General features: G+C 45.3%; 1 protein-coding gene and 1 long non-coding RNA gene across 2 annotated transcripts; both read left to right on the top strand.

Moving 5' to 3' along the window:
* The first annotated feature begins 3,964 nt into the window (after positions 1–3,964).
* RRM2 (ribonucleotide reductase regulatory subunit M2) lies at positions 3,965–9,676 on the top strand. Its single transcript, XM_080585484.1, has 10 exons — positions 3,965–4,402; positions 4,481–4,546; positions 4,665–4,799; positions 4,973–5,089; positions 5,575–5,708; positions 6,837–6,931; positions 7,679–7,812; positions 8,247–8,351; positions 8,487–8,600; positions 9,001–9,676. The coding sequence occupies exons 1-10, from the start codon at positions 3,980–3,982 to the stop codon at positions 9,151–9,153; spliced, it is 1,476 nt and encodes a 491-aa protein (XP_080441610.1). The 5' UTR covers positions 3,965–3,979; the 3' UTR covers positions 9,154–9,676.
* Positions 9,677–21,370: 11,694 nt separating this feature from the next.
* LOC308192190 lies at positions 21,371–48,694 on the top strand. Its single transcript, XR_013948612.1, has 4 exons — positions 21,371–21,619; positions 30,847–31,026; positions 46,603–46,661; positions 46,982–48,694. It is a non-coding gene; the product is annotated as an uncharacterized lncRNA (long non-coding RNA).
* The last annotated feature ends 22,488 nt before the right edge of the window (positions 48,695–71,182 follow it).

Here is a 71,182-nt window from a genome sequence, read left to right on the forward strand (position 1 = left end):
TGAGCCCTAGGGCCAGGGCAGGCATGGGGAAGGAGCCCAGGCGAAAGAGGCTGCAAATTGTTTTGTCTTGAAGAATTCATTCATGCGACAGCACTGGACAAAAGGGCATAGACCAGAACTTAAATACTGGAAAACAGCAGAAAAACTAGAGAAGAAATGGGGGCAGTCAAAGGGGAAGGCAACTACTGTGGAAAACTGTAGAGGAGGTGCAACTCTAACGCAGAGCAGGTAACGAATGGTCATGTAATGCCTTGCTGCATCCATGTGTGATTGACATGGAGTTTTTTCTCAACTTTTAGGAAGGAAACACCAGTAGTAATTTGGCTGTAGAGTTGTATCTGTTAACAAAACAAAATAATGCCTCTTCTGCCCCAAGCACTGCTATGGGAAAGGAGGAGAGAGTAGATTTGTTACAGGTTTTAGAAGGAAGGGGGGGATGGGACATGCCACATCTGGCTTTTTTTTTTTTTTTTGGTGTGTTGAGTTTACAGTCACAGGAAACCATCTTGTGCAGGTTTTTTTCCCCTGCCTTCAGCTGGGTGTGTCAGCAGGCACAGCTGGGGCAGCTGAGCCCCTGGGCTGGCTGCAGAGCATCGTGATGGATGCCAGGCAGAAGGGCTAATCAAATCATCCATCCTAATCCCTTTACCCCCAGAGAAACTTGCCAGTAACTGCTGAGCAAATCATGATGAGACCGAATAAAACTGTCAAGTGAAGTCTTAAAATCATGGCTGGAAATGGAGGAATCTGCCATGTCACCAGGAAAGCTGGTTCAATGCAAAACTGCACTGATGAAAAATATTTCTTTTCTGAAACCCACTTTCTGGTTACTGCCCAAGGCCAAAAGATCCGATGCCCTTTTCCTTCCCTGCCAGCTGATTACAGCAGTGCCTGGTCAGAAGCATTTTGCTAGTGCTGGGGGTTATCAGGCTACTCCTAACAGCTTTCCCTGTTTTCTTCCCCAGTGCACGGTCTTGCATTTAGGCTCATTAACACTGAGGCCAGAGTGAGACAGGCCAGGTTTATGCTCATTACTCACTGCCCATTATCACTGCCTTCACAAGTAGGCTTGTGCCTATCTCGTCTTTCACTTACTCACGTTTATTTGGGATCTTTCCTGCCTCTCCCTGGTTGTGCACAGGGACTGAGCAGTGAAAGGGTCCCCTGCACCTTATTCTGCCCCCATGGGGTCACTGCTGGGCCCCGTGATGAGGTTTGCCCTGGAAGTTGCTCCTTTGCAACAGGACACTGTATGAAAGGAGCCTGCTGGTCCCATCTTGATGTGATTGTGACCAAACCCAGACAAATACTGAACCTTTCCAGGCTCTGCAGAGCTGTTTCTGGCAGATGCCACCAGAAAAACAGGCAATGAGAAGTATCACCATTTGCTGTCCTGCCTTGATCTCCTCAGTTGTAGACTTCCATGATTTTGGGGCTGCTTTTCTTTGAGGTACATGGGGGCTCCGGGCTGCTTTGCAAGCAGGGCAAGCTCCAAAGAGGAGCAAGAGAAGAGGAGCTCGGGCCATTTGGTGCTGTGATAGCAGTCACTGAGATGCACCAGAAAAGCTGCTGTGCAGGATCTCTGCTCACCGTAAGCAACATAAGCTGCCCAGAAGCAAGGGACCTTGGGCTGCCTTCCTGCGTCGGCATTTCGCGTGAGTAAATGCAGAGGAATGTAACCCAAAGGAAGCTTCAGTGGAAATATTCGCTTGCGGTGACTGACAGGCTCCTGCAGGAAGGGCCTGTAATTTTCTACGTGTGGCAAGAGATCAGGCGCGCTGTCTGTGATCAGGGCCCTTTAGGCCTGAAAATCCCCTGCCTGTCACATCGCCTCCTGCCTGGAAAGCTGGAGGAGACAGGAGGAGACAAGCGCGTGGTGCTACCAGAATGGCAGGGCGAGACCTTCCTGACAGCCTTGTCTCACAACCCCATGGATGCTGAGGAAGGCTCCAAAATCAGCGGGGCCCTCGTGTACTGCTCACCTCTGGTGGTGAGGAGCAAGTGGAGCTGATTGGAAAGTTTGATTTTTCCAGCTCTCGAAACTCTTGTAACACTGATTCCTCTATCTGGTGCTTACGAGCCACAGCTCTGTGTCCAGCTCTGTCAGCAGCCAGGGAACAGCATGCCCTGTTACACCATTAAAACACCATTAAAACCACATATGCGGCCGTGTTATCTGCAGACTTTTCCCGGGAGTTGTAAAAGGCAGGCAAGGACCTTAAAAAGGCAAGAAATGCGGTTTGTAGAAAGTTAAAGATCAGAATGGCTCTGGGGAGACGTGAGGCCTCCTTCCCTTCAGCAGAGCTGGTTCAGTCTACGAGGGCCACCTCCGAGCTCGTTGGCCAAGCTGGTGGTCACTGAGGTGGCACCGGGGCTGCCACCAGGGCGGTGTGAGGACAGGGGCCGTGCTGAGCTCCTCCTGCAGCTGATGGGAGCTGGGGAGGACACGGGACCGTGCCCCCGTTGATATCCCTTGGGTGTACAGCCTGGGCTGGGTGACACAGCATCCCACAGCCCCGGGCTGCCATTACTTCTGCCTTCCCGAGTGCCTGCATACCGCCCAGCAAAGGAGGCGTGAAGCTATTTAGAATTTCAGGGTGGGGCTGGGTTTTTGGTTTTTTGAAAAATTCCACTCTGGGCCAGAGCCGGGAAGAGCAGAGTGCCATTTCACGCCCCCACATAAAGGGCCTGAGGCAGGTGATATCCCCAGAGGCGCTAGATGAAGGCATGCCAGGGTGGCACCCTGCTGCCTTCAGTCTGGCTCTGGTGCTTGCTTGGAAATGGTTGCCCCCAAATGCAGTTGTGTCATGGAGGGGGATGCACAAGGGCTCGCCGTGCTTGCTGTCCTCCATCACACTGACTGTAGGTACGTGACCATGTACCGTGTGTGGCCTGCAAGCCCTATGCAGCTGCCTGGGTTTTGGCCCAGTGGGTCGGGGCAGGGGCAGTAACAGGGCTCCTGCCAGAACCCACCGGGCTTGTTGGAGAAGAATGAATGCAAACGGGTTAAACTGTTGTAATGGGAGAAAAAAGTGGGGGCGTGGAGTCTCAAATATGGCTTTTTTGCAGCTCTAGGAGCAACGTGCTTCCTCACAGGCCCCTTCCGCACCCCCGAGCCCTGCCATGTGCCTTCCCTCCTGCAGAGCCCTCTGTCACCACACAGGGCTTGTCCCCATGCCATCTCAGGACGGTTGCTGAGCTGCAGTGGCGGTGCAGTGCAACGAGTGGTGGTACCAGTGGCAGCCTGGGGGACCGGCGGCTTCGGGATGCTTTTGTGGGGTGGTGGGTAGGCCGCCGGGGCTGTGGGGTTGGCTGTGGCTATCTGCCGGCCGCTCCCCGGCAGCAGGGCAGGGCGGAGGTGCCTGCTGAGGAGGTGGCAGGAGATAGCAGGGCCCTGCGCGGTGCTGGCAGGCCTCCCTGCCCCTCCCGCCCCAGGAATCGCCTTCCTGGTGATGGCTGGAGCTGCCCCGTGCCTCCCGATCCCATCTGGGGGACACCACCTTGGCTGTGGAGCACGATGGCCTAGAAGAGTTTTTCCCTGATACCCAAACCCATGGTTGATACAGGAGGCTGGGATAGCATTGATGGCCTCACAGCCTCTTTTTTTACTGCAACAGACAGCTGTTATGGCTTGTAGTGACTTATATGAGGTTTGGAGGCCATCAGGGTGGCCTGGGGTGGGTTTTTCAGGGTACTGGGATGTGGTCTTCGTGGCGCAAAAAACTGGGATGGGGTTTTTGTGTCCCGGGGCTGGGGTACGTATTTAGCATCTCTGGGGTGGGTGCCTGCCATCAGTCCGTGACCCTAAACAGGACAAACGCCCCCAGCCCAGTGCCTGGGCTGGCCTCTTCTGGGGGCTGCCAGCCCAGGGGAGCTCAGCCCCCGATCTGTGACCTGAAGTGTGTGACTGGCTTACATTTACGAGGTCGGGGGGGACAGCACTTCTTGTTGTTACAGAAAGAAAAGGGCCCAGGGCGCCATGGGGGTGCCACAGCAGCCGGGGGGGGGGGGGGGGGGGGCACAGAGCGCCCAGGGGGCGGGGCCTGCCCGCTCGGTGGGCGGGGCCTCCGCGCTCTCCCGCCTTTTTCCTCGGCTCGCGAGCGCGCCAAAAGCTCCGTGCCGCTCCTCCCGCTTCCCGCCGCCACAATGGGAGGCGGGCCGCCGGCCGGCCTTCCACCCAATGAGCGCCGGGCTCGGGGCGCGGCGCGGGCCGCGATTGGCCGGCGGGGCGTTGTGGCGCCAAGTTCGAAGGGGATATAAAGGGGGCGGCGCGGGCGGCCGGCGCCCAGTCTCTCGCCGCGCCGCCGCCATGCTGTCCGCCCGCGCCCCGCTCGCCGCCCGCCAGGAGCAGCTCCGGCTGCCGGCCCTGAAGGGTCTGGCGCTGAGCGACAAGGAGAACACGGTGAGCGGCCCCTTCCCTCCCTCCATCCTCCCTCCTTCCCTCCCAGGCCCTCCTCTCACCGCCCCGCTCTCCCCGCAGCCCCCGGCAGCGAGCAGCAGCCGCGTCCTGGCCAGCAAGGCGGCCCGCAACATCTTCCAGGAGCCGGTGAGTGCGCGCCCTGACGGCTTTTTCCCCCTCAGCGGCTCCGTCCCCGCTCCCTCAGGGCCGGCGGCGCCCCTCGGGGCCCGTTTCCCCTCCCTCAGCCGCTCCCTGCCCGCCGCAGGTCCCCCGGAGCGCCGAGCAGGAGGAGCCGCTGCTGCGGGAGAACCCCCGCCGCTTCGTCGTCTTCCCCATCCAGTACCACGACATCTGGCAGATGTACAAGAAGGCCGAGGCTTCCTTCTGGACGGCGGAGGAGGTGAGGGCTCCCCCCGGGCAATTCCCCTCAGAGACCCCCCCCAAGCCTTGGGGCACCCCTGAGGCTTCGCCACGGGTGTCTCACCCACACTATCCCTGCCTCGGGAGCTCTTCTTCCTCGTTTCATCGCTTTCTATTAACGTTTTCTATTAATGCGTTCTCTTAATGTTTCAGGTCGATCTCTCGAAAGACCTCCAGCACTGGGAGTCGCTGAAGCCCGAGGAGAAATACTTCATTTCTCATGTCCTCGCCTTCTTTGCTGCCAGCGACGGCATTGTGAACGAGAACCTGGTGAGTGTGGGGACAGAGCCCCGATACTGAATCGCTCAGGGAATTGAGTCTAGCCAAATAACTGTGTGGTTAACGGCACAACTGCTAGCTTGTCTGCTTTGAGCACGTAGAGGTGCCTGATGCTAATTAGCAGACTCGGGTTGCTTTTTGTAATACACAAGTTTGCGCTTCTCCAGTGAGCATTGCCCTGTAGTAGTAGCACTTGCGCACTTCAGAGCCCCTGATCTGCTTCTAACCTGTCAGTGCTCTCCTAGTGGAGGCTGAGGAAAATTAAGAAGGTTCACTGTTCCTCAGATTAAAAACCAACTCATGACTTGGAGCTGTGAGGGGCAACTGCTCCTCCTCTTCCTTTTCAGAGTCCACACTTCTGGGACTAACCTGCAGAGAGCTCTGTGGGCTGAGCAAGAGTAGTTACAGACAGCACCACTGCTTCTAACCTGCAACTTAGTTAAAAACTTTAACAAATGCTCATTTATTTCCTCTAGGTGGAGCGGTTCAGTCAAGAAGTACAAGTCACAGAAGCTCGTTGTTTCTATGGCTTCCAGATTGCCATGGAAAATATACATTCAGAAATGTATAGCCTTCTGATTGACACGTACGTCAAAGATTCTAAGGAGAGGTTAGTATTGCCTGGTAATGAAAGGTCTGAAACTCTTAACTGTTGAGATTTAAGTGATGTATATCCATTACTTTGACTCAAAAGCTGGTTTTGGGGTTTGAACTAGATGTATATAAAATAATGCTAAAAGTGCTGCTTAAAAGCAACTTCAGAATCTTTTTGTTCTTAAGTGTGTGAAAATTTGCTTAGATTGCGGGAAACTGAAACCACTCAACACTGAAAGTAAGAAATGAAACTATCGAAAAGATAGAACAGTCAAACAAGTGGCTATATTAAATTACAGTAAGCTCTCATATAGAGGACCCACTGCACCTAACAGGTAGTTCTGTAGGATAGTTTCACTGAGAATCTTACCACTTGAATTAAATAATCTTACCGCTTCTATTAAAATCTCTAAAACCCAAGAAATCTAGTTAATGGTTTAGCACCTAGTGACTTGACTGTTTTTGCTTGGTTTAAAAGCAAGCCAAACACTTTATTTCCCAAAAGTGGCTTTTGATGTTGATTAAAAAACAAAGCCAAAGTGTAACAAGATGGATCAATTCAAGAGTTGTGTATTAAAGCTAAATTCAGGGCTTTTGAGCAGTCTAGACTGGATTTATTCTGGTATTTTCTTGTAAGACCAACATCTGCTGAGAGGAATATCATATGGCACTAGATGTGGTCGAGAGAGATTTAGTTGCTGATACCTTGTTGAAAGCTGACATCATTTCTACTCCATGGTGCTTAATTCCACCAAGTGATTAAGGAAGAATTGTCTACTCCGTGGTGCTTAATTCCATTAAGTGTTTAGGGAAGAATTGCTTACCTGAAAACTTAGGTCTTGTCATTGGAGGTTGGCCTGTAGTTTTGAAAGCCTTGTTCAAGTGTAATACTTGATGAAACAGTACTCCCCTTGACACTGTCAGGAGTTCATGTGAACTGGTGTTGACATGACAGAAAGGTGGTGCAGAGGTAGTAGATGGACACAAATAGAGATAGACAGGTGCAAAACAAAATGGGTCAGGTTACTTCAATATTGGTGTTGAGGCTACAGAGCACTTGTAAGAATAATACCATCTATGGCTCAGAGCGTTGTGTTAGTTGCTGTGCTGCTGTCTCATACTAATGATGCTTTTTGCTTTGCAGGGAATTCCTTTTCAATGCTATTGAAACATTACCATGTGTTAAAAAGAAGGCTGACTGGGCCATCCGCTGGATTGGGGACAAGAAAGCAACATATGGTGAGTACGTCTATTGGAAGCAAAGCGAAATTCCTTCCCTAGCAGAATGGAGGAACCACCATTTCTCTAGACAGTTTAGAGATTGTCGCAGGATGAATAAATGCTCTCTGGTATAATTCTGGAGATGAAGATTTCCATCTTGCAAATGAACGTGAATATTTGTGAAATTGTTGGCGTTTCAAATAATGATAGCTCACATGGCGTTCTTCATACGCTTTGCTGTACGAACAAGTAGATAAGGCATGTCTGGAACTGCACTGGCCATTGGTCTCCAGCAGCCTTGTAACAGTTCGAGGCTGTGGCTCCTCTGCCCCAGTGATTCTTGATGTCTCACCTCACAGGTGAGAGGAGATGGTAGAGATTGTTATTTTACTAGTACTAAAGCATTAAGTGAGGCCAAAGGTCCTCACTTAATTGAGGATGAGCAGACACTGACTTCAATCTGCTGCCAAAATGGCTACTCTGTGTGTACAATCTTTGGAAAAAGGCAGCATTGATTAACCTAGGGGAAGGGGCCTTGCCTTCAGCTACCTGCTAGCTACTCTAATTTGTTTTTACTTCTCATATTCCAAAGTTTTACTTGATAACCAGAAGCCTTTGCTATAATAGTTTTATGGACAGTCTATAGCACCCTTGAGAAGGCTTCATTTTCCTTGGAGGACTCTGTTTATTGGTCTATTCACAACTTCTCAACTTTAATCCTGTTAAGTCTTCTATGTGATACCAATATCCATTTTCTTGTAACAGGAGAACGTGTAGTAGCTTTTGCAGCTGTGGAAGGAATCTTCTTTTCTGGCTCTTTTGCATCAATTTTTTGGCTGAAGAAAAGAGGATTAATGCCTGGACTCACTTTTTCTAATGAACTCATCAGTCGAGATGAGGTAGGACTCAAATTTTAGCAGTTAATACGGTGATGTGCAACGTAGCTTGAAGTAATGATATTCTGCTGGAGCCTGTATTTTTCTGCAGGATTGTGTTTAGAAAGAGGCAGTCTGTAAAGCTCACTACAGCATGTAAATATGTGGCCTCGTGGATCTTAGTGGGTGAAAGTATTTTATTAACTCAGAAGTAGCTTAAAGCTTCTCACCAACTCTTTCCCTCAGCGTACCTTGCTGAGGGAACAAGTGCAGTTGGTACTGGCCTGAATTCAATTGTACCTCCTTTTGGTTAGGCAGGAAGTTTGTCTGCAGACAACACATGTGGCAAGCGTAATAATGGTGCCTAGACTTTAGGCTAGTGGTTATTCTGTGTTACTGATTCGAGTGGTTCTTTTAAATTGGCGTTCGTGACATAAGTTTCTGAAACTTCTTCCCAGGGTTTGCACTGTGATTTTGCCTGCCTCATGTTCAAGCACTTGATACACAAACCATCGGAGGAAAGGGTAAAAGAAATCATCATGAATGCAGTTCTCATAGAACAGGTAATTGTCTGCTGCTTGTTTAGGAGCTTGATCACAATTAAGGGTAAAGCTGTGGAGCTGTTGGGTATAAAATTACCCTAGACAGCGCAGAATGAATGCGAGCTGCTGTACACGATGTGCTTCTATTTTCTGCAGGAATTCTTGACGGAGGCACTGCCTGTTAAGCTGATTGGTATGAACTGCTCTTTAATGAAACAATACATCGAGTTTGTAGCAGACCGGCTTATGTTGGAACTGGGATTTAAAAAGGTAAGGCTAATACACAGAATCTGTCATGGGGGGAAAAAAGACCATATCAAGTTTAATTTCTTCCAGAAACCCGAATCCTAAAATGGCTGCAGCAATATTGGTGTAACTTACAGATCCTGTTATTAGTCCCGCTGTTAGGAGCTGTGTGGGTACCCACAGAAGAAAAAAGCAAAAGGATGCTAATGAAAAACATGTAGGAGTTGCTGTGCTTCTGTCTAATGGGAATTGGGATGTAAAGGCAGGAATGAACAGAGAAGGCTTGGGGCAGAGGTTTTGTTCACTATGTAGCAGCCCATCAGTGGTGTCATTAGCTGCCTTTGCACAGCTGATCTTTTTAATGCTTTCATGGGTTGAAGATTTGAGCACCCCTAGTGACTGTAGCATTACCTTTGCATTTCAGATATACAAAGCAGAGAACCCTTTTGATTTCATGGAAAACATCTCTCTGGAAGGCAAGACCAACTTCTTTGAGAAGCGAGTAGGTGAATATCAGAGGATGGGAGTCATGTCAAAGCCCACAGACAACTCTTTCACCCTGGATGCAGAATTTTAAATGGACTGAGATGGCATGAGTTAGTGTGTATGCTCTCCTCTTTACAAGGAAAGATTAAACATATTGAGTCACATTGTGACTTGATATTTTGTACTAAAATCCCCCTGTTGAGAGGTGTGGAGACATGGGTACTTTAAAGGAGGCTAGTGTAACCCCAGCAGTAAAATCCCTTTTATATTAGACTTTGCCAAAGGTGCTAATTCTTAGAATGCTTAGATGTATCTCTTGAAACATGCGCTACTTATCTGGTGAAATGTGGGCACCTTCCTTCTGCCAGATGGGGGGTTTGGGTAATCACCACTAGCTTCTCCAGTTCTCCACATCTAGGAAGGACTGTTTGGCAAATTCTGGTCTTAAACTTGTTGAATACTCTGTAGAAAACTCTGGAGGCAGCTACGTGACCTCACTGCTTTCTTAGCAGGTTTTAAGTTTACTTTTTTGTATTATTTTAATAGTTTGTACATAAACCTGGCACTTTAATTTTCAAAATAAAGAACTGTCTTGTAATACTCTAATGGTAAAATGCAAGTCTAAATGTTCATGATCTTGCAACCTAACCTTTGGTGACGGGTGCTTCTTTCCTGGTATATAACATGAAAGAATGGTTCTGTGAAACAGACTGTAATGATTTTAAAATCTGTCAAAGAACAAAAGTGTATGGAAGGTAAACAACTTGATAATAAGCTGGATATTCTGTGTATTGGAGAATAACATGCAGCTTGCTTGTGGACTCGATGGGTTTTCTTCAGTATCTGGGGAAGAAACTTGATGGAACTTAAATAATTTCTGAGAAATGGAAGACTGCTGAGTTGGCTTCTTTCTGCTAAAGGCTTCCCTCTTTGAGATTGTATATAATACATACGGTGCTTCTCAGAGATGCTGTCTGGGGTTAGAAGTCACTGATTTGCTGATCCTTGCTCCTTCACTCTTGAGTGCACTGAAGCTGATGGTGTGTGACTGTTCTTCCCCTGGGTCCGTGAAGCTAGCAGGATGTGCACGTTTCTAAGGCTGTCCTAGGGAACAAAACCATAAATTAAAAATAATCCCACACCCCAAAGGCTGGAATGCAAGGCAGAAAATGCGAGACTTCTAACAGATGGCTCCAAAATGTCCCTGCAGCACTGATGTTGGTAACAGGTCAGCAATTGCAATGGGCTGAGAATAATGTGCCGGGAACTGGAATTGGGGATGTGTTAAACTGAATGGCCAGATGCATCATTTTGAAACACTGAAACTTGATTGTTTTTAAAGTTATTGGGCATGTTTCCTGCTAAATATCAGCATCGTTCCCTCAGCAAGTTTAGTTTTGAGCTTGGTTTTTGAGTAGGGTCTAGCTGTATCATAATCTTTTTCAACTTGATTCTCGATATATACCAAGGATGGAAATGGTTAGGGTGGATAACTTTAATTTTTTATCCCTAATTCAGCAGATACGAACCAGAACTGTATTTTCAGCATGCTATAGAAGTGCTGCTTGAAATGGAGGTGTGATGGCCAAGTCATCTTCCTGTAATGGCGGACAGGAAGAAAGTCTCTTGTAGCCAAGTGTATTTATGGGGTAACAGATACTGTAGACATGGGCGCATTAGAGATGGATTAGATAGGAATTAGTCAGAAGTGATTCAACAAGAGAATAAGGCTTGCTGTGGTTGGTATTAATCTCATCCTGGCGTCACAGACGTATAAATGCCTACTTAATTTTGGTTTATGTACATGCTGTAATGCAAATCAGTTCTTATTGTGTGGTCCGGAGGAAAGCTATGCAGCTGGTCCCACCTTTTTAAATTTTGTTTTCACATTTTCACAAGGAATTAAATGTCTTGCTGGTGTTTAGATTACATAGATCATGTCCAAGCCTTGATAAAATACTTATTTACTGAGAAGCGATTAGTTTCTAATTCAACTGAGATGCCAGTTGTTTTGACACTTGATTCTCTTAAGCATTGAGGAGATAATGAAAGCTGTCACTTCTCTTCAGAAATAAACCAATAAAAAAATGAATGTAAGTGAAAATTTAACTGACCCTTCAGGATATGTTTAAGAATTGAGTTTGAAGAACCAGTAGAGACTGAAGCAAAGTGATGGAAGTGCTGATTTTTTTTGTACATGTATGAATCAGAACAGCTGTCTGGTGGGGGTTCTGGCACAGTAATTGCCGCAAGTGAAAAGCAATTAGGCTAGTAGAGGAAAAATACTGAGGGATAAGTAAAAACGGATATGTTTGGTGCAATACTCTGTCAGTTAATTTATGCAGACCTGATCCCTAGCTATCCCCCTGTGTGTTCTATTGCTATTAAAACTAACAGCTTTTAATAGCACCAGACGCCATGGAAGAAGAATAACTTCAAGCCCAATTTCTTGTTATGTTTATTTGTTCTGGTGATTTGAAAAACGAACTTGCATGGGTACAGGTGAGAGATTCTGACACGTTTTCTCTTTCAAAGTTGCATGTCAGATGTAAAATCTTAGGCAATGTGGGGGAGTGTAAGAGCAGTGACCTAAGGTTAGGCTCGTCTTCAGGAAGCAACTGCAACATTAGAATGTAATGACAAAGAAAATCCCCAGATTTCTCAAATTTCCTGGAGTGATTACAGCAATTTGTGCCCAGAAGAGGTCAGAGAACAGTTCCTGCTGCTCATGCCTGCAGCAGGGCACAGCCAGCCTGCAAATCTGAAGGCATATTAGCAATCTGGAGCAATCCCTGAAGGGTAGCTGCTTCCTCTACGCTGGTGAGAAGTCAGAAAATTTGCCAAAAAGTAGTAAGTGAATGGAGTTCTTTCAAAGCCTACTTCTCACAGTCAGTGATGCCTCATTTTATTTTAAGCTTTTGATTACCTATTACCTCTTTAGCCTCTCTATGCCTAATGAATTATCATTAGAAAGGATCTGAGAGCTTCTTGTGTCCTGTTTGCTGGTGGAAAGCTACTGTTTTTGTTAGGAATTCATCCCTTGGGAGTGTTACTGATATCCTCTGATTCACACAACACAGTCGTTTGGTTTCTGTGGTACAAGACTTCACATCAGGACTGGCTTACAGGTCAGAGTTACGCCTGTGCTGTCTTTAATGGTGGCATTGCTCCTTCCTCAGCCTGCAGAGAAACAGCTTTATTCCTTTGGAGTGTATTGCACGGTGGAAAGATGACGTCTCTGATATCTTCAGTGATGAGTTCTTCCTTGATCAGCAGAAAAAAGGTGGTGCTTGGGCATCTGCTCTTAGTTAAATGACAGGTAGCTGTGGGGTGTCGGTGGGATGAAGAAGGAACACCGGTTTTCATTCCCATGTCTGGGTGTTACTGGTGCTCTGCTGGCCATCAGCTGGCAAATGTGTGTTGAGGTATGAAGCCAAGCAATCAGCAACTCCTAGGGCACTGACTGGCCACCAGAGCTGTGGCTTTGACTCCTGAGTTTAGGTTACTCCCACACCACTACGTGCTTTTTGAATCTGCTGGAGAGGAGTGTTTTGAAGGTGAGTGCTGCATGCTCCAGAAGAAAGGGTTGTGTTAAAATTCCTCCTGCTGCGGATGCTTATTCTCCTCCTGCAAGCAGAAATCCTGAGATGCATCGAGGGTGAATGAATTTAAAATGAATACCTTTTCTTCCCCCTGCTGTTACTCATTTTTTTTCGAGACTTCAAATATCAAGAGAAAAATACCTTAGTGGAATGGCTTTGCAATTCTTTCCAGTAACCAAATCCCTCTTCTGCTTTTTCCCGGCTTGTAATACAGTGTGTAGTTCAAGCCGCAGGCAACGTTGCTTTGTTCATCAGATGAAGATTACAGTGAATTACTAGGAAATGCTTGTGCTATACAGCACTCGGGAGCACTTGGCTGACACTGAATTCTCGTGTGGAGGTTTTTCCCCTGGTCTAAGGGTGAAGATTCACATGTTGGATACACACTGGTGTCTCTCAGAAGCAGACCGGGGGGGGGGGGGGAAAGCATCCAAGGCCAGTTTATTATCAGTTACCAGTAACTCCTACATCCAAATACTGTAGGATTTAGCTTAAATTAAGGGAGAGTTTGCAGTTCTTGCGTGTCCAAAGCTTGGACTTGCAAACAATGGTCTTTTGGGTTGTGTTTCTGGTCTTGGGGCTAGGGGGTGCTGGTACTCCTGCTGCAGCCTCTGCTGTTGTCAAGGGCTCCTGATAAAATCCAGCTTGTGCAGTCTTTACTTCCCCTAGTAGTATGAGAGTTTTACTTTGCTAGAATGTGAATCTAGCATATGAATTGTCAGGTAACTGAGCCAGTTAATGCTATGCAAATAAGTTGGCAGGTAACTACAACTGTTAAATCAGTCACTTTGAGGCTGAGCTGCTGGGCCCCAGAGGAGGGTGCCTGCACGAATTTCTGTAGATGGCCAAATTTTGGGGCAAACCAGTTCTTGCTGTGCATGTATGTCTGGGATATGTTCCCTGAGAAAGTAAACCTCCAAACCCATGGGTCTGCAGGTGCTGCTCATGTATGGCCCCAGGAGACTTTGCAAGAGCAGAGGAGTGACACTAATCCCTGGTTTGAATCTGATGCCCTGAAGGTTGGTGCGTAGTTTGCCAGTGCCCAGGCTTTTGTGAGAAGCCGGGGGCCCATCTCTTCATTTCAAAATGCCATTTGGTGCCTGTTTGACCACTTACACACTGTTTTATTTTAAATTTTGCTGGCCATCTCTGATAGCTGTAGCCACATTGTTTCAGCAGTCATTGATTAATGGTAAAGGGAATTTCATCCTATCCTCCTGGGTAATTTAAATATTTTTGTCAGAATTTTATCCCTGAGCCACTAAACTGGCAAAATCCTTGTGATTCAAAATCAGGATGAAGCACTGGGCTTCGGCTGTACTTCTTGCGGTGACTTTCTCACTTCCTTTGCACTGTTTTACGTAATAATTTTGTTTTGATGTGATCCAGGAGCTTTCAATAAGTGTTTGTGTCAGTGCTTCAGAACAAATCTCCATCCTCCCACCTCGAATCACTGTTCTGCGAGACACTGAAATGTGTTTTCCCAGTTCAGGACACAAATGAATAGCAGTCTCAGGTTGCCACCTGCTCTGGTTTTATCTTGGTTCTGTAAGTAGCAAAGTGTGCTGACAGCCAGATTCGTATACCTCTCTCCCTTGTATTTAATTAAAAGATGTCTCCGTCATGAATTGATTTTCAGGGTGATGCTAAAATGTTTCACCCCCACCAAAAAAAAGTACACTTCTGTGCTTCAAAAGTTAAAGTTCAGTGGAGCAGAAGGGAGCAGGGACTTGGCAGGGAAGCCGTGGAGCAATGAGCTTTCATTAGATGAACGTCAGAAGCAGCACTGTGTTTAGGCAGGGAGTGTATTGGAAATGAGCATTTCACAACAGAAATGTTAGCAGGGCCAAGTGTTCCCATTTGCAAGTGTCTGTTCTGGCCGTAAGTTTCTGCGATGCCACTTAAATGTAGCCCCAGCTATAAGGAGGAGTGAAATGTAATTCCCTCCTAGAAGGAATCAAAATATTAATTGTGTATTGGATTCTCTAACAGCTTCAAGCAAAACACATTCAAGGCTTAACAATGACTTTGCTGTTTCGATTACCGCTTCTGGAAATTGCATCTCCTATTGATGTAGCTATTACAGTTACTCCTGATAATGCTGTAAATACATGTGGACGTACAGAAAACTGAGCCTGATCTGGTTATTATTGCTGCGTGTGAGCTAAGACTGGCAAATGTTGGAGAATGTAACAGGATTATTTTTTAATACACATTTTCCATAAAATGGTTATCCCTTGTCAAATTGAAAAGCTATTTACTATGTGAAGTAGGCTAATTTTATGGTAAGTTTTTAATCTTGCAGTCTTTTTCATCATTCAGCTGTTACTGCACTTGCTGTTACTAAATCCCAGGATTACATATGAAATCGCAGGACGGCTGGATTGCATTTAAATTAATTAAAGCAAAAATGTTTCAGGTGAAATGCTCAATATTGTGTAGATAATCAAGAAGCAGATGCAGTTTCACCTCTTGCATCCCCACATAACACGTGGAAAAGGACTGAGATTTAAATGTGCACATAAACTCAAGCATCACTGCTCAGACTCCACATGGTGGGGGGGGGGGTGAATTTTGGGCAGATTAGGGAAAGTTGTTCGTAATGACAAAGTAACTTTGCCTGAAGAGACATTCAGGACCAGGCTTCCCCATAAGCACAGCCACGCAGCTGGTCCTTGTGGTGGCATTGACACAAGTGTGCAGTGATTCCTCTGGGCCATTCCTGCAGGACATCTCCGCCTCTGAGCCTCCTGTGCCTGCTGTCCCATCGCCTCTGCAGGTGAACTCAGGCTTTCTTCTACCTCCTGCTCACCGATCTATGCTCCAGTTCTCCGTCAGCTCAAGCAGAATTTCTCTTGGAGTTAGGTGGCTGCCCCAGCACTCAGTCTAAAACCTGGTTTTGCAATAACTTATGGTCGACTGCAGGTACCTGCTGCAAGCACTACAGCTGGCTGTCAGCAGGGGGGCTCCTGCACAAGGAAACCAGCAGTGAATTCAGCAGTGCCCTGACCGGGCTGCTGGCCCAGCTGTCTGTGAGGTGCCAGGTGACTGTCACATTTGGGGTGAAGGCTGGGCTGCTGGGGCTTCCCCTGCAGGAAAACACGGGATCTATTCCTGTAGTTGCTGCAGCAGTACAGGGCATCCCCTGCTTGTTTGCTTGCAGAGCTCACAGTCAGAGTACGCATGCAAATCCTCTCTACAAGATTTTATAGCAGACTTTTTGCTATGTGGGCTGCTGAGGTTTTGGGGAGCTGCTGATTCTGCAGCACAAGTCCTTCCCTTGCAACCTCCTGGGTATGGGACTATGAGAAAGTGCATCACACTCACCTAATTTCACCTTGCAATACAATTGAGGATGGGAATAATTCCTTTAGTGGATGTGCCGTGTATTTTAACCAATGACAGAACTTAGTTCTTACTTGTGCCCACTGCTCTGCCCTTTTTGAGCTGTGCTGAGCTTTCTTTTTGGATGCTGGGGCTATAGCAAGCAAGCTGTGCATCTCCTATAGAGATGGACTCCCCAGGATGCTGTCACAAGTGCCCTCAGTGGGGGAGAGCATAATGTTTGTTAATTTAGGCTTTTCCCACCAAAATCAGGGTTGTGCCTCTCCTTCCAGCCTCCTGCAGAATAAAATCAATCCAAACAGGGAGGTGGACTTAATGTTGTTAGAAATATTGGGCTGGGTGGGAGGGTGTGATGAGAAGACAGCAGAGGTGGGTTCTTCATTTTTTCCTGTAGATCCTCCACTTAGGATAGTGTCAGTCCAGGAATAATTTATATCAGGTACAATCGTACAGTAAATCTAGGGTGAGGTATTAATGGTGGGTTTAATAGGTCTGAACATGTGCATGCTCTCTCCCTGCTGCTAGCCAAAGCACTAGCTGGTATTTAACCCAGGTGGAAGGCAGCTCTTGTTTTGAGTGGCTTCACCTGGAGAGCATGTTTGACTTGCTGAGAAAACCGTGTATTGCTGAGCTTGGTAGCTCATTTAAAACACTGGGCTGTGAATGGAGCTGTCATGTCAGCTGAACAGCTCTGGGGGTTCACCACAGAGCAGGACATGGGGCAGCTTTGAGGACAAAGCTTGAATTTTGTAGCACAGGGCTATTGGAGGAGGGATGGAGCTGGGCAGCACTGTCCTGTACAGCTCCCTCCTTTCAGTTTTTGTGCTGCTCCCCTGGCCCACACCCTGGCAAAGCAGACCTTCATTAGCAGCATCTATCTCAATGGGGCTAATTAGCAGGTTGGTCCTGCTCTTTGGCTACGTGAGGCTGGGAAAAGCTTGCCAGTGTTCAGAAGGGCTGCAAATGCCCTGCTGTGGAAACTCAGAAATACCTTCCACTGGCTTACATAGGCCCTTTGGCCCCAAATACAGTGGTTTAACTATCTGTTGCTTCCCATATGTTAAAAGCATAAAAGGTTTACCTCACGTCAGCCTGTCCTACACATGCCAACTGGCAGAAGCCACATAAAAGTGCCATGGTGAGAGGCGAAACAGCAGCCAGCAGCCCTGGGTAGCCATCATGGTTTGTTGACAGAGCCAGGGGTTGTAAGCTGCCTTCTAAATATTTGCCAGAAAGTTTTGCTTGGAAATGGTGAATATTATGACATAGCGTAGCTAAAAATAGAGCTCTCGCTGGTAATTTTTCAGTCTCTGGTCTCACAGCGTGAGGCGTGCTTTTCAGAAGAGCTGTACATCTGTGTTCCCCCGAATTCAATCACAGCATCTTTGCAAATCAGGCCTTTTGTGCCGCCAAAAATCAAGTTCATAAATTAAATAGAAAGAGGATTGATGGAAAAAATAAACCTCGAACTTATACCAGCAAGGGAACTATTATGGGAGCTGTTATGCCCAGTGCTTCATCCTTAAGAGTTCGCCGAAGGGAGGCTGGAAAGGATTTCTCACCTTCGTGTATTATTCAGGAACTAGGTTCGCAGGCTTTTCAAGTTGTTTTTGGCAAAGAGAAACAAGAGACCCATCAAGGGGGACAAGTGGGCTGCAGTGAGCCACAAGCGGCTCGATCCCGCCCTTGCTGGAGCGAGTGGCGCAGCTCGGTGCTGTCAGTAATGAGGGTGAGGTCAGGCTGTGAGGCTCTTACAATCCCTTCCCTAATTAACTAACCGCGGCCTTAATGTTTCCCGGCAGCTCGGGGTGCTGCGTGTGGCAGCAGTGCCGCTCGGTCAGTCCTGAGGCTTTGCGAATTCTGCTCCAGACCTCCCGGGGGATGAGCTAAAAACGTTTTTTGTTTTTAAAAAGCCTTTTTTTTGGGTCTCAGGAGCCTTGTGGTAAAGAGGCTGCTTCTCTCTTTGCGCTGGGGGCCCTACAGAGGCCTGGCACGGGCTCGCCTCTTCCCCTGCCTCTGTCCACTGAGAGTTGATGCAGATTTTCCCCTGGTCCTGGGGCCAAGTGCCCCATTCTCATGGCCTTGGGGCCAGGAGGGGGTGCAATGCCTTTATGTTTTTCTACTGGGGGTAAAAGTTTCAGCTCCTCGGAGCCAGGAGCCGAGTGAGCAGGCTTCAGGCAGCGAGGGCTCACACCACAGCGGTGCGCCAGGCCTCAAAGGGCGTCATGGCGGGCTGCTCTGCTCCCGGGGCCTGGGCCTGTAAGTCTGTTTTCAGATAGTACTCACTTCAAGGAAAATTTGGGCCTGTACGTCAAACAAACAAGACTTTCCATGCTGCTGACCCTGTAATAATGGCCTGGAAGGTGTGGGCTTCTGATTCACACTTGACTACAACAATTCATTTGGCCATGTAGGATAACCTTGCTGGAAGCAGCTAAGGATGGGCAGTAAATCTCTTCCACGGGAGGGTTGGACAGATGCTTTATTGCTGTCTTTCAGGTAATACACGTCGTAATAAAAGCCACCGTTCTCAAGTAGAATGTAGTATTTTCCTCTGCATGTAGCTATTTATTTTGATGGTATTTCAGTAACTGAAATGCCAGGTACTCTTTCAAAATAATAGTTCCTTTAATTATTTATACCTTCAGGATCAAAGAAGGTTTCATTTTGCCTGGCTACGGCAACAGCTAGATGAGTCAGAAGAGCAATTGCTGGTGCCATCAGAGGAACCTTGATATTTCTAACAGGAAGTTTAATTACAAACTGAATCACCATCATGTCGTTTGTGTTACCCAGACCCATGTGTCCTGAAGATATTATTAGCCTCGTCTTGTGTTACAGGGCTGTGGCTCCCTCCACAGAGCAAAAGGTTGCTGAGGCTTCGTTTCTTCGTTTGCTTGCAGGGCTGGTGCCTCACAAAAAAGACACCAGGCTTGGGAGAAGCAGGGTGGCTCTGAAGCAAGGTGCTAAGTGTCCCGAGCTGTGCTTCCAGTGTGGGTATGGCCTCTGCTGGGTGCTTCTGGTTTTTGGGTATGGATTCCTGAAACAGTCTATTTTTTTTTAAATTGGAAACCCATAAGCATCATAACCCCTCACACCCCGATCCTTTGGTATCTTCTTGACCTTTTCTCAAGCCTGGGCACTTGGAGATGAGTCCTGAAATTACAAAAAGCTTCCTGTACTGTCTGCAAGGTGAGTAATTTCCCAGAAGGCAACCGCATTTTCTTGGTGTTAATCTTGATTAGGGCAGGTGTACGACAAATAATGTTGCCCTTAAAACTTATTGAAAAATCTCCCCAAACAGTTGTTAATTACATAAAGCCACTTCCCTCAGTTTTCCATTGACATCGTGCATAAGATGTTTAATTTTAATCATCAGACTGTCAAAGGGATATTTATTCATCTTTGCCAAAGAGCTGCTGGCATGGAGCTGGCAGCATGACAAGCAAGCACCACGTGCACTGTCTTGGGATTAATTTCACCTAAGTTTCTATGCCAATGGCAGAGAAATTTATGTCTGGGCTGGTAACCCTAAGCTCTGGTTAATGAAGGGGGCAGCACGTCTGACCACCGTCAGACCCCAGCTTCCAGAGGGATGGGTGGAAGGTGCCTGACAAGTGCCCATTTCTCTCCGTGGATGGTGCAGGTGGCCCTGGTGATAACTCTGTGCTGACATTTACATCTGGTCAGGTGAGCTCCAGATTTGGGGAGCTGCTGCGTGGGGTTGCTGATGCATTTGAAGCCTGCAGGCTTTGCAAACAGGATACCTCGTGCGGGGGTCCGGCCTGTCCTCCTCCAGTTTGCTCTTTCTTTTTTTGTCCCTCCTCTAGCTTGCGCACAACCTCTTCCAGGCCTTTGCTGAACAGGCACTCTGCTTGCTGCTTAATCCCCGGGGTTATGTGATTGCCAAAGAGACGGTGAACCCAAGGAGGGCGGCTTACACTAATGCGCGGGACTGCGAGCAGCAGGCAGGAGCGGTGCAAGCCAGCACATCTAAATCCAGCAGTGCCCATCTGTCAAAGCTGCTCTCAATAGACTTACAGACTATTGTTAAGTTTTGAATGGCTGCCTATTGTCCCAGGCTGGGAGCTGTTCGAGCCTTGTTTCAGCAAAGGGTAAATAGAGAGGCACGGAGAAGGCATTCATGCGACAGCCATTTTGATAGGAATGAGAGCATCATCATGCCTACTGAAATCCAGTCATGTATGCGCTCCTCGCATCGCTTCACCTGTCAGCTTCACTAGTGCCTGTCTCCTGAATTTGCCTCTTTTGTTCTTGATCTCCTCTGCTATAGTTTTTTGTTTTGCATTTCTATTTCTGCTTTGCATGCCCTGTGTTCCTTCTCTCCCTCGTGCTTGCTCTCTCCCACCTTGCCCTGGTGTTCTGCTTGACGTGGCAACAAGGCAGTTGAAATAGAGTGCAGGCAGCGTTGTGGTCATGTTGTTTTCTCCCTTTGATGCCTGTGTCTGCAAAGTAGCTGAAAAAGAAGGATAAAAGGGTGTTGGAGCATTTCTGCACAGGTGGGTGCCGACAGCCCTGGGCTTGCATGGAGCAGATCCCTGAGTTTGTCTGCATTTCTGTGGGATCATGCCTGAGCTGTGTGACTGTAAACAGCCTTTTTCCTGCAAGAGCACACGAGAGACAGACCAAAATTTAGGTCATGCTTAATCCGTACCAAAGATTAACATGTTGAATGGATCGTGTCATGGATGTGAGGTACATGTAATAAAATCAGATGAAAATAGTTATGGACATAAATTATTTACATGTTATTTATTTACTAAGATACATAGTCATTTATGTATTTTGTAACTATTCCTAATCCATGAAGTCTCTGACCAAACCTTCATCTAGACAGCCAATCCAGCAAATTTATCAGCCTGTTTCTTATGATGACTTCTCTGAAGGATGAAGAGTTGAAGCTTTTGGTAAGCAGATGCTTAGGTTTGTGAAGGAACAGAATGGTGATGCACAGCCTTCCCTTGGGTGGGAGTCAGAAATCCAATCAAGCACATCTTTTCTTCTGTCTTACAGAATTAACGTGCTTCCCTCGTAGATTAAAGGACCAAACCTGCAAGGTTTCCTCCAGGCGTGCAGGGTTGGATGCAGCAGTAACAAGAAGCCTGCACCTGGCTCTGGTGGGTCTCCACACGAGGTGTCCCACTCTTCTTCCCCCCCTGCGTCAGGCTGCCTGCACTCATTATAGGGTGCAGGTGATGTGCTCCAAGGGGTTTTGTCTTCTGTGGGTCAAAGTTTTTCCCTCTTAGATTAGATAATTGAGTGCTGCCAACTCCTGTGAGGGCAGCATGGCTTTGCTCAGCTGCTTCCAGCAACGGAGCACTGTGGCCATGGGGGCCTGTGTCCTCTCTCGTCCCTGCTCTTCATCACCTGTCTAAGGTTTGTGAGGTGTACTTCGTGGCTTGGCTACTTAGAAGGAAACACAGAGGGACGCTGGAATTAATTTAAGCAACCAAATTCAGATGCCAGCTTGAGTGCCTGAGGCAGCTGAAGGAACTGGACCAGGCTATCGTTCCTGATGAAGCTTCCACTTCCTGCTGTATAGGAGACCTCTTCCTGCCCCTGTGGCTGGGCAAGGTGGGAACATTTAAGGTATGTGCCCTCACCTGGTGCTTGTCCTATTCAGGGCCTTCCCCATGTGGTCAGTCAGTGCTTTATCACATCGCTAATGGTGTTGTCCTTGGAAAACTGTGCTTGGGTAGGACATAAAACATGTTTTATGTTATAGCAGTGCTTCCCAGCTCTCTTGTGGTTGTCATGCTTGAGAAACTTGGTTGGGCTTTACATCTACCTGGACATAGCTGCTCGTCCTACCATGTTCTCACCCCAGTAGGCTCCAGCCCCGCCACTGGGCTGAATTCAAGTGCCTTTATGGCTAAAGATAGTATTGATATGTATGGTACATTAGGAGACGTGCAGTTGTGGATTGACCGCTTAGCAAAGCCTATCTGATACTGCAACAGGAGAGAAAACAAAAGCTGAATTCGTTACCAGACCATGGCAAGTCTGGTATTGAAATAAACAGAAGCAACTGGAATGAGGTGGAGTAACTGATAAAATTACTTTAGTAATGTAATTAACAGTGAGATGATAAAAAAAAAAGAAGTCAAGTCACCCTGGAAGACATATGCCACAGCCTTCCTCTTATGTTTGACAGGATTTGCTATTGAGAGTTGCATGGAAGCGAGCTACAGCGAATGAAATATGCAGAACAGAAACACAGGTCATGTTCTATTCAGTTTAAGGGGGAGAGCAAGATTTGAATTACCTGGGCTCAGATTCTGAATTTGAACCTGGGAGCTGCAGGTCCTAAGGATGGTGGGATTTAATGGTGTGTTGCCATGTACTGATATTTCGGTACTTTCAGTCCACAGGCAGTATTTTTTAGTTGCACTGCAGGAATAATTTATTTCAGAGTATGCAAGTTGTCTTCATCAGGAAATAGTTAAATACCACGGCGGGGAAACCTTTATATTCTGATCATTTTGCATAGGTGTAGATAGAAAAATCTGGTATTGAAAGTGTAAGATTTAGCAGTTATTTCAAGTGAGTAGTCTGATTAAAGCCTTAACAGCAAGATTTTAAAGTACGTAAATATAATGATTATGTTGAAGTACGGTTTCTAGCAATGCAATTTCTGTTTTAGCTGCTACCTCTTAATGGTTGCTTTTCATTCCTGTAGGCAGGTTGTTGGGCATGTTCCATTCAGATGCTTACTTTAATTCCCTGTGTCACACTCCGGTGGCTTTGAAATTCATCGAGGCTTCGATCCAGGAGGTTCCTCAGGTTGCACCCAACCAAGGATCACATTTTGTCTACACATCACTTAAGTTTATGCTCACCTTGTTACGTGGAGGTGTTGTGCTGGAAGAAGTGATTGCCTTCCAGTTGAAATTGGTGGTCAGGCTGCTCATAACCGATGTATTCAGGTGTGAGTTTTCATGAGCGATGATGTGGTTCACCTAGAATTGCTGTTTTCATTCCTAGCCTGCTTGTATCCATTCAAAATCTTTGAAGAGGCATCTCTACTATTCATTTCAAGCCATACTTTGACTTCTGCTTTTGTGTCTAAAACATACCTGTCCTTTTCTTTCTGTATTTCTCCCTGACAAGGATAGCATGAATCTTTCAGTACTCTTGTTCTTGGAACTGCGTTGTTCTTGCTAGCAAAGTTTTCTAGCTGGAATCTCAGTGCCTTTTATTATTCTTCCTCACAGTTTTCCTTAAAACCCTGCTACATGTGTGCACTGATGAGTGGATGTCTTTCTATCAGAGTCTGCATTAAGCTTAGGACTCATCTTCAGTGGGGGAATTACTTTAGTAGGAGCTATATAGGAAGTGTCAGGTCATAGCTGCATCCCAAACAGACAGTTATCGTTCCATATTTTTAGTTCTGCATGTTATAGGTTGCTTTCAGAGTACCTACTGTCAGCACCGTGTGTACCCCACTCTCCTCTGGGAATTCCTAAACATGTTGTGACCTTGCTGGTCACCATGGCTGATGGTGACTTGTCTCACTGTATCTGGGTAGACCAGGTGATTCTCTGTGAAGCAGCTCTGGTTAGGATTAAAACCCAGAAAAACAAAAAAACCACACACAACTTTTTCTCTTTTGTCTGAACTACTTGCTTGAATGACTCAGGGGGAAGGGGAAGAAAAAGTTACTGTAATGTGATTCTGAAACGTCAGTCCTGGCTTGTTAAAATATTGCATTGCACTAAGCCTTGTAAATCACACGTCATTTCCTAATTAAAAACTGACCAGCATAATTGGGTCTTTCACTGCTGCGACGGAGCCTTGCACAGACAGGCATGCTCCCAGGTTTTCAGGCGCTGGTGTATAACCAGCCACGGCTGCCTCCTGCTTCACTCGGGTTCCTTTTGGGAGGTAGGCTCCTCAAGGAAAGAAGCTCAGCATGTGACCACCTCCTTCTATTGCTGGCAAGGGGATGTTGAATAGCTGATAGTAAAAACAAACAAAAAAGAAAACAGTAAAGTGTATTTTCTGTGTGCTAAACCATAACTTTGAATCGAAGTCCAGATGTATTCTACTGCTACGAGAAAGTAGAATGTTGACGACACTGATGGGCTTTCTGGTTCTTGGTCCCTTCTGAGGTATTGCACCTGTATCCCTTCCTTTAGAAGGCTTGGATTTAATAGCACTTATAAAGTGTCTTTCTGGGCATATCTCTTATGGAAAACTTTAGAAGTATATTTTTTGTTTTGGTGCAAATCCCCTCAGTGGAAAACTTCCGTGGGGTAGACAACAAGCACTACTGGGAAAGAGTGCTTACAAACTTTCCAGGCAGAGGTTGGGCATTTCTGTTTTAGGCACGTGGTTGGCATTTTAAGTAAGCAGTGACTGTTTTGCAAGTTCTAGTTGTACTTTTTTGGTCTCGTTCACTGTTAAAGGTAACTAGTGTTGCTTTAGTTACCTTGTTGTGCCCTCCGGGACCTCTGCAGCCCAGAGCCACACGTGCTGCCCTGACAGCACCCAGCCAAGCTGAGCTTCCCTTCCAGTGCTGTTGTCTGCTTTCTGCTCATACTCCTTCCGTGGGCCATTAATTTTGTTCCAATGAATAAGTAAATGAGTGAACGCGCTGGTGAGATCAGATGTGGCCGCTGTTGGTGCTGAGAAATGGGCCAGTGGCTCTCCTTACCGACCTGCAGCCCAATTAGGCAAAAGGAGCATCTCTTCCTAATTCCCTTGGGTGTTCCCTCAAGCGACTGCTGCCCTGCCCTGGTCGGCCAGGCGAAGCCCATCCTCGCGTGGTCCTGAGTACTTTTTGGAGAACGACAAGAACTGCTCAGGCTTTGGATATCCCAACGGAGAGGTGGTTCAGAGCAGGCACAGTTCTGCTTCCCTGCAGGGGCACGGGGCCCCTATGTGCATGGGTGCTGACACAGAAGCCAGGCTGCCCCAGGGACCTGCAGCAGTCAGAGGCCATCCCTGTCCCGGGGCAGGGTGGACTGTGCCTGAATCACCTTTACTTACATTACCCAAGGACTTTACACCTTACCTATGCAACCTGTTCCAGATCTTCTAGTGCAGATTTCCTATTAAAGATCTTACTATTAAATTCTTCCTGTCTACCCTAAGCTTCCAGATTTAAACCTTTTGGATTTTCCCTGTGTTCAGCTGCCACAGAGGCAGCTTTTGGCCACTTTTAACGTCTTTAAAGAGAGTTAAAGTATCTCAGTTCTCTCCCCTTGCCTAACTAACCCCTGATTAACCCAGTCTCTCCTCTGAAGCCAGATTTTCTGGGTCACGGACCATGCCCTTTTCCCTCCGTTGGGTTCTCATCTGTTTGTCCACACCTGAAATACGGTGCCCACGGCTACACGGGGATGTTCTGCTGAGGCCTTAAAGCCGAGAAGCCCTGGCAATGTCTTGTTACCTTTTACCTCCTTCACTCCTAGGTGTTTAGTCGTGGTTGGATGTTTGCTCGTCTTGCACTGCGAGCTTGCACACCACTAGTGGTGCACAGTAATGTCCTGTTCCTTCCCTGTTTGCTTGCTGCTCACCCTCGCCTTCTCATCCTGTATTTTTCCACTGTCCTTTTGAATTGTGTCCGATTTGTTTCCAGCTTAACTTTAGTTTTTTTTTTTTTTCTTGCTTTGCTTTTTTCCCTTCTAAAAATATAAGGTATATAGCCTGAAAATATAGGGTTATATTTTATGTAAGGAAAGAATAACACTTTGCATGTCACAATTACCTTTCAACAGATACAGATAACTGCCTGTCTTCTCTGAGGTGGCATGAAATTGCTGTTAACCACGTGGAATATTCCATCAGAACGGTGCCAATTTCCTCCTGCAGCCTCTCAGAATAGCTGCCTTATAATACCGGGTAATTAAGTTGCACTTCTATTGCCCTTTTAACCAAGGGTATCATAACCTTGCTTTAAACTGTGAATTCACCGGGAAAGCTTATACCTATGTCCTGGCCCAGCAGGATCCCAGGTGAAGTGCTATTGAGGAGGAGTGATACAAGTGCTGTCCCACAGGGCTTGGGCCATAAATATTGTGCTGGGAGGGCAAGGGCTGAGGGGAAACTCACTGCAGATGAACAACCTTGGGCCATGTATCATGCCCGGAGGGACAAGCACAGGCTCCGAGGGCTCCCGGGTCTGTGTTTATGATGATAAATGTTTCGCTGCAGAGCTGAGCTTGGCATTGAGGTGTCTCCCCTGTGATGCACTGGTTTAGAGCACGTCAATCTTTTCTCCCTTCGTTTTTGAGTGATTTACCTGAGAACCTGTGCTGATGCAGTGATTTGGGCTACCACAGCCCATAATGAGCTCTTTCCCAGGGGTGTGCAGGGACCTAACTGTTACGAAGGTTAACAATGCCATGGAAACAGCAAGGATTCAGCGATGTCTGTTCAGCAGAGTGTGGGGTCTGGCAGGAGGCACAGAAATGGCAATTTTAATTATAAGTGAATTTATAATGCAATTTGCACTTAATGTGCCTGGCACAATATTTTTTCCATGGGAACTTCTAGGATACCGTGCTGAACAAATTGAGTGCAGCTTTCGCTAACTTGTACTAAGTTGCTCTAAACAACTGCATTTGTAATTAAGCAAATTCCTGACCTTTGCTCAATGAATAAATTTGGACTGCCAAAAGATCATATACACCAAGGTGGTTTTGCTTGACATTTGGGTACTGTTAATGACCAGGAGCGAAAGAATGAAGTTCTAACAAATATTGGCAAATTCACTAACTGGAACAGCAGCAATTCAAATTTAATTGCATATTTACAAGCTAATCATTCATGTGAAGCTTTCTAATGAAAGCTGCAGAGCCAGGCACCAGATTAAAAGTAGTATATTCCCTTTTTTGTAAGGGACACTGTCAGAAGTAACAGAAGAGGAGGATTTTATAGTCAGTCCATAATTTCAGGTTTCTGGGTTCCCCGCTGAGCCACTGAATTCCAGATAAGATCAATGAAGTCTGGTTCCCTGCCTCTGGGTTTAAATCCAATTCTGGCTGCAGTTGCTCGTGATGGCTGATTTTGGGGGTGGGCATGCTCTTGACTGCACCACAGGTCAAATGTCAGAACTTGGGACCATCCATCATCTGGGAGGTCGCTCAGATGAGGTCAGGGACTCTTTCAGATTGTTTTACTGGCTATTGGTCTGCAGAGAAGTACTCGGTGTTTGCTGATCTATATTTTTTTTTTTGGTTGGATGGATGGAATGTGTAAATGATGCTTTGCATTTTGAGCTCATTTCTTCCACCCCTCCCCTCCAAAAAAAGCTAAGCAGTAACAAAGGGCAGGATTTCAGAGGACAATGTTTTATCCAGATCATCTCTCTAGGGCCTGTATAATTCCAGCAGGAGATGGTGGTTTTTGTTGTTGAATCTACGTAGTTTCAATGGGAAATAGTGTTTCTCGTGCTACTGGAAAAGGCTGAGATAGTTAATTACCAGAAGGAAATGAACAAAAAAAGGAGGAAGCAACCTCATCTGTTCGTTGCATCAGATTAAAGAGTGAAGTAGATGGAGAGAGAAGTGCTTAAATATTATCCACAGAGTAGTTTAGTCTGTAAATAACTTCATTGTCCACAAACAGTTATGGGCAGCTGATGTTTAATTGGTTTTGTTAGGTGAGTTGGAAGTCCAGGGGAGGATGAATTTTATCCTCTGGGTGTGGAGTTGGGACGTGTGTGTGCCGTTACTTGTGCAGCCACCACGTGACAGGGCATCTTTCCTCAGCTCCTCCTTGTAGAAGATGAAAACACCTTGGTTAACATGAATTTCTTAGCCCAAATGTAATTCACTTCCTCCAAAGCGTCCAAGGTCGAGGCTGTCTTGTTGATGGTGTCTCTATCTTACACCGTTTCCAGACTCCGGTCCCACTGGAAATCGCTGCTGTCATTTAGTGCTGGCTGTCAGATTGCGCTGAATGCATCGTCGTCAGAGCGCCAACTGCCTCTGACGTGATGCAGATTTTCATAATGGCTGAAGTCTTAATCTGCTGGCTCCTGCATGGGGAGAAGCCCAGGGCTGGGAACAACAGAACCTAGCCTGGAAAAGACTCTGCGAAGTTTCTAGCTACTGTGCTTCTGCCTTCCTGTCTTGGCTGGTGCTCTCCCTGTAACCCACAAGTCCCTTCACAATAGTCTCAAACTATCTTGGGACTATTTCCTTAGTTACTTATGTTTTGAAGTTCTCTGGCAGCGTGGCACCAAGTTTTATTGTAAACTTGGGCATTTGCCATCGGAGCTGTCAGATCCTAGCGACTTTGAGTAGAAAGTCCAAGCAATAGCAGGGAAGGTCAGTGTAAGTGTACATCTACATTTTGCTGTAGATGGTTTCTATCGGGAGCTCTTTACTTAGCCACAGCCATAGCAGCTAAATCCTGGCATGCAGTCTACAGCTGCGAGCTGCAAATATCGGTGGTTAGGTTAGTTATTGTTAGAAGCAAACAAAATGTCACGTATGAAAGATTTCGTATAAGGGCAATGACAAAGTTTTGTCTGCAAACTTGGAGCCTTGCAATCAGGTAGACCAAGCCCCTTCAGGCTGATTATATCTGGAAGCCTCCCCCATTCCCGAACCGTACAGCGACGTGGATGTTGCTCTGGCTGCATGCGGCAGTTGCCTTTCGATTGCTCAGTCAATAGGCAGAGAAACATAGCTGCCCTGTGCTGGCTGCTAACAAGCACAGAGGCTGATCTTGCAAGCTCTCCTAATTGAATTTTGCTTACAACACAACAGCCCCTCACCTGGTAGGATTAGACCTGTAAATTGTCCCCGTGTCTTTTTGTGTAACGGAGTGTCACACGGGTATGAAAGCATGTGCTGTGAAGTGACGCCTTTGGCAAATGACTCTGCAGCGTGAAAGAAATGCTCTCAGGTGGGAGGATGCTAGCTGAGTAAATAGACTCCGAGGTGGTTTATCCTTCAGGAAATGGTCCGGCTGGGTTCAGTTGGGATGAACGTGATGGTGAAACTAAATGATATTAGTTAAATCCTGCAACAGTCTTATCTTTTGTATGTATGCTAGATCATTCTGAAGATAAATTAGTTCTCAGCTAAAATCTAAAGACTATTATGGAGTAGACGTGATGCATAACGTCCATGGGAATACTCTGTTGAAGGCAGCTGGTAGCTCTCCTGCAGGACCATGGAAGCTTGGAGCAGAAGCTGGATGTCTCCACAGTCTGCAGGGATTTGCTGTTTCTCTGGGTGTGAAGAGCAGGTTTGATCTGGGCTGGTGCAAAATTATCCAAAACACCAAAGCTTTGGCTTCCTATCCCCTTCAAATACTTTATTTACTGATATTATACATATAGTTTATTGTGTACTGTAGTGATTCTACCAATACACAAAGCTGAACATCTGAACGGGCTCCAGGACGTCATCTATCAAGGGTTTAGGTTTCTTTAGGGGAGAGGTTTTCTTTTGTTGTCTCAGATGGTGCCTCTTGTGGTTTTGGCACAGATTGGGTAGAGGCTAGCACGAGAGTGCAGGTGGCAAGTTTCTCTCCATAGTGTGACCAGATTTCAGTCAAGTTTTCAACTCGCAGATACCCAGGTTTGACTTCTTAAATTGTTCTCATCACTTATTCAGCTGAAGACTTTATCTGGAAAACCCAGCACGTGCCAGGTTCTGTCAGAACCACCTACGCAGAAATTGCTTGGTTTTCCTAATATAGTATGAACTAGCTTTAAACATCTGAACATTTACTTAAAAGTTAATACTTTGGCTGTTTTAAAACAAAGATTCCTGCTCTAATTTTAGCAAGTGGAGCTGCTGTCCAGGAGCCCTCAGTAGGCACTGTCACTTCCTTGCAGTCTCTAGGTCATGCTGCCCAATGTGTACCGAGCTGGGCTTCTAGGAGCATCCAAATCCTTGAAAATCCCCACAGATGCTCCGTCTCATAAAGCAGTTGTTTTTCATTAACTACTCTTTTCTGAAACAGCACCGATGAGAAAACTGGGGGAAAAGTTTCTTCAGTGTTGTTTGTAATTAAAAACAGCAACACGGATGGCCCAGCTCTTGCAAAGTGCAAGCCCACTTTAATTCAGTCTGCCCTTAAATCTGCTTAAGCGTAAACCAACGAAAGCCAAAACAAACTGGGATTAATTAACAGTGTTCAACACAACTGTGTTGCATCTGAGACCCCTGCGGCCCCCAACCCTGGCTGGGGCTGGTGTGCTTCCAGCTGTCCTCAGGCTCCTTGCACGTCCCTGGTCTCCTCCCAGATGTGCCCATCTAATTCTGTGTGCAGTTGTCCAGCAGCAGTATGCTCTAAATGAGCTGGGTTAGGGGAGACAAAAGCAAAACCTAGCCAGAAAAATTTTGCTTTTTTTTTTTTTTTAAGCTAATCCCACTTCATCACTTGACTAAAACCACTTTGGAGGCAGTGGTCATCTTCAGGGAATGACACAGGGCGATGTTCGCTAGAGGTGGCTGCTGCTAGTCCATGGCTGTGGGTGTGCAGCACAGCCTGGGAACAGCTGTGCCACTCATGTGCCTGCTGCCACGGGCATAGGTCGATGCTAGAATTTTCTGGCCCTGATTTAACCCAGTGGCTGTGGTCCGAGGCAGGATTCGACCTTCTGACTGCTCTGCTGAGTGAGGAAGCAGCAGAAATAACGCGGTGAGCAGCTGGGGCTGGCAGTCTCTGCTGTTATTGCCATTAGAGCCAAGAGAAGATGATTTTAAATCCCTTTAAAAGCCGGTTGAGGCTCTGCCCGTAGAAAACTTGAGTGTTTCAATCCATTTGTGTGTATTTGGCACTTGTTTAACCCTTTCTTCCTCACCAGTTTCCTGTGGCTTTCCTCAAGCAGAATATCTCTCTTATAGGCAACCTCACCATCCTTGGGTTTGGAAGGAGGCGTGGGGACATCGTTGTGTGAACGCTGCTCCCTGACACAAGCAGTTTCCCAGGAAAGAAAAGCTTGCAGCTCATTCTACTGATTGCCAGACTTCATTCCACTATGCACAATGAGACATACAGACCTGAACTTCTATTAAGACCCTCCTGTAAGTACCTCCTGTGAGCCTGCTTTCTGTTACTTTGAGTCTGCCTCAGTTTGAATCCAGCTGCTGCTTTGCCTTTTTGGGATGAATTGTGGCCTTTTCCACCATTTGAATAAATACAAACATGCCCTATGTGCATCTGCTTTGGCGAGTCGCTGTTGGGTTATCTGAGCAGAGCAGCCATGTCATTACTGCTTTATCTGGGAGTGAGATTTAAAAGCAGGATTTTGGTAATAAATACAGGCTTCACGCTAGTTATTAAAGCAAACAGAGTAGCAAAGATAAGCCTGCTGCATTTATTCACGGATAAGGAGGTAATATAGAGGAACACAGCAGTACTTTGTCAGACGAAATTTGTTCCTCCTGAGAGTACTGCTTAATTGTGCTTGCCTGCAGGGAGCTAGGCGCCGTTTGTGAGGTGCTACAGAGACACGGAACAAAGCTCGTGACCTCTTGGAGCCACGATCAGAGGCTCAGACTCAAGCTGCTACTACATAATGAGTGGCCATTCGTTATCCATCGGTACTGTCCTGGTTCCAGTTAGGACAGAGTTAAGTAGCTCATAGTAGCTGGTAGGGTGCTATGTTTTGGATTAGGATGAGAAGAGCGCTGATAACATGCTGATGTTTTAATTGTTGCAGAGCAGTGTTTACACCAGGCCAAGGACTTTTCGGCTTCTCGCTCTGTCCTGCCAGCGAGCAGGCTGGGGGTGCAGCAGGAGCTGGGAGGGGACAGACCCAGGACAGCTGACCCAAACTGGCCAAAGGGGTATTCCATACCATCTGACGTCATGCTAAACAATATATAGGGGTGGCTGGCCGGGGTGGGGGGGCCGGCTGCTCGGGAATAGGCTGGGCATCGGTCAGCGGGTGGTGAGCAATTGCATTGTGCATCACTTGTTTTCTTACACATTATTATTGTTAATACTATTATCATTATCACTATTATTATTATTATTGTTATTATTATATTCCTTATATTCCTGTCTTAATAAACTGTCTTTATCTCAACTCACCGGCTTCACTTTCCCGTTTCTCTCCCCCATCCCAGAGAGGGAGGGGGGAGGGTGAGCGAACGGCTGTGTGGTGTTTAGCTGCCAGCCGGGTTAAACCACAACAGGTACCCTTACCCGTGTTTGCCTTTAGCCCTGGGAAATGTGGACTAATTCCGCTTACAGATTTCAGGTCTCTAAACTCACCCTACATTTCCAGAGCCTCAAAGTGCGCACACAGACCATGTCTGGAAGGGGGCTTGTTAAACACAGCAGCAAGATCGTGACCATAATGCCTAGTTTAAGGTGAGAAATGGCAGGTCAGCCTACCAAAAGTAGGGTGCAAGGCAGGACTATTTAATTAACAGCAGTCCCCACTGCTGCAGTACCCCAGGTGCCAGATTCCTGCCAGGATGGATCCTAGACTTCCAAGGAGAGGACAACATAAGGTCTTACAAGATTTACTGGGTACTCTGTCCATGCCTAAAAGGCAATAGAGGAGAAACACAGCAAGCAAATAGCTTAAAGGGAAGTCACATCATTTATACTTTTGATACAATGTACTGGAAGAAAAGATCCACCAGGTAGGTGCCTGATGGAGGATGTGGCTGCCATGATAAGGTATTCAAAAAGTTCTGGAGTGAATGAAGGCAAGACAGTATTACTGAAGTCAGCAGTCACCGAGTGATGGTGAAGCAGCTGCTTATATATAAGATGTTATATATAAGCACCAAAACTTGGGTGGTGATAACATTTAGAGTGGATGAATGAAGAGGATTTTAACTAGAAAGGGAGGAAAGCACTGATGGCTGGCCTGGGAAGCTTATAAACAATCACCTTCACTAGTGTTTTCATGAACAAGCTACAGAAACGTGTCAGTGCCAGGCTAGGATCATTTGTTTCTGTCTTGGTGAGTGGGACCATTTAGATTTTTGGGGGACCTTTTTGGTGGCTGATATCTTTTTTCCTTCTGTAATCAGGAAACGATATCATTTGTCATGAGATCCATGAAGACAGCCTGAAACAAGAGATCCCTTTTGTTGCACTGAGTTCATGTCTGCTGTTTACTTAGGATGCTGAGAAGGAGGACCAGAAATGTCGTGGTTTCTGCCACGGGATGTAGCTAGGTTAAAGACAAGGTTTGAGATGCAGTTTAGGGAATCTTTGGACTTCTGATCCATCAAAACTCATGTCTGTTTCTGCAATGTCTGCTCCAAGCCCTTACCCTCGGGTGCTATCCAAGCAGGCTGCCTGGGTGAAAATAAATGCAGATCGTCCTTGATAGGTGCCTGGTTCGAAGCTTCTGATCTGAACACAGGTTTGATCCAGGCTTGCAGTGGCTGATGCGTGTCATATTGCTGCATCCTTTAGGTAGGATAGAAATTCCAAAATTTCTGAGAATCAGCTGGTGGATGCTGGTAGAAGTCTGAAAACTATGTGTTACAGATGATTTGTATGGCAATTCCTGTGCATTTTTTCCTTTGTGGCAGTGCCTTGGGGCTCTGTCATAAGCATCACTGTGCTAGATGCTGTGTAAGCAATGAACAAAAAGTCCTTGCAATAAAGGTATCTACATAAAGACAGGTTTGCCCTGGAGAGATAAGGAGGGCATGGGACGTACCCTTGGTAGTCTCTTGTATTACATGCAGATGCTGAAACAAGCAGTGCGTGACTGGTAGGATAGAAACAGCAAGCTGTCATTATTTGATTTAATACTTCTTTCAAGCATTGTTTAACACATGCATATGTATATTTTTTTTTCCTGGAGTGGGTTGTTAAACTGATATTCTTAATAAGGTCAACAGCCTTTAATAAGATAGAGCTGTATAAATGAAAAATGAATTTGAATTGGTCTTCATTTTCTTGTGCCTTATGTCTCAGTAACTCAAGTTTGTTCAGTTTCATGTCATCCAAAAAAAAAAAAAAAGGAATGAAAAGGAATGAAAGCATGAAGGAGAACTACTTTGCTTGGGAGGTGGAAAAGGTTGTTTTCAAACCCATGAAATTCTCTTGGATTGAAATTTTCCCTATGGTCAAAACAAGCTCAGATGTAGGGTTTTGTCCAACCTTATTACAGACAGCCTTGTCTCTGGTCCCAGCTCTTCTTAGGGTGCCTCCAGTGGAGGGAAGATCAGTCAATTAGGATAGCTATAACAGCATCAGTGAGATGGTTTTGGCAGAGGACGTTGTCCTGTTTGCTTTTGAAAGCAACTGCCTGAGTGTCAGCAAGCACACAAAATACTTCGGAGAGATTCAGCCTTTGGGTTTAATGGAAACAGCTGGGAAGACACATGGAGATAACGCTCAGGATGTCTGGGACAGATGCTCACTAAATGTCGCCTCCAAAGGGGGAGAGGGCAGGAATGGAGGGAAGGAAGTCTCGTCTGCTACCATCGCCATCTGCTGCTTTGTGCACTTCAGAGTCCTGCCCAGAGGTGTCCCAACAGGCCTGTCAAAGCTAAGAATAATACCTGGGATCCTCCAAGCTTTTTTTTAATGGCTATTTCAGTGTCCCTCTACTATGTCTTTTAATAAACTGCCTTTTGCCCGAAGGCAGAGAGATGGCTAAAGATGACTTCTGAAAGCAGAGGACGGTCCCTCGAGGGCAGCATGGTCAGGGGACCAGAGGGACAGATGTGGGCACACCACAGATTACTGCTTCAGTCGCTGCCTCATGTCCTCTTGGAGGGACGTGAGCCAAAAAGCTCTGCTTTGGGTTCTCACGAACTCTGAAGGTGCGAAGATTTTGATGTACTTTGGTACCTATAACCAAGGAGCTTGAATAATTCATGCATGTTCCTCTGTTGCCTTCATCTAATCAGCTTGTTACTGCCAGCTGATGCTGAAGAGCGGCTGTAAATAAGACGAAACCCTAGCTGTACCTCGGCTGGATTTATTTCTATGGGTAGATCAGTTTTAAGGGAAGTTGCTGCGTTGTGTTGACCTGATGCTGGTTGTCACTTGCCTTTCCTGCATTTCAGTGTGGTGCTGCTGAGGGATAAGGCTGTTTAATTGATCTCCAGTTGCTTTTCAGTGTTTCAGTAATGCCTATTAAAAATATTTCTCACAGCTAAAGGACTGGCAGCTGTAGCAGACTGGGGAACTGGACTGGTATGAGAAAAGGAGAGAGTGATGGAGAGGAGGCATATTTGGCATCTGTGGTTTCTTAAAGACTTTCTCTCCAATAAAGTTGGAAAGCTGATTTTTTTTCTCTCCTTTTTAGTGCTGCTCATCAAGTTCAAATGGAGGGCTGGGAGTGGAGAAACGAACAATTGAAATGGAGAAATGCTCTCACACATTTGTGATTTGACCTTGTGCCAGTGCACCTAACCCATTAGGCAGTGGATTGACTAAAATGACTCCTCTGAATCACTGAAATTGTATCTAAAATGGCAGCTTGATTTTTTCTTTTCTCTGTCCCTCGCCTGTTGTCACCTTCCCTTGGACTCTGGTGCTGAGCCCTAGTGCTGTAGCTATCTGTGTGTGTGTGTGTGACAGTCTTACCATCAGGTAGGTGCTGAGAGCCAGCTGGGATGGATTCAGACACCCCCCATTTACCAAATCACCCCATTTTTTTTTGTACCATCCCCCCATTACCAAAATCACAGCAAATAGGATGAGACGAGCCCCCTGGGCTGATACCCCAGAAGGGGTTGTGTGAAGAGAGGTTGGGGCCCTCTGGTTTGCAGAGAGAAACAGGCTGGGAGAAGGGTGCAGAAGTGCCCAGTGGTGGTGCAGAAGGTCATTTTGGTGTCCTTTGCTCATTCCCTTAATCCACAAGCAGGGGAAATTCAATGAAAATGGGAGCTAATCAAGCAGGAGCGGAGGAAGGTGTTTGTTAGCTCTGTTTACCGTCTGTCTGTGAGACTTCTCCGAGGCCAGGAGCTTAGTGTGGTCTAAAAACCAGAGACACCCACACAGGTGATGAAATCCCCTGTTTCAAGGCAGAAAAAGATGATATAAAGCTTGTGTATCTCATTTCATAGGAAATGCCAGCAAGGCCAGATGCTTCCCTCCGTGCACGCTGTCTGATGGATGCCGGTCTGTGTTGGCTAGTGGATCCACCAGTTTGATCTCTGAAGACCCTCTTAAGCCCTTAGAAAGCAAGGCAGTTATTTGGAAACTACTTTGGCAGTTGTTTGGAAACTTATTTCATGAGCTAGATGGATGGAAGGAGATTTCCGCGGTGCAAGACTCAGTGGAGGGGACGTGCAGAGCGATGTCCCTCCCCAGGGATGCTCGGGGTGGTCAGAGGGGATGCAAAGACCAAGGCTGGCTGAGGGCATCCCTGGACAGAGCATCCTCTGCCTTCTCTGCCTCTAGTGACTGGAGGGTTGGAAGCCACAAAAAGCTTTGAGTCGGTGTTTGGGCTGTGGTAGACAAAGCAGTGTGAAGGAAGCCTTGCTGCAGCCTGTCCCTCTGCCAGACCATCTCCCAGCACACACCCCCGGAGGGCATCTTCAGCAGATGGACAGTAGCTTAGCAGCAGCTTTGTTATAATTTAGTTAAAAATCAGCAGCAATAGGAAATCAGGCTTTCCTAGTTCTGGAACTCTTTCTTTTTCTCATCCTCTCCTCATATTTCACGTGTTTCTGTTGGAAAAGAGAAGCTAAAACAACACTCAAATTGTTTTTTTCAAGGAGAAATATTTCCTTTTGAAGTAAAGAAGAAAGCAAATGTTTCCACTAACTACTTTGAATGATGTGATTTAGCCACTTCCAGAAAACTTTTCATATTTTCAATCTGTCACAATCACGTAGTTGAGCCAGGAAAGAGGAATTTAAGCTCTGTCCCCCTGTCGAATCCGCCTGTGTGGCTCCTGCTATTTTCTCTCCTGATAGAAGCAATTGGTGTGCTGCTTTCTGTCCTCAGCTGCCACAAAAGGCCACGATCCGACGGGATGTCAAACTGCCTCGCACTTGTTAAGCTCCCATGGCTGGCAGCATCTGTGCATTTGCAATGACATCTCCAAATCCATCCAGGATACAAAAGTACTCTAAAATTGTAGCCTTTGTGTGTGTATGCGCTGTATGTTTTATTTATAAAGCTTTTAGAGATAGCAGCTTGTTCTCTAATTTATTTTGGGTTGGTGAGGAGGAGGAAATCTCATTGGCAAGATAGGGAATTTGCAATCTGAATGTAAAAGGAATGTGGGGAAAAAAAAAAGTCCAGGGTTCTGGGACATGTTTGCATGAATAATAATGCCTCCAAAATGATAATGGACTGCCATCCATTTGTAGAACTGCAGAAGCTGCTTTGATAAATAAAATGATACGTCAAATTTTAAGCAGCATGGGGTCCGCATGTGTCACTTATCAGATGCAATTAAATAGGAATAATTGCCTGCCTGCGAAGCGAAAAGTTGCGATATCATGGTGCCATTCCCAGCTTTCACTTGCACGAGGTCTCCAGTTGCTGTGGACACCCGTTTCAGAGCCTGTCTGTGTTTGACTGGGAGCTGTGAAGCTGAAGGTGGGTGCGTGTTTGCCGAGCTCTTTGAGGAGCCAAAGCTCTGCTCTTCTGGTTCCATGTCCAAGACCTCCCTTAGGTATTTGTAGGGGCTTGATCATAACTGGCACTGCTGGGTGCTTGTCCCACACTGGGTACACGAAGTCCTTGCAGCCCGCAGTCGGTTTTGAGCCACACAACCATGACTTCACAGAATTCCTTAGCTCTTGGAGGATGTCCAAATCTAGCTGAGGAAGAGGTGCTCAAAGGCATGGCCCTCACTCTGGGGAACCTCTACGAGCAGTATTGCTTTTGGACAGCTTAGAGATGGTCAGGACCTGCTGGGGAGGGGAGCTGAGCCTGCCTTGAGGTGGGGAAGAGATGCAGACTAGCAGGTCCTTGGGGTTGCTCTCTTGTCCACCTTTCCATGCTCTACCACGGTGTGGTTGGTGCTGTCTGGAGGCTACACTGGTGCTGGAGATGCATTGGGTGGACCTTTTTGTACAGCTGCTGGAAATGCAGCAGAACTTCCTTTTTTATTCAGCTCTGGCTTGTTTCTTTGCTGCTTTTTGTTCCCAGTTGCTGGCACTAAAGTAAGAACTTCTAATTGCCATGTACTCATTAGCTAATTATGTGCACCTCCTTAGATGCAGATCGTGGACAAGTGTGTACTAGCTATTCCAGGTTGCACTGTATGCAAATACTTTACTAGAGGCAACAAAAATTTCTATGAAATTACTTGAAAATGGCTTTTGGGATCCTAGTTGCTCTAGCCAGAGTTCAAGGAGAAGGCTTTTATTTCTCTTTCCTCACGTCTGACGAGGTATTTGTTGTTTCTAAGTCTTCCTGTGCAGACTTTCAGTGCTTTCTGTCCTGAGTGTGTCTCTAACTCAGGTTTTTGTAATACAATGGTTTCCAACTGCGTGAAAATCTGATGGGAAATACATAACTGTAAGACCCAAATTCTGTTTTTGTCACTTCAGGACTTTGAAGTAATCTTTTCTGCTGCAAGAGCATTTCTCTCCGTCCTTTCAGCTAATGAAAGTTTCTGTTCACTGTCAGCTATGTAGTCACCCACTACCCAAGGCTATGTTGGTCTACCAGAGGGTATTAGCACTTGTGTGTTACTAGTAAAATTATTAAAATATGAAGAAATCCAATACATGGGCTTTCATGATGTCTGTTATTCTGCAAGGCACACAGATAAGATCATAACTTGATGCTGCTATGAAGCTGTGCCCAGAATCCAGGCTGGCTGTGGACAGAGCAGTCATTTAATGTTTTCCTCTTGCATGTACTTTCTAGGTTGGAAGTTCCCTGGAGCAGCAGTTTCTTGTGCCCAGCAGCGTGTGCTTATAGACCCTACCAGGACAGAAAAGCACAACAGCTGAGTGTGTTTGATGAACCTACACCAGACATTAGGCTGATGGTACCAACGACAGTAACCTCAGTGTTATGGCACCTCATCCCAAGAAGGCTTCCCATCATTGAAATATATTCCCATCATTGAAATATCATTGAAATATATTTCTAATGGAAAATCTATTTACTTCAGCACCGTGCCTGGGTTATGAGGGAGGTTATGAAACTGGCTGGGAGCACTAAGCCAGTGCAGGTCCTTCTGCCTTCCAGCTGATACCACTGTACCCAGGAACATGCTGCTGGCGCCCAAAAGCTAGCAGCACTGTCTAACTTTACTGAATGGTGAGAAGCATCCTGATCCCAGGGCAGGATGTCTCCCTCGGATCAGTCTCCATGGCTGACCCCCTGCATACTCACAACTCTGGAGTTCTGGTTGGCCTCCCAGGAGTGCCAGCAATTTTGCTGGCAGTGCTTATCAACCCGAGACCTGGCTTTAAGAGTACAAGTGCAAACATCTCCAATGTAGACAAAGCCATTAGCTTTAAAGGTCAACACTGAAGCCTTCCGTATACGCCATGCAGAGGCTATCTGCGTTAGAGAGTCCTTGTAAAATTAGAGAGTGAAAAACAGGAGTGTTAGCACAGGAGCAAATGGATTTGCTGGAACGTGTTCAGCAAAACAAAGCTGAGGCTTATGTTTGCGCAGTGCCAAACCTTCCTGTGGCACAGCATTATGTGCTGTCGGGCTGCTCTTCAGCTGCCAGCCCTGCGTGCCCTTCCTCCTCAGGTGTGGGACATACGATGATTTGCCTTGAGCCCTTGTGGGCTCTGGACTGCCCGGGGTCCCTGTGGCTTGTATGCAGCAGGTCAGGTGTGTGTACATGTCCATGGGCTGATTTGCCCATGGCAGTTGCTCATATTTTAAAGGAGGCTCCTTTTGGTCTTGCTTAGGGTCCTTAGGGATGGCCGAGCCTGGATGCAGGTGACATTTGGCCGACAGCTCTGAAGTTCCCAAGTCCTCTTGGGTTAACTTATGGGAAAATGGGGTTGAGCTCCTCAGGCCTATCCGGGCTGCCCACTGCACTGGCTGTGGCCGCATCTCTCCTCTCTGTGCAGGGCCACAGGTTGGGCTGTTCCACACAAGACTTTAGGTTGGAAGACTTTAGGTTGGCTTTCTACAGAAACGAAGCTTAGACTTGCAGTTTGTGTGGGGCCATCTGTCTTCATGCTTGGAGATGTGAAGCCCTGTGAACACAAGCGCCTGTTCCAGCAGATTTTTACAGAGGTGCAGTTGTCTCAAAGATGTGATGTCCTGGCATGTATGGGAAGGTCGGTCTGGTATTCCTCCACAAAAATAAGACTACGCTGGGACATTAGTCCTATGGATACCAAAGAGGGCTTTTCAGTGAGCTCACGTTAGAATGCCAGGTACCATTTTTCTACATCAGCTTCATGCTTTTATGCTGGTTTCAGCTAGTGCTACTCCTGAATTAAACTTGATGTGGTTTGGGCAGGTGGTACCAAACTTCAGTCTTACAGATGTGGTGATAAAGTTAATCTATCAAAATTTTTGTGAGGAGTGAAAGCTGGTGGAGTGAATTTGTGCCAGCATCATGTTTGTTTGCCTATTTTTATTTTCTTTTTGGTCCTGAGACTTCGTGTTAGGAACCCTAAAGCAAGTTCTAACAAATTGGCAGAGCAGAACTTCATCATAAATACAGAAGAGGATTTAAATACCTAAATCACATTGGTACTTTCAAAAAGTAATGCCTCACTACTGTGTGATTTTGATAAACTTGGTCAGTCATTGGCAAACTCAACAGTTTATGAAAAAAGCATGTCTGAACTGGAAAAAGGCCCTCTTTTGCTTCAAGAAAATCTGGAGGGGAGAGGAAAGTCATAAAATATTAACAGTCTCTGCTTTTAATGCTGATACAATTACCCCTGCACAGCTCTGTACACCATATTTTGAAAGCCTTGTGGTGCATTGGGAATAGCCATGTGTCTTCTTACAGGGGAAGTCAAATGGGCTTGTTCCTCCTCTTGACATTGCTAATGATCTTCAGAAGTGGATGCTGTTTGATACTGGTTAGGGGCCTCATCGCAGATCGAACAGGTAGGGTTGTGGGGCTTCTTCAGGGGACTTGGGACCCAGAAGACCATGGTCAGGTGGACTGGTGGGGTCTTGCAATGTAGGCAGAGCCCACTGCACTGTGGTTACTGGTCTAACACGTCCACGTCTGAGTGGCAAATTTTGAATTTCCCTTTGCTTATCCAGGGACATATGGTCCATGGTGCAAATCCACCCACACAAGTGAAGTTGCACTACGGGAGATTTTGTCCTGAAATCATTCAAAGAGAAAATTTTGGTAAATGTTTGTTCTAATTAGCATAAAAATATCTTTGGGCCAAGGCTTTAGGTGGATCTATGGATGAGTGGAAGTGATAGCTTCAAGCAAATAGGAAAATAAGAGAAAAGCTAAGACAGACAACACTCACCATACTTTTCAACTGTCAGAAATATTTTCTTCTGGTTTGGGTAAAGGAAGGTTTCAAGCAGTGTTTATTCATGAGGCTCGGCCCATCCCCGTGCATTTTTTATCTGCACATCCTATAGCAGGTATGTCAGGGAATGTGGCACTCTATTTGGTGGAGATCAGACAGTCATATCCGAAACAAGATGAAGGTTTTCCAGAATTAAAGAGCTTGATTAGGTGGGGGTCTTTATGTCACGTCATCTCTCTGAATGTTTTCATGTCAGCAGAAAAACAAGAACAAGGTTTTCTGACCTTGAAAAGAAATGCCTGAGGGAAAGACTCCTTCATGCAATTTTTAATACCCTTCTTAGTGACTTTTTAAAAATTGCTGTAGCACGATACAGGTTTGAACTAATGAATGTCACGCTCATATGGGGCAGTTCCAAAAATGAAAGACCTTGATTGACTGAACACTATTATTGCACTGCACGATGATGTTATCAACATCACCTACATTTCTGACTTTCAAGTGTCTTGGTATCTTATAGTTAGCCTGTCTGCTGCATGAGAGACACACTCTAGATTTAGTTTCAAAGCCATCACACAAAACTTTATTTAAAAAAGAAAAGTAAAAGTGAGCATTGTATGCTATTTTTTTGTTTTCATTTACCCTCCCCCCCCCCTTTTTTTTTTTTTTACTTAAAGTGGTATTTGCTAAAGACTGATTTCACTATGGCTGTTTCTTCCCATATACTGGGAAAGAGAGCATCATTTCCAGATCCCTTCAAAGACTGTTTCATTTGCAGGTCTTTGGAAGACAGATGGGACTGTGGTTGTGGTAAAACCTTGGCTCCATTTTTTTCACCTGTAGCAAGGCACCTCAGCCAGACTGCCACTTCTCTCCTGGAGGAAAGTCCTCCTTCCTCCCTCCCCAGCTGAACTGAAATGAACAGTCTGCATTTGTAAACAAAATATCCTGAGTTTTTCCTTTACTGAAGGGTTTGTGAAGCATTGGAACAGGCTGCCCAGGGAAGTAGATGAGTCACCATCCCTGGGGGTATCCAGAAAACATGCAGATGTAGAGTTTAGTGACATGGCTTAATGGTCGACAGCACTAGGCAGCACTAGGTTATAGGTTGGACCTGATGATCTTAGAGGTCTTTTCTGACCTAAATGACCCTGTGTGTCCTCTGGAGCTTCCTGCCCAAGGCGCCCAAGGCAGCATTGGCTTTGACACAGCTTCCCCGGCCACAATTAGCTTTTGGCAGGTAGAGATGGCTGAGCTTCAGCACTGATAATTTTTCAGCACTGTTGTAGCTACTAGAGGGAGGCAGATGTTAGTTCTTGGACTGTGGGGGTTTTGAGGCTGATCCTCTCATGACAAGTTCAACTCAGACACCAGAATTTTACATAAGCTGATCATGTGGGGATCTATCGTCATCAAGGCAGGTGTTGGGGATGGACTTTGGGTCCCCACTGAATTCAGTGATAAAATTTCCTCTGATTTCATTGAAGACAGTTTTAGGTGTCTCTGGTTTGGGCAGTAGCAGTAGAAGGTTAGGGTTCATCTTCCAAATTTAACAGATTCACTGTGAATGGCAGTGGATTGGGACTGGGAAGATCTAGTTCTGATTCTGCTGCTGGCTTCCGGGGCACTGAAATTAAGTTACGCTACTTATTTCTGTCTCATTTCTTCTAGCAAAAATATCTCCTTGTTGAGATTCAGCCATAATTACTAATTCCCACATTGACGATTTCCCCAGCTCATGGTGTTTTCACATCCATTCGTGCATTCTTTTCAGGACTGTTACACTGGTTGTGCCTCTTTTTCAGTCTTATGTATTTCTCTGTCTGTTTTTGTCTTGAAGGTGCACAGAATTTATCTTTACTGAAATTCATTTCTCTTTTCTATATACCTTTCCCTGCTGCTTTTCTGGTTAGCAAAGCTTTTCATGATTTTCAGTCAGGACTTCAAAAGCTGGAGGAATACACATCTTGCCTGAAAGCTGCTGAGGTGAACGGAGGATTTTGTAGAAAAGGATCTTAGAGCACAGGGCTCTCAGGTCAAAAGTGATCTTGGTTCAGCAATGCAGAAGCACATACCAGCCGGGGAGAACTATTTAGGTGAGCTGCTGTGCGAGCCCTTGGTTCTTGTGTTAGTGGAGGTGTTGGCTTGCAGAGTGCAGTGAAGAGTCTCATCTAGTGCAGATGTTTCTTTGTCATGGCTTCAGAGCTCTTTGGCTTGAGTTTGCCTCAGTGGTTTAACCTGCAGTTATACAACGATGTGCACAAACTACTAAACCACAGATTTGCACTACAAAAGAATAAGATTTGAGGAGTTCTGCCTGTTTAACACGCATACATACAACTGGGGGCAATAATACCATCAACACCACAGATATCAGTTATGGATGCCCTCTACCCTTGGGAGAAGAGATGTTTAACCTAGCTTAGCAAGTGAAAGCAGGCACCGCACCAGCTTTATGTAGGTGGCCTCTGCTGGCTGTCTATGATCGCAGAATGACAGAATGGTTGAGGTTGGAAGGGACCTCTGGAGATCATCTGGTCCAGACCCCTGATCCTTCCATGTGGTGTGGATCCTTCCATGAGTAATTCATTTGTGGTCTGGTATGGTATAAACCTAACTAGCAACAAGAGAGTGTTGTAGGATACGTATCATCTTGTGGTGGGCAGAGCGTTATTCCAAGGAGATGGGGCTTAGCAGAAAGCTGTATCCAAAGCCTCATGGCCAAATGCATCTTGGAGATGCTGGTGGAGTCTGGCTTAGGGTCTGCACCCCATGCCACCCTGCAAGTCCTTCCAGCCACGTAGCCTCCCTTAGCTGCAGCAGAAGCCAGGGAGATTTCTATAATGGATTAATAGAAAGACCTTGGATTTTTCTTGGCAGCATGTCATGTAGGAGCCAGTGGGTTATGCATCTTCAAATGCCAGCGACAGCCCTGTTTTCTTTGTGTGTCTGCCTGGTGAGATGTCCCAAAGAGGCCGAGTGGAGTCAAGAAGTTTTCCACCAATTGTGCCCTGAAGGTATTTGCAGTTGGAGCTGGAAAAGTAAATTAAAGCAATCAATCAGGCCAGCTATGTAAAACAGTGCTCTTTTGCAGTTGGCAAAGTGGTTTTGTGATGTGAGTCCCAGGCTCTTGGTTCAATTTTATTTTCCTTTGCTGTGACCTTCCTACAGCCTCTTACCCCAGTCCAGCATAAGTAATGGTCCAGACTGGGGTAGGTTGTCATAATTTAAGCAGAACTGGGACAAAAGTAAAGATTAAGGCTGATGAGGAAGAGCTGGGAAGAGGTGTCTGCTCCCCTTGGACCGCACTACCAAGGACATGCTCTTGCTCCACGCTCTGATAGAAACCTTCCAGATGTTTTCTTGGTCCTTGTTGACAGCACCAGGGGTTGTGTTTTCACTTATATCCTCTCTGTGACCAGCAATTCAGAGGGGTCTGTCCATGGGCATGGAGTTTCTGTTGTTTTGTTGTCTTCAAACAAAAAGTTCTGTTAAGATAAAATAGAAATTATGAGGGGTGGGATGTAAAATCTAGTACTGTTTTATCCTTCTTCCTTTTTCTCTAGTTTCTCCTGAAATAGCTCTGGCAAAAGTTTAATCTTTAAATGCGCAAGCTACTGTTTTGAGTAGAAAGTATAACCTGGCAATGACAAAAAATATCCAATAATCCTGTTTTAAAATAGACACAGAACGGTTGTGTCTGGATTATTTTAGACTATTTTTCACCCGTTTTACAATGACAGAAGAAAATACAGGCTAGAATTCTATGAAGATTGTTTTCATCAGAACATTTCTCATTTATTTTAAATTTACCAAGAAGAAATACGGCCTTTGTTTCCTTCATTATATTGAAAGACTAGGCTAGAGATATATGATATTGTCAGAAGTGAAGAAAAATTCAATAGTTAAAGGGCTTCTCTAGCAGTAAGAATGATTTCTGGCATACAGAATAGTACCTACTTTTTTTTTTCTTTTAATAAGAAATGAAAAATATTAGATAGTCTCATGTAAAAAATTCCTTTATTTGCAAATATATTTTCTTCACTGCATTGGCTATGCTGAGAACTTGGTTATCTATATCAGCTATATTCTCTCATGTCTCACCATTCTAGTCAAGATACTCAAGATCTTATACTGCTAGTAGTAAAATATCCTTGGAAGTCCTGAAAATTTTAATACATAATAAAATTTTACAGTATGTTTTTATACTTTAAAACTACACCTGCCATGGGTGGAAGGTCACCCTTTGATTTTTCTACAGAGGAGGTCAATGGTGAAGTTGCTCTAAGAGTACAGAAACTTATCACTGAATAGATACCTCATTTTTTTTCTTACATTTTGAGTAATCAGGAGAAAAGTCCAACAAGAAATTGCATGTTCTGGGTACTTGGTAAGTGGCTGTTTTTCAAAGAAGCAAAAATAATCACATGAAAAGGTTGTTTGGATGGTCAAAGAGACATAGTATTCTGTTCATTGATGAAAGGAAGTTTGGTTAAAAAAAAGTTCTGATTAAGAAAATTTCTGTAAACAAATCAATATTTAATAAAGGTGAAAGAGAAGTTGATGGAAGTCATTCACTGGACATTAGAAAATGCAGACAACATTTATTGAGGGAGAATAAAAACAGAAATTAGAAAAATATGTAACTAATGAGTTTAAGGATTTGGCTGCCCTAGTCAAGGAACACTTATGGATTAAAACCTGATTAAATGACAGATCCAAAAAATATCTGTCATCAATCTGCACCAGTGAACAGCAAAGATATTTGTTCTTGGCCCAAAGTTAGTCAAGATTTGTATCTATAAACTTAGACATCATTTTCTGCTGATACCATTTGTCCATGATTAGAACATTGACTGAGTGATAAATAATGAAGGCTGGTCATTGGCACAGCACAGTCAGCATGAATTGCACAAAATGTGTTCTTAGTTGGGAATGAGTTCCTCACTGAATTTCTAGAGAAGAAATTGCCTATTCATCATGGAAAAAAGAAACCATAGCAATAAAGGCTGTTTTAGAGTTAAGTCACTGTTTCCTTTGTGTGAGAGCAGGTTGCAGCAGGCTGCCCTGCACCTTGCAGGCTCCAGATCCCTGAGCAGGCTGCAGGAAATCTGTTTTGAAAAGTGAAGAGCTGTGAGAATTTATTCCACTTTCAAAAAGTCTGGCTTGGAGCAACCCCACCAAACTACATTTTGGAGTATCTGAACATACAGATGACAGCTGGTCTTGTGCTTACCTCTGTTTTGCTTAACCAATCTCTGTGTTTTGTTACAGATCGCACTTTCCACTGGACGCAGACGGAGGGGCTCATCTCACTCCTATTAGGCATTTAGGTGAGTTACTGGAGTCCGAGCCCCTGATTTCTTACCATTAATGAAGAGAGAGTGGCATCTCCAGAGGTCAACTGACCTCTCCTCTCTTAGACATTTGTTCCTCCTGTTTCTCTTCATTGCCAGTGAATGGAGCCTTCAGTAATGGACTAGGCAAATGCTGGATAAAGCAAAGATTAATCCCACTCCTACAGCATTGTTAAGAAATAAGAATTCTTTGTCCATTATGAGACAGGGTGAAAAGCAAACAGATTTTAAGGGAAGTGAATAATGATGCTCACCTTCTGTTTGTTGGTTTGTTTTGCTTTGTTCATGTTGTCCAGCTTTCTTCAAGAGATGGAAAGAACGGAAACATCCTTTATAGAAATAAAAATAAAAGCAAGGATTCTCCCTTAAACACTTGGATCTGCAACTTGAAGCTATATGGAAAAATCTCAGCTGTCACGTGGCCCTGATTAAATTACAGTGCAACCATAATGCTTCTTCCTTCCTGCACCCACAGCCAGCATGTCATAAACGTGCCTGAGGTATGGAGAAAGTCTGTCAGCTCGAATGTCTGTTGTGGCATGACAAGTGAAAGCACCGGACTTTCTGTGTTGAAGACAGAGCAGCTTAGAGGTAGGATGAAGTCCTCTATGGACAAGGTGACACCATGGGCTGGTGTTCTGCTGCCAGCAGCGATGCTGGAGCCCTGGGACGCTGCCTGCACTGCCTGCACTGCCTGCTGAACAAACCTGCCCCCATGCATGGAGGCATAGCGGGGAAGTCAGTACCTGGCTCTTCCCTAGCACAGGTATGCTTGTGAAGACGTATCTGCTCCTTTTCCTTCTCTACATCTGGCCAGAAAACCAAAGACAAGTATATGAGGGAACAAAGTGCTTTTTGCATGGCCACAGCTAGGCCACTGTAAGGTATGGGATTCAGGTCAAGACCCTTAAATGTAGATGTCTACCTGCAGGTGCCTGTGTGAGCACTTGTTGTCTAAACTCACATTATAGTCACTGGAGATCAGGTCCATGGAGCCTGGACAACGATATCTCTTACTGCAAATCCGGGTAAATTGTCCTCTCGTCTGAATCACTCCTTAGGCCACGTAGCTTGCATTGTCTAGGGATGGATTCGGTGTCCTAAACACAGACACCTTGCACCATCTGAAAAGTCCTAGGAGGCCCCCGTGGGTCTCCAGCTGCTGAACCAGGAGAACAAATCTCTGCAGGCACCATGGTGTGCCTACAAGCCCTCCGCAGGCACCTCGAGGTCCTGGAAATGGCACTCCGCAACTCTGGTTGGGGAACCAAACTGATGCCTAAAACTGCGCTGAATATGGTGGGAGTTTATACACAGTCTAAACGTGGAGACATAAAATTTAGGCTTCTTCATCTGAAGTTATATATTATCGTTAACCACACTCTCACCAGCACCATCCAGCAAAGCACATGGTATGACTGCTGTGCTTAAATGAAACGCGTTGCATTTGTCAGGGGAGGTAAGAGACTTCCCAGACAAATCTCTCTCTCCTTGGAGCAGGCAATCCTTTGTAACCAACCTACTTCCAGCCCTGACTGCTGGATGATTTTCAGATGTGAGGTGGCAAATGGAAAACCTCTGCGCTTTACCAGGACAGGGGAGCAGGGGGTCTGGCCACTCTGCTTGTCCCACCAGAAGCTAGGGGACTTGCAGGCGCAGGTGCTCTGCTCTGCTGTGCCCTTGTCTCCCCCTGCAGCTTGCCGAGGGCCTCATAAAGTCTCAATTTTTCACTCAGCCACCTGTGGACAACTCTGTGTGTGTGTGTGCAGGTGGAGAGAGAAGTGGTGTTTGACTTTCTCCAGCCTTCAGCTTCACGTCACTGCACGTAAAGCAAACCTCCAGATCATTTATTTCTGGGCTTATTCCTTGATTCCCAGAGTTTTGATTTAATCTTAAAATATTTTAATCATTTCCTTGGCAAATGACACTGAAATTGGACAGATGGTTTAAACTTAGCTCTTTTCCCCGGAGAAAAGCCGCTCAATTAAAACAACCGTAGCTTTCACACATTCAATTCATCCTTATCAGCCTGCCCCAATTAATCCTCTAAATGCACTGTTACATAAGGTGGGATCCTTTCTCCCTCATTTACTTTTCCATCTTGTCACCGTTTCCCGGGTGCTGGCTCACCTGCACGGTGTCACGGGGAGCGGAGACAAAGCCCCGTTGTCCTCCCCGCCGAGGCACGTGAGATTCCCAAGGTGCGGCTGTCAGACAAAACATCAGCTGCCACGCTTACGCTTTCCCTCTCTGACGTTATTTTTCTCCACGGGTGAATGATCTTTGCAAATCCTTAAAACGGCCAAATTAAATTTCTATTACGCTGCTTTCTGCTTGGCCAGATAATCCCTTCCTGCCCCCGGTGCTTGGCTTACGTGGGGCTGGCTGCTCGCGGAAGTGCGTGGCTGTGTGTTGGAGGAGCACAGTTTGTTTAGCTACAGAAAGGGAAAAAATCAGATTTGGGCTCAACAAGATTGGAGTAAATGGTCATGACAAATCCCGCTGGAGACCGGGAGATCTAACACTGTTGGTCTCGCCCTCTGTGGCGCTGCCTGCATGGCTTCGCTCCGCTGCGGTGTTAAGGACCACGGTCTGGATTTAATAGGTCTCAACATCCATCAGTCATAGGACATAACTTGGGAACAATCTGAATGTCCCCGAAGCTGTGGGATAATGGGACTTCAAGGTTTATTTCTGGAACATCTCCGCGGCAATGTGAGCTACATGAGGGTTGTAGCCGACATTTCCTCCACCAAGGGGTCGGTCCACAAGAGGCAAAGTCACGTTACGGGGACATTGTTGTGGCTGTGGCAGATTAGGTCAGTTTGGGGCATGGGTGTGCTGCTGCTTTTGTGAGCAATGTGATTCAGACAGCAAATGAGGGTGGCTTTCTGCCTTGAGGAGAACCGACCCAAGTCCCATGGCTGTGCCCCTGAGGAGGGGTGAAGAGCAGGTCTGGGAGCAGCCAGGCCCACAAACCGCTCTGACCCAAATTCACCTGCTCTGAAAGGGATGCTCAGGGGGGATGGACCCTGTGGGGTCTTCTCCTTCCACCTACCTCACTTGGCCACAGCTGAGCCCTGCTGCAAGCATGGCCCAAGCAGGTGGCCACGCAGGCAGAGAAGTCTGCTCCCAGACGGCATCTTCAGCCACGCTGGCTCTCCTCAAAGCACCACAGACCAGGCACCATGTACTTGTTACTGCTCCAGACGTGATGTACAGGGCAGCAAAACCTTATATATGAAGGACTTTGAAGCCGGTCCTGCTTTGAGCATGAAGTTGGACTGGGGACCTCCATGGAGTCCCTTCCAGCTTGAATTTTTCCAGCCTGAATGATTCTGCAGACAGGAAATATTGCGTGCAATTATCCCTTTAACATTTGCATTGACAAGGACAATCACCAGGAAATGTCAAACAAATTCCACTCTATTTTTCCTCTAAATAAGTGAATAGAATAAGACAATCTGCTTTGCATGTTTATTTAAAGGCCTTCCTAGTGTTTTGTTTTTGTTGTTTGTTTTCTTGAATAATTCCTTTGGCTGCAAACTGTACTGAGCAATTGGCTGTATGGTGAGAGGAAAAAAAATAGTCTTTTAAAAAAAATTAAATTTTTCTTTGGATTCTACTGTAATTACAATAAAATTTTGTTAGCTTCCTGGAAAATAACTTTTTTTTTTCTTTTTCTGGAGCACTATTTAATTTAATGTCAGTTGAGAGCATATTTGAATGTTGAGTCATGAAAGCAGAAGACGAATATTCTTTTTGAAACTGAAGAGATTTGTGCAGACCCACTGAAAAGCAGCAAAGTGTATGGCTCTTTTACTCAATCTCTATTTCAAAACGAAAAACTTATCTAGTAATACTGAAAGCTAGAAATAGAAACAATTTCTTGACAGGGCTTTGCTTTTTTTTTTTTTTTTTCTTCACTATTGTTTGTTTTTCCAGTGCTATATCCAAGGCAGCAATTTAATTTGGAAAGTAATGGAAGATTGCTTACCTGGGGAATTATTCCACTGCTTCATTCTCCAGGAATTCTTCTGGGTATTCAGGGAAATTTCAGGACCACTTAATTCCTTCCAGTTATTTCCAGATTTATTTCTGCGTATCACGTATTAAATCATTAATATCCATAAATAACATGTACTTGAAGGAAAAATAAACCAAAAACATAGCAAAGCTCCATGGCCCAAGACATCTCTAGGCTTTTCCAGGATTTCTGTGTGTACCTGTTACTTGGAAATGTGTAGTCACTGAGTTTCCATAAATCTAAGCATGCACACAATACTTCTTCGCAGTCAAAAGCCTGATGCCATTATGTCTAGGTAATATGCTAGCGGGATATCTTTGTCATTAAAAATGGGGAATCGTAAGAATATGAATTGAAGTATTTATCTAATTTTTATTATTCTTGTGGATTCTTCTCTTTTGGTAAACATGTTTTGACCTAAATTTTCCCTACTAGAGTTCCCATTACCACATTGAATCAAAACACTCACTTTTTGTGTCTCAGGCTCTTCATCTATGGAGAAATTATCTCCTGGCCATGGAATAATTTTAGGTTCAGCAACGGCTTTGGGGTCCCCTGTGAAGTGTTTTGAAGGTATGAAGCATTCTTTCTGTTATTAGGATAACTGACTTGCAAATATTTGTAAATAAATGAATGAAAATGCAAACTCGCTTAAGACCCTGATTGTTTCATTCTAAGCAGCCGACTCCAAACGCCCCTAATTTGTGGAAATTAATTATAAAACACAACCATATGTCCCTGTAATTACAGAAAAATAGATAGACGCTGAGGAGACGGGCTGCATCCCATACATGAATAAATCTTTTCATCAGAGATGCCAACCATAATCAGTCCTTTAGGGAATTCAATCAAGTCACATGCTCGTTGACTCCCTACGTGGGATCCAGCCATACTGCTAGGCATCGGGGTACCATGAAACTAAAACCCATGGTCAAGTGCCTACGCTAATAAGCTGTTGAGACTCTTGCTCAGAAGTGGAGGAGTGAGGGCTTGGCTCTGACGCAGTTAGCCCTCATCGTGTGCCTTTTAATGCTGACCATTAGCTCTAAAACCAAGTCATCTCCTGAACCTGGGGAGCAGCAGGGATTACCCCAAGCTGTTTTCCCCCTGCCCCTGCTGGCTGGTGTCAGGACAGGGTAGGAGAGCCGTGTACATAGCACTGCAGCTTCAAATCTGTCCTGCTGTGTGCAGGCTGAGGGCGAGATGCTCAGCGCTGTCTCGGCAAGGAGATGGTCTTGCAGAGAGCAGGGGTGGCAGCCACTCGAGCCACTACTGCCAGAGGACCCTGGCGTTCATTACTCCATTATCCAGGGAGATACTGCTCCTGTTTTCCACTGATGAGGCTGGAGCAAAGCTCTGTGAGGGTCTTGGTGAAGGTCAGCTAGAGGGGCGCCATATCTGGAGCGACCCAAAGATTTGCCGCAGTGCGAGAACTATTTTCCTTTACCTGCCTGTGCTGAGAGAGCAGCAAGGATGTGATCTTCAAAGTCCAAGACAACAAGAAGGCCTAATGACTAATCCTGACCTTACCAGAGGTGTGTGTGACACTCTTTCAGGTTTTCATTTGATCTCCGGGAGACGATCCCTTGTTATTGAACTTCTGCAATCATCCTCCTCTCCCCAGGACACCGCTGCCAGCCTTCATAGCTTGGTGCTTTCAGTTAAAAGTGACTGGCAAGGAGAAAAGGATAGGAAGAATCCTGCGTTGCTCGTGGCAAGCTCAGTATTACAGTATCCTTTTCAGACTGTCATCATCCTGCCCAGAGCCTTTGTTATTAGAGCTGAGGCCCTGTGACACGATGTGATTTAAAGATTATTGCACAGACTCTGACATTGCTTTGCACATCTTCTGTGTGGCTATCCGTCCCTCAAAGAGGCGGCTCAATAAATGGATGTGCAGCTGAACACAAACGCGCACACAAGTCTTACACCCAATAATTTTATTTAAAAAGCTCTGTGTCAAGCTCGGCTGCCTTCTTACTGATTTTTCCTGCTTGAGGCTTTGTTGTTTTAATTTTAAGTGTACAGTAACGACAATAATGTGTGCTTTACTGATTGGATTAATGGCTAAATATTCGTTCTGGTTCTTAAGATTTTGACTGTAATTAAGTGACTGCTGTCAGCCATCTTACACCTCCAGCACACAGGCCAAACAGATGCAAAACTAAGTGTGTCTAATGTGCACAAACCCGAGGCTTGGAATTAAGTCCGTAAAGTGTAATAGAAAATGCATTGGAAACAAAAGAAATTTGCAGTCTTGTGCTTGACTGAACAAAGGCTCAGCCAAGGAAATATTTGGAGTGCGCATCAAGAAGCAGCAGCAGATTGTTTTCTTTGTTCTCAGGAATACCTGCCAACTTCATGACAATGCGTTTTCAATTTTGTATCCCTCCAGGCCCCTAGGTGCCCCACGTTGTATCCTTTGACATCTTGCATCCCGGGATCAGGACATTTCACATGGCACTGCAATAGCAATTTAGTTTTCCTCTGGTGCCAAATTGAAAAATTCAGCTGACAAGTCCAATACCCGTGATTTCAATGTGCTATGAATGTAAACTGGATTGAGCAGTCATTTCAGGTGACCTGTAAAGATATCAAAGTTCTTGGGTCAATTTGAAAATCAGAGAAAAAGCTATTAATATCTATTAATGTAAAACTGTCATTGAGAAGGGAGTATACCTTTAAACAGGTTATAGAAAGGCATAAGGGTGATGTGTTTGGAAATACTTTATGATTACCAGGCCAAGGTGAATACTGAATACATAGCCCTTGTTTTGTATTGTTGTTGTTATTGTTTTTGTTTTATAAAGTCAATATAAAATTTCTATTTTATTTCTAGAAGTATTGTGGGGAGCTGACAATCTCAGAGAAAATCCTGCTCATATTTGCCAGCAGTCAGTTTTCATTTTTATATTTAATCCCATACTTGAAATTCTCCATTTAATTATAAGAATCATTCAGTTAGAGGCTGGGCATGGTAGTACAGAAAGCCAGTAGCTTCACTGCATCCCACTGAAACAGTAAGCATTGTGAGGAATCCCAATGTCATGAATTTTGTGTCCGTCCTTAATTGGGGTGAAAAGCTGGAAATTTGAAATGTTCGGTGGAACAGAGAACCGAAATATTTCTTGTTGGAAACATCAGACGGATTTCTTGAAATGCTGCATTTCAGTGGTGTGAAACTGTGCCATGAATGTCAAGCAATTTCATCTAATAAGGTGAAATATGTATTCCACCCTGTTCTGTCCTGCTCTCTTCTGTTGTTGGTGCAGTGGAAAGAAAAAAGGGGGGCTGGAGGTGAAACAAGACAACAAATCTTTATTATGAGCTATTTAGAAAAATTCTGCATGAAAAATATCAAGCGGGATCTTTTCCTGGGAAACAGAACTTCTTTATACAGCTGTCCTCCACCCAGTTTATCAAAGGCAGATAAAACGTGACATATCTTCTAGGCTGCTCCTGCCCATGGACACTTCTCATCTTCTCCCCTTTTTCATATCTTCCTCCCTCTTGCCCCATGACACTGGCTTGTCCTGGTGGCTCAGGTCCAGACCTTGCTGTGCCAGGCCAGCAGTTATTCTTTTGAACAAGAGGGGGATTTCCTACCTAAAATATACACAGCTTAAACAGAGCCACAGACTCTGTTTTAACCCGGTGAACCTGGTTGAGTACAGCTGGACAATGCACCTTTGAAACGGGAGAACTTTGCGATCTGGGGTTGTTGCCTTCTGCTTTGGTGGTGGGTTGGATTCAGGCAGGACGTCCCATGGAGGTGGTAGTTCTGTCTACGTCTTCCTTGGGCTGCGGTGGGGCAGCCTGAAGAAATCAATTCGCTTGTCCTGGAGACTTCTGCAGATTTGGACCAGCTGCCAAAGCTGCTCATGGAGTTGTCCTGTGGCTGACAAAATTAAACGGGCACCTGAGTGCTTGGCCTAGCAAGGCCGAAGGCTCCAGAGACAGCAGCGATATGCACCTCTTTGTGGTACTCTTCTTAGTCAAGACATCTACAAGGGGAAGTAGATACTTTTTTTTTTACTGAGAACTAGATTTTAAAGTTACACGGAAAGCAAATGGGACTTGATGGGATTTCTGTATGTGGTTAGGTACCTGAATTGTGTGCTAATGGGAGCTGACCTCAACATGGTATTGGAAAATCCTGCTAGCTGGTGCCCTGCACCTTTGGGAGCTAACTATGAAAAATGTGAAAACACACAGTCAATGCAATCGATACAGATTCCCACTGGGCAGAGCATGTTACTAACTCTGGAAGTGGGTCCTCCATTTAGTTCTTCCAGTCTAAGAGATCTTAAGTGCATTTATCTCCGGTTCTGCTGTCTCTGAGTGTGTAGGCATGCACAAGCATTTGTCGAAGGAATTTAAAATGAGAGCATTATTCAAGTGTTTTAATTGTAACATTAGTTGTGTGGAATTTGGAACATCGTCTTTTCAATGAATTGCATTCAGGAGGACTAATTAGTATTCCGTCGGGGTGCTGTTTGTGCGTGTGCCTATCTGCCACGCAACATACCGCTAACAAAGCACAACACTCACATCTGTCCAAGATATTAATCATTCTTCAGCAGGAGAAAATACCTCATTTTAATCACCGTGCCATTCTACACATCCCATTAATTAGCATTCGTTAAGCACCAAGAGTGGGTTTGGTGCTGTGTGGGCACGGGTACCTACCAAGGCAAAGGCCACACAGAGTGGTGGACGCTCAAAAGCAGGCTGGGGACCGAGGGCTGGGGGAATTGAAGCTTTGCTACTTAGAGAAGACAGGGACAAAGAGGAGTTTTTGTAGACGTGGTGAATTCTGGTTAGCTGAGCATTTTGGGAGGCGGGGGTCCTCTTAGTGGGATGTTAGGGAGCAGCTCTGTAACCCGGGGGGCGTTTTGAACAGGCTGGAGAAGCACCATGTCACAGCAGATGTACATTGAGACATCCATTACTGAAGGAGAATTCCCTGCTTCCAGCTCTCCTGTTAGCCATCCAGGTCCTCCTCCAGGGAGACAGGGTTGTTTCAAAGCTATTCCTTCCTGCATGTGGGCACTTATTCATAACAGACATTTGAGAAAATAATTGGGTTTCATTGATCTGTTGTAAGCAACCACTGTTTATCAATCTTCTTGGGTTCCTAGGTGCTGGTGATAGTAAGGGACAAATATTCTAGTCATAGGGCATTAGTTGAGCAAGTACGATTATTTCAAAATAGGAGAAGACCTGGTCAGAAGGAGAGACTGCAGTGCTAGTGGACTGCTTGGTTTTTATAATATCATAAAATATAGAACAGCCCAGGTTGGAAGGGACCTGGAAAGATCATCAGGTCCCACCCTGCATGGAAAAAGGGAGCCTGGGTGAGATTACCTAGCACCCTGTCCAGTTGCATCCTGAAAATCTCCAGTGATGGGGATTCAACCACGTCCCTGGTTCTGGTGAGTGAGTGTTCTCGCTGACAAAAATTTCTTTCTTATATCAAGATGAAACCTCTCCTAATGCAGCTTTTACCTGTTGTCCCTTGTCTTCTCCATGAGGCTCCTTGTGAAGGGAGAGACTCTCCTACTTGCAGTCACCCTTTAAGTACTCGAATACTGTGATGTTTTATTCTCAAATTCAGAATTAATAATGGGGATAATTTTCCAACTCTGAAAGTGAAGATCTATTTTTATTCTTTCAAGAGCTGCCTGCTTGGCAGGGAACAAACCCCATCAATGGACAATTTAAAAGCTCTGGACAAAAGTGTGGCAAACCCTCTCTCTCGCTTTGCTCTAGGACAACCCTCCAGCTGCTGCTGTGCCGCCGGGGACGGGCTCAGGGCACTGCTGGGGCAGCACTGTCTCGAGGGGATCAGCTGGAGCACAATGCATGGTACAGCACAGCCTTCGGCTTTGGCTTTGTACCTGAGCCCTGAGTTAGCAGGACGGCGTGTTGGTATCTCCCTGCACCAGCGCTGCGCTCGTGTGCTGCCTGGGCTGGCTCGCGAAGGAGAATATTAATATTAATGCAGCATTTATTTCTCTTGTGCTCTTGACATTCAAAAAAAGTGAGTGTATAATATACACAGGTCAAAGTAGGCCATTTCTGACATTTCAAAGAAACAACAGCATTTACCTGAAAGGAGATGAAGGCAGAATAGCTCTCTACTGTGAGTTCAACATTTCCATAAGGGTATTTCTGACTTATTCTTGGTGATTTCTAGGCATTGCTCTATGTATCTATACACACACACACACAGTGACATATCTTAGGACAATATTTTATCTGACTTTTAGTTCTACACTCACAAACAGAGGAATTTATTTTTCTTCTACTTGACCAAGGGAAAATCACTAACAAAAACCTAAACCTGACTGAAAGATTCTGAAATGATAAATCTCCTTCCTCCAGAGATGAGAGGTTTAATTTTGGCCGAACAATCCTCCACACATTTGGTTCCCAATGATCCATTTGTACCTTATCAATTAATTTTCATGTTTCCTTTCTGTGGAGGTGTGGAACTCATTTCCTGCTGGAGAGGCTACTGGAATGATAATGTGCAGGTGGCTTGAGATATAGCATAAATATATTATGATTTCGTGTGCCTCATTTATTATGTAAATTTGCGATATGCTGTGTGCAGAAGGAGCAGCGTGAGGCTGCAGCGGGGTCATGCGCTGGCTGGCAGTGGTTTGTGAGGGTGTCCCACAAAGCAAGGCAAGCCAGGCTGGAGAAGCTGTAGCTCCAAAGCGGGTGTGCTCCCCGAGGGAGCTGGAGGGTGCGAGCCTGTTCTCCTCATTTTGTTTTTAAGGCAAATGACCCACTTAGCAGTGCTTGCAGGCAGTGAATGAATGCCTGGGAAAGGATGCAAGAGCTCTGTCATGGCTTTGGATGCCTGCTCTCCCTGGAAAGACCATCTGCTGATTTTTTGTAGGGGCACTCCCCTGTTAACCTTGGAGGAGTAGAGGAACTTTGGAGCGCCACAACTCAGTGCCCAGGTTAGCATCTGGGAACGTGAGTGAGCTGTCTGCTCATTCATCACCTGGCCTTTAAGGTGTTTGTATGGGAAAGGCTCTCTCCGCTCGTTGGTTGTATTTTGGGAGATGGCCTCTCACGGCTGTGGGAACCAGACACAAAGAAACCCTAGCTCCAGCCAGAGGACATCAGAGAGCAGGTCTGCGCTATTTGTTCTGAGATGGTTTTGCTTCAGAGGGACCGTGCTGCCAGCTCCCAGCATCCTGTGGCTGGAAGTGCTTTACAGCCCCACGGCACTTGGTTCCACAACCTTTTCAGGTAGGCGTAGCAATAAACCAGGCACTTCCGCGGGGGTTACCGCTCAGCATGGTGCTGCCCTCTCATCTTCCCCTCTGCGTTGCATTCAGCTATGCTCAGTGACAGCAGCCGAGCAAAGTCTGCAGCTGCTGCTCACTTCACCATGAGCTGCAGAACAGATCTGAGCCTGAGCGGTTGTTGCACAAATTGGGACCGACTGCTCAAGTGAAAATCAAACGCAAACAAATAAAACACAGCACATTGATGCACTTTCCACAAAACCTGAGCCGGGCTGGAGGAGGGATGTTCTTGTTTTCCTCAAAAAGCCACGTGGTTTGCCAGATACTTTCCCTGCTGATGGAAGAGCGCAGCTTGGGTAAGGCTCCTGCTCACAGGTGGCAAAGGGCATCCTGAAAGGGCAGAGTTTGGAATCATTGGAGCTAACTGCTGGCATCTCTCCTCTGCTTGCGTTAGAAAAGGTGCTGGAGCTGAAGCTGTGAACACGCCTAAAGCTCTGAATGGATCCATAAATACATAAATATTCCTCTGGGGGAAAAAAAAAAAACCACAAACCAAACCAAACCAAAACACAAAATGAGCAAACAAAAAATGAAAACAAACAAACAAACAAACAAAAAAACCAACACAACAAAACAAACGACCAACCTTACAATTGCTACTACAAGTGGGAGAGCTCTGAATATGTGCTGGAAGGGGAGGAAGGGGTCATGTGAAGAACAGATGGGGGATTGTTATTACAGCGGCCTTATCTCCTTTATACTTAAAAAAAAAATGTTTCCAACATGCTTCTCCTCTCATGCATGCCATGGAAACAGTTGTATGTGCCAGAACAAACACTGCACAAGCTAATGACCATTCTCTTGAAAATACCGCTATAAAAAATTCAGCACCTGCGAGCAGTTTATGAAGTCCTGGTACAGTCTGACCTAAAAAGTCATATCAAAATAGCTTTTTGCCTACTCACTTTGACTGAAAGGCTGATGCACAGCTCTTGGGTTGGGAACTGGGTGATTTTTCAGCTCTTTTGGTTAATGAACAAACCCCCAAATCGTCAAATGTGGCTACTTGAGTCAAATGACTATAGCCATGAGCTCCAATGGACAGGTTTAATTTTGGTGAGGAGAAATCTTTGCTCTTCCATGTCTCTTTCAGATGGAGTTTCTCTGGGAAAAGTCCCTAGAGGTGCCAATCACAGCATGAGAAAAAGCCTGGCCTGGAAGAAGCTGCAGTAAGTGGCTCATCAGCAAGTAATCTAAAGCAGGAGCTGGTCCCAGCTCTGCTGCTCACCGATGGTATGGGACAAGTCTCAGCCCCTCTCTGTGCTGCAGTTTCTCAGCACGCACAGCACTTGCTGAGATGGCTGGTTAGCTCGTGCAGCTCTTCACTTGCTGCTTTTGTGCCTGCTTTTGGTCAGCTTCCCCTCTGTGAAATTCGCTGCTGAAGTAAAACCCTAATTTCGCTGCAGTGCTCATGTTGGGATATAGGAATTTGTTGGGGTGGGATAAAGATTGTTCTTTAAGTCCCTGTGGATTAAGCTGTTATTGAAATAAAAAGTAGAAAATAATACATAAGAAATCCCCTTACCCCCTTTTTTGTCTCTGTCCTGATCTTCTTGGACATGTCTGGAAGCACTAAAATTCAGGAGGGCTTTTTCTTGTCATTCTGTTATTGCAGGTTTGTACAGACAGTTTTAAGCAGGTTGGTGTATGGGAAAGTTACCACTTCCACTTTGGCTTTCAATGGGAAAAGCATCTGAACATCAAATCTCAGTTGAGTTTTTGCATTTTGAAAATGCTGGTGTTTGGGGAGCAGTGTACAAGAGCATTTTTTAAATGACCATGTATCTTTCAACAGGATAGGGAAGCAGATTTATTCATGAGTTTGTAATCATCATTCATGCCTCCCCTTGGTGCTTCTCTGGTGGCCTTCTTCCATCCATCTGCAGACAGCCCTTGTTGCAGAAAGTGCTGTTACTGTGCACTAGCTTTCTATCAATAATGCATATATTAAAAGTGCTTTTTCTGTGCTCTGCATGCCTTTTCCATGCAGCAGAAAAGTGATGACAAATGTGATTTATATCTGCTCTTGTAGATCTCCACTCTGCCCAGTGGCTGGGGATTACCAGCACTTCCCGTGCCGCTGCCTGCTCCTGGAGCCTGGTGGATGGGGGAGGACGGGTGCCTGCTTGTCTGCCACAGGTCTCAAAGGGTCTCTGAACCCTTCTGCGTGAGCATCGGAGGAAATGGAGAGGATTTCAATAATTTAATTGTACGCAGGAGGAGGAAACATCTGATGGAGCCAGCAGGCTAGCCTTTAACTGGGTGTTGGGACTGAAGGAGTGAATAGGAAAGCAATGAGTACACTTTGGTCATTGCTGGTGGCCCCACTGGTGTTGATACGTTTTTGTCCTGATTTCAGGGCACCCCTGCAAAATAGACTCTATGTTATCCAATTTTCTTTTGTGATATGGGTGGTTTACAAAAAGATTTTGTTGCTACAGAAAATTACAGCTTTGGGGAGAAATATCAAAACCTGAAATATTTCAAATAAAAACTGGTCCATCTCCAGACCTAACAAGCCAGGATGATAAACTGAAGTCCCTGTCTAAGGAACGGGACAGATCACCATTTTCCAAAAAGGCAGCACTTTCTCTTCCTTTCTTGGGGAGATGTGTGGTGTATCCAGGGGTATCAGGATTGCAATAGGTCCAGTTTATAACTCCCGTGTAGCACAGCAGTGCCATCACGGTGACTGGAAGAGGTTCCTGAAGAGTAAATATCACTCCTATCTTCAAGAAATGCAAGAAGAAAGGTCCAGGAACTACAGGCCAGCAAGCCTCACCTTATCCTAGCAAAGGTAAAGGAGAAATTGCTCCTGGAAAGCATTTACAGAGGACAAGGAGGTGATCAGGAGTAGTCAGCATGAGTTTATGAAGGGGAAATCATGCTTGACCAACCTCATAGCCTTCTACAATGAGGCGACTAGCCTGGTGGGTGAGGAGAGAGCAGAGGATGCTGTGTTCCTTCACTTTGGGAAGGCTTTTGACACTGTTTCCCATGACATCCTCAGAGACAAGCTGACAAAGTACAGTTGCACAAGGGTGCTGTGAGGTGGAAAGCAACTCTGCAGAGAAGGACCTGGTGGGCAACAAGTTGACCATGACCTAGCAATGCACCCTTGTGGCAAGGAAGCCCAACAGCACCTTGGGCAGCATTGGTCACAGCATTGCCAGCAGGTTGAGGGAAGGCATCTGTCCTCTGCTCAGCACTGGTGAGGCCACACCTGGAGTGCTGAGTCCAGTCCTGGGCTCTCCAGTACAAGAGGGACCTGGGCATACTGGAGGGAGTCCAGCACAAGGCCACGGAGATGATGAAGGCACTGGAGCATCTCTCCTCTGAGGAGAGGCTGAGAGAGCTGGGACATTCAGCCTGGAGAATAGAAGGCTCAGGTGAATCTCACCAATGTGCATAAATACTTGATGCAAGGGAATGAAGAGAAGGGAGTAAGGCTCTTTGCAGAGTCCCCACTGACAGGCAATGGGCACAAATTAAAAAAAAAAAAAAGGATATTCAATCATAGCACATGAAAATATTTTTCTTTTTCCTGTGAGGACGGTTAAACACCAGCACAGGTTGCCTGGAGAGGTTTCTGTCTCTGTGGAGCTATCCAAAACCCAGCTGGCCATGGTCCCGGGCAACCTGCTCTAGTTGATCCTGCTTGAGTGGGGAGGAGGGATTCGATGATCTCAGGAGGTCCTTACCAACCTCAACTGTTCCAAGATTCTGTGATGTTTCAGTTGTGAACGTTTGCTTAAGTCTGATAAGTTAAAAAAAAAAAAAAAGGAAAAAAAAAAAAAAAGCTTTCAGGGAAATGGTTGCTTTAAGCACAAAACTTGAAAAACAGATAAGACAGAAACAGTTAAAGTAGCCCCAACATATTGGTCCCACACTCACAGCGTTGAGACCTGCCAGTTTTTAACATTTTTTAAATTGCCACCTGGCAGATAGCAGGAGCTTTTAAATGGGTTTTCTGTGTTGTTTACACTATGATAAATGGAAGCCTGACATACCTCCACATGCAAGAAAACGTGTTATTTCCCAGATAAAATGTCTGTCTTGGTTATTTTTGGAAAGCAGCACATGGCAGATATGTATATGCAAAGCTTAAGAGACAAAGGAATTTTTCTGATTGTCAAGCACCACCTTGTTTCTAACACATTATAAATGAATAAACCCGTCACTGGGCTGAGATAAATTGCCTGAAGTTTCTGGGAACTTATTATTGGCAACCCTTGCTTCGCTGATCTGACCCGCCTGTGTTAAAGTTTTCTCGTTCATCTGCAGCGCCTTCTCCGTGTGCTGCTGCGGGAAGCTCGGAGCGGAGTGCCATGATTTCTGCCTCTGCCTTGTGTATGAGGGATGGGTAACTGTATAACTGTACAAACACGGCAGCTACTTTATAGATTGACTTCAGAGTTTCCACCTATACAAGGTGTCGTTTTTCTTTCCCCCGCCTTTTTTTTTTTTTTTTTTTCGTATTTCAGTCTATGTTTATAATATACCTAATCTTGTTGGTGGGCATATATTTTATTTATCATATTCAGGGGTTGTAGTTAGATGATCCTTAAGGTCCCTTCCAACCCAAGCCATTCAATGATTCTATTTCTCAGTATCAGTTTTTACATCACCCAGACAGGAAAGCATTGAAGCTTTGATTGTTTCTTTTGCTATTTTTGTTTTTATTTTTTTTGAATTTGTATTTTTATTTATTTACTTATTTTTCATTTCATTTCATTTCATTTCATTTCATTTCATTTCATTTCATTATTTCATTTCATTTCATTTCATTTCATTTATTTCATTTCGTTTCGTTTTTTTCCCCTGCAGGTATTCACAAAGCCATACAAAATGTTTAAGGACTATGCACCAACTACAGAGACTATCAAGACACTATTTTTTAAGCCCTAGTCTTGCTAGAGTAATTTTTGGAGGAATACTGGCACATTCCTGTTGCCTCCTTTGAAATCTAGGGTGCTCTGTGTTGGCACAAGACAACCCTTGTGTTTATTAGGTTGCAGGAGATGAGTCTTGCACTTTCATTTCATTGAGGCTGACATATATATCTGTGAAACACCTCGTACAGCCCTGAGTGGAGCAGCAGAAACAACACAGGTCAATGGGGATTATAAGCAGGATATTTGGAAGTACCCAAGTCCGGCTTTTGTAGGTGAACAGAAATGTTCAGCTCTCAGCTCTCATTATCACTCGGTCTTGATTAGCCTTAGAGATGTTCAGATCACCTTTGGAAGTGGAACTTAGGTGCTGAAAGAACAGATGATGTTGTTGAAAATATGGCCTTTGGTGTTTAAAGAAGGGTTCCCTTGTACTTACCTGTAAAGTGCGCAGGTCAACCAAGCCAGTGCACAAATTAATACCTTTACAGGAAAGCAGATTCAGTACTGTTTTGCCCTCTGCTCCAGTGCAAATGAATTTTCTTAATCACATTCATGGATATGTTCTGAAGATGAAGCTCGGGTACCTCTGTTTTTGAAAATTTGTCCCAACTCATCATAATATGAGAAACCTCTCAACATATTTCTCCTTTTAAAAGACTGGATTGTATTTTAAGCCAATTTATCTTCCTTCTCATATCTCAAAAAAACCTACCCCAGATGCTGTTTCAAAAATCCATCCCACAATTTCATGCCTGCTTTCACCTTTAAACATCACATTTCTGCTTTCAAACTGTTACGTACATAACCTTTATGAAGGCTGCAAGGTACTTGCATCTGAGGGGCAGCAGAGCCAGCTGGTGCATCTCGCAAATAGCATCTACACACCTACATCTGTTTGATGATATTTTGCACTGCATATACACAAAAATATACATGACTTGTTTCTCTGTTATAGATAAGAAGGCATAATCACCTCTGAGCAGTTCAGCAGAAGTCAGTAACTGTTATTTGATAAGTACTGGAAAGAGGAGACTTTGATACAGCCTGAAGGACGTTCACGTGTCTGGATCACGCTGGAAGTCAGTGAGAGAGGAGGGCTGACTCTCTTTGCAAACCATCTGGTCACGGCTCTCTGTATCAAAGGCTGACCTCAGTCCGTTGAACTTTTCTCATGTGCATACCCTCAGGAAGCTATTTGGTGAGACTTGTGGCCCCCCTGACTTCTTCAGTGGTGATCAGAGCTCCTCCACATGCTCCTCTGTTTGCCTCCCTGTCAGAGATGAGTAAATGTCTGATGGGTAGAGACCCTTGTGCCTCTGTCAGAGTAGGCACGTGGGGCTTCAGTGTGCCCCCTTGTCATGCTGTAAGTACCTCACTCCAGGAGCGGTCTGCTGGTGGCCGTGAGAGGAGAAGCCCTTGGTCTGTGTGGGGCAGGCCCTTCTGTTTGTCCTTGGGGTGCAGAACAGGGTGAGAAAACAAGACCAGGGAAAGGGATTGGGCCTGGAGGGGCTGATGATGGCTGCTGTCTTCACCTACTCTTCAGGGCTTGTGGGGCACCAGGCAGCAGCAGGTTGCACAGTGAGGTGGCGGCTCTTCCTGGGGCACCTCGTCCCTCCATGCCGAATAAAAGAGTTCAGGAAAATACCTGATATGCCTCTAGCACCGAGTCACCTGAAAGGACTGACCCGTCCAATGAATCTCCTATGATTAAACCCACTGTTTCCATAGAGATCCTCAATTTTACATCTCGATGGTGCTTGAAAAATCAGAAATTGCTGGCTTGCATTGTGCGTTGCAGGCCTTTCATCACTTGATAAAGCTGAATGCTGCTGCTGCTATGTCTGTGGCACAAGGGGGAGGATCTCAGCAGTGGATTTCTCATGGCTCGAGTGGGACAATGCAATTTCCAGGACACCGATGCTTGAGGTGAAGCAGCTTCTGTCCCTCTGCCCAGAAGGGTCTGCAATTTGTTTGTTTGGAAAACCGGCACCTTGTCAGCCACTGTCAGTGCCCCACGCCCAGACACCACCTACCTCCGTGCTGACAGCACCGTGAACCACCACGTGGCTTCACGTGATGGCATTGCCCAGCTCCACCAAGCTACGTGGACGCCCTGCTGCTCCGATTTGGGTGGCATCTCCTGGAGAAGCCTGTGCAAGCAGGTCCACTGGGTGCCTGCAGGCGTGAGGCCCTGCCGGCAGCCCAGGGCCTGGCTGCCTGGGGACCACGTCACCAGCTAATGCTGATACCTGCATTGACGTAGCCAGGTCAGCTTGTGTGGTTGCCCAGAAATGCTGGGAAGCAGGTAGCTGGCAAGTGTAAGACACTTCTGTAACTGTGACTGCTACCAACTGAGTGGCCAGAGCCTTGGGGAAAATCAGAGGTTGACAAACTTGTCCCTTATTAATACATGCCGGGTGATGGCTAGATAGCTAGGCAGAAGCTTGCTGAATTTGTTGCTTATGTTTCCTGTGACAGCAACTTCTTTCTCTGGCACAAAGCAACCGTGAACTGAAGGTTAAAGCACACAATCAAATTTCTTTGTTTATTTTCCCTGGTTTAGGGCCAACGCTAACCTTGAAACGCTCAGAGTTAGTTAATTAGAGGTGCTGTGCGGGAAGCGAGAGAGCTGGAAGCGGAGCACCCTGCAGCCTGAGCCAGCTGCTGGCCAGCACATCACTGCCCAGGCTCCCACCTCTGAGCACCACAAAGATGTGGTCCCCTTTCCCCTCATCTTCCTCCTCTTCCTTGCCGGCCCCAGGCCAGGGAGCAGCTCAGCTTCTCCTCCCAAGGTAGCTCCCAAGTCCACAGAGATGGAAGCAAATTCCTGCAGGCGAGGGTTTTAGACTAAGAGTAAGACCAGAATTCTTCACAGCTATTGCAAATGCTGGAGGGAATTAAATAAATCCATAAATTAAAAAAAAAAAAACCTATATTTTTCAAAAACTTATAAAGCATTGTTCCGGCTCCCTGCATCCTCTGCCTTTACCCCAGCTGGCTCTGGGCTGAATTTTCTCTCTGGTAGAGAGAAAAATGGGAACTTTAAAAGGAGAATGGGCATTTCTGTCTTTGCTTTTCCTTGGCAAGAAAAATTCTAAAATTCTCAGATGAAATTTCATGTGATTTCTTTTTTCTCTGTATTAGCAGAAGATTTAATTATTTTTTTTCTGTTGCTAATAAGTATTTCAGAACTTCTTAGAATAATTAATTACAGTCTCTATAGACATAACCTTCCTTTTGCTTAAATGTCATTTACTTCCAGAATTTTAATTTGTGCTCCACAAGATCAGAAGGGGAAAAATGCATTTATTCTGTGTACAGTGTAGCTTCATGTCTACTAAATAGCAATTTAAGACATTCAGTGGCATTATTTAAAGGTAAAAAATGCATTTTCATTTATTTAATAGTATTTGTAACAGTATTTTCTCCCAACCATGGGTACTTTCTATTAGGGCTTAGCCTATGAACCATAACTAGAACCATTGCCACAACATTAATAAGTCACATAAGGGCAAAAGATATTGTAGAAACATGTGGTGTTGTTTGGAGCACGTGATGTCTAGCTTTTGGAGGCTTTCCTGTAATTTGACAGCTCTTCTCTTCTGCCTAAACTCTTGTGGTTTTTCCAGTCCTCGCTGTCACATTTCAGAACCAGTGGTGCACGCTGGAGCTCAAGCACAGATTTATGGAGGGCATTACCCAGCTGAAACAGTCTGTCAGAAAATGTTTGTGCTGTGGCATTTACAAAAAACATGGATAATCTTAAAGGCTCAAGAACAGTCTTGCCAGCCTCAAAGTTTTAATCAAAACCATCTTTGAGTTAATCGATATGCTGCTGTATTTTCCATATGCTCTTCTTGTAAACTCGTCTGCCATCACCATAAAGTCACATAATTGCATTATCTGGTGATAGCACCATTCTGGAAATATGTAGCAATAACTAAGTTTTATAGGGAAGCAAATCTTAGCATTCACAAAGGCCACTGTCTCTGCCATTTGTGTCTTGAATTTTTGGAGAAGAAAAATGGAGCAGTGCATGATGACATTCTTTACAATACCTCAGAGAGAAATTTTAAATGATGGCTCTGTCTGCGGTGTAGTAAAGATTAGAGTTGCTTGGGAAAAGAATTCCTCCTTCCCCCCCCCCCCCCCACGCAATTTCTGGCTGAAATTTTTCTTTAGCATAAATGTGTATGTGGTCAACTAATTATTTTTTTCACCGAAAAACATCATCAGAAAATTCTCAAGGAGACTCATTGCGAAAAAAGGCAGCTCTGGATGTAACCATTGCATTCAGCTGAATGGCAGAACTATGGCGTGAATGCATCTGGTGCATGCACAGATGAGTGTGTATAGATTTATGGACTTGTAGGAGGGAATACTTGTTATTAATTCTTATATAATGACATTATTCTGCCATATGTAGACTGTAATCTAACAGTCAACAAGGACAGAGTGTAGTACATCAGCAGAGCTGAAGAAGGGAATAATTGGTGTGTTTCCTCTTCCTTCTTCTTAATGAACTCCATTGTTTCTGCTAGCGTGGGACACCCATGGCATGGGACAACGGTGGAGCAAGGTGTTCATGGTAACCCAGCAGGGCAGGGAGGTGGCTGCTTTGGGGAGTGCTTCCCAAGCTAAACCACTGCCCCTGCCTCCCTCTGGAAGGGCCTGTCTCTCCCCAGTGAGCAGAAAGAGGAATTTAGGAGAATCATTTATCCAGCCCAGCTGGTGAAATCAGACCACACGGGTTGTCTGTGATGAGTATCTCTTTTTTTTTTCTCTCTCCCTCACCTGTGCAGGTCTCCCTGAAGAGCAGATGTAGAGGTCAGTGTCCCTGAGGAGCAGTTGAGAACATCAGTCTCAGGGAGGGAAGATGTCTGCAGAAAAGGAAGGATCTTACCCGTGGTCTTTGACCACCCTCCAGGTGGTATCACAGTGACCTCTTTCACTGCCGCAACAATGAGTATGTTAAAAGAGAGAAAGAAACCAGTGCAGGTAATGGAAGACACCTGTGGGTGTAAATCAGCAGTTTCTTGCAGCAGCTAGTCCCAGGGTGCACAACGAAAGCCATCAGTCTGGATGTGGTCTTCAGTGGTGCACAGGGTCAAACCTGGGAATCATTAGTGGGAGAGAGAATCTATGGCAGCAACCACAGTACAAATAGTTTTAACATTGTGGTGGGAGGGAGCGGGTCAAATTAATGCAGCATGTAGATATCAAATACAGAAACTGGGAGCAACATTAAAAGGAGGTAGTTAGTCAAAAAAACCAAACAAACAAAAAAACCCCACTACAACACACAGAACAAGCTAAAAGAAAGTCTGAAAAGCTATAGCCCAGGTGAAATGTGTGCTACAAACTGAAATGAAAACAAAGTAGTTCAATTAAGCACACCATGGTCAATAAAATGTCAGGGTGACTCTCAGAAGGAAAAGATGAGTGTCCAAGAAGAACAGGACTGTTTTCCAAATCAGGGTAATAGCAAAGCCCATAAGGTACGTGAGATTGAATGTAAGCAGGAAAATAAGAGGGCTGAAAAAATAACTTGGGAAACACCTCACAAAGGATGCTCAAGCCAAGAGTAAAAATTTGGTTAGGTACATCTAAAGAAACAGGGAAACAAGGAATTAGTGGGAAAATATAGTAGGACCTCAGGGGTAACGAGGCATAGCTGAGTGGCTAAATGGATTTGTGATGAACTTACTGCCGGAGATGTTGGAGACATTCCCACATCAAATTAATTCCTTGGGGCCCATAGGTCAGAGGAGTGAAATTGATGTGGAGTAAATGCATGGGAAGTATTAGATCAAATGGATGAGTTAGATACTGCTGGCCAAGGTGTGTAACCCCTCTTTGTAAACTGTTAAACTGACAGTGCAATTCTCAGCTACCCAGGAGACGGTGGAGGGGCTCTTGGAGATGGCAAACCAGTGAGCCTGACTTCCATTCTTTGTAAGATGGTGGGCTTCATAATAGAGAATGAGTTTTCTGAGAACTCCTTCTGAGCTGGGAAGGAGTTGTCCTGCTTTCTGGGAATGGGACTTCTGCCCTGTCATCCCGCTGCAGTTTTGGAAAGGTGGCAGAAAGCAAGTGGATAAAGGGGATCCAGTGGGTATCAAGTACTTGAGTTGGACGGATGCTTGTATGAGCTCCAGATGTTGTTCTTAGGAGGTAAGCTGCCACAGGACTGGAGAAAAGCCCTGCTATGGCACAGGACAGGTCTTCATGGCCATTATTCAGGATGGAGAAGAGTTAGCAGTCGGCAGTGAGGAGGGCAGTGGATGAAGTGAAGGTAGAGCTACCATTCACCAGATCCATCAGCAAACTGAGGACATTCAGTAGGGTGGGGCTGTCCTGTGTGAAAGTGCTGGGATAACACTTGTGGATGTTGAGTGTAGTATGAAGGGAATGGATCAGAGAATGTGGCTAGACTTTCTTGCTGTCCCTAAACACCGTGTCTTACCAAGGTCATTGGTCCAACTCAGCTGGGCCCCTCTTCTGTTCCTACACATTGCCTGGAGACATGCACGTGAGGAATATGGCCTTGCAGCATCCCTTGCTCTCTTCGGGCTTCTGAACACCTTTTCAGCCACTGGTCACCTCCTGGTTAGGGAGAGGCTATGGTGGAGAACAAAGCCTAAGCAGGTGTTGCCATGTTTGAGATCTGGTGGTCTCACTCACTCGCTGAGGTTCGGCCATGCGGCATTGTAGAGGAGTAAGATGCCAGAAGCCTCGTGTGCCACAGGCAGAGAAACAAGAATTAAATTATCTCAGAAGTATTAACGAGGTGGAGGACTGGGTTTGGGGGAATGCAAGCACAGTGTCCTCCAGTGTGATAAATGGGGCTCCTTGGTGCCACAGGTGGACAGACAATAAGTTAGAGATCCACACTGCTTCTGTCAGATGCACAAAGCAGAAGACTGAAGTATCTGAGATGCTTGTATTTGTATAACATTGTGTGTCTGACAGAGATTCACTAAAGAAATGCCACTTGCTTGCGTGCTGTATGCCATAAGCTACCTCTTTTGTTCATTTTCTGCTCAGGCAGGCAGTGCTGGGTAAGAAACTCACACAGCTTGCCTTTAACAAAGACAAATTTATAAGCCTGCAATGTTTGGTTTTCTCGTCTGAGGGGGAAACAATAAGGATGAACTTCCTCCTGACATTTAATCTATTACTGCGTTTGCAGCAGTTCAGAGGCTAGACTAGTAAATCTGAGCATGCTGATAAGGGATTTTTAGCTGATATCATTTGTTTGGTATGTATGCTGACATCTTTGGAGAGAGGGCTGCAGGCTTTAATGGAAGGGTCCAGAGAAATCATGTAGATTTATGCTCCTGGTAATGCACAGAATTCCTACAGCTGGAAATAAATCGTCTATTTTTCTTGATTTATAACAGAGTGGGGAATGAGAGGTGTAAGATAGTGGTTAGAAGAGTGCAGAAATGTTTAAATTAACATGTTGTACAAATTAATGATAACTCAGTTTTTAAAAGTTTAGAAAATGTTGGTTTCCTGGGTCAAGAAGATATTTAAGTGGTTTTATCATGCTAAAAATGATCCTTTCAGCATCATTGTTTAGCAGAGAAGAGGTGTATATATGTATATATATTTTACATAGTTAAAAATACGACTGTAAAGATAGATATATACTATGCACTGTTTGAGATGCAGCCACAGAAATGGATTCCTGCTGTTCGTATCATATGAATGCAGTGCCTAGCAGTAGCTTTTTCAATATTGTTCAGTTAATCATGGGTTGTATTTGAACCTCATTTCTTTTGTCATGTATTGTTAATACACCCATTGGGCTTCTAATTGGAAGAAAGCTGAGCACCTTGTTTGAGGTCGCACATCTCTTGTCCCTTGGCAACAACCGCATCCTGCTCTTCAGCAGGCTCCTCTCTTAATGGTGTCACAACAAGCCGCGTAGGAGTCTACAATAAGAGGAGTTATTGTGCTAGCAGGAAGCGCTAGGCTATGCGTCTGGTATCAAAAAAGGTCACCCTAAGGTAGGAAATGCTGTACCATTTTGTTTCCAAATACTTGCTAATGACTTATTATAAAGAAACAAACAAGTGAGTGTTCTGCATATCCACACTCACATTAGCAGAGGGAAAGCGACCACTGATCTTATATATTCCAGTAAATTATCTTATTTGCCAGCAATAAGGTATTTTTTGTTTATATTCATTGAAGAATTGTGTTCTTAAACAAATTTGTAAAGGAGGTACTGTGGCAGTT

This window comes from Anser brachyrhynchus (assembly GCF_964034855.1).
Source record: "Anser brachyrhynchus genome assembly, chromosome: 3".
Classification (NCBI taxonomy): Eukaryota; Metazoa; Chordata; class Aves; order Anseriformes; family Anatidae; genus Anser; species Anser brachyrhynchus.

Bases quoted from the DNA above. Each gene is read 5' to 3' on its own strand.
- RRM2 (XM_080585484.1), top strand. From the start codon at position 3,980: ATGGGGGTGCCACAGCAGCCGGGGGGGGGGGGGGGGGGGGCACAGAGC. The intron at 4,403-4,480 runs GTGAGCGGCCCC...CTCTCCCCGCAG, and splicing joins TGAGCGACAAGGAGAACACG to CCCCCGGCAGCGAGCAGCAG. The intron at 6,932-7,678 runs GTGAGTACGTCT...TTCTTGTAACAG, and splicing joins GGACAAGAAAGCAACATATG to GAGAACGTGTAGTAGCTTTT.